At 42.2% G+C, this 51,919-nt stretch overlaps 5 protein-coding genes across 6 annotated transcripts; 2 read left to right on the plus strand and 3 right to left on the minus strand.

Annotated features, from left to right (window-relative positions):
* Positions 1-1,195: 1,195 nt before the first annotated feature.
* On the plus strand, positions 1,196-17,161 carry LOC110487628 (CUB domain-containing protein 1). The gene is made up of 11 exons (XM_036971738.2): positions 1,196-1,442; positions 9,331-9,564; positions 9,839-10,189; positions 10,313-10,522; positions 10,684-11,040; positions 11,192-11,554; positions 11,815-12,012; positions 12,414-12,776; positions 13,283-13,639; positions 15,903-15,987; positions 16,127-17,161. The coding sequence occupies exons 1-11, from the start codon at positions 1,376-1,378 to the stop codon at positions 16,644-16,646; spliced, it is 3,105 nt and encodes a 1,034-aa protein (XP_036827633.2). The 5' UTR covers positions 1,196-1,375; the 3' UTR covers positions 16,647-17,161.
* A 520-nt stretch (positions 17,162-17,681) lies between these two features.
* LOC110488396 (tetranectin) lies at positions 17,682-20,954 on the minus strand. Its single transcript, XM_036971739.2, has 3 exons — positions 19,075-20,954; positions 18,657-18,755; positions 17,682-18,538 (listed from the first exon to the last, which is right to left on the minus strand). The coding sequence occupies exons 1-3, from the start codon at positions 19,169-19,171 to the stop codon at positions 18,141-18,143; spliced, it is 594 nt and encodes a 197-aa protein (XP_036827634.1). The 5' UTR covers positions 19,172-20,954; the 3' UTR covers positions 17,682-18,140.
* On the minus strand, positions 19,787-25,306 carry LOC149970291 (exosome complex component RRP42-like). Its single transcript, XM_090228356.1, has 5 exons — positions 25,296-25,306; positions 24,907-25,072; positions 20,838-20,954; positions 20,173-20,244; positions 19,787-19,864 (listed from the first exon to the last, which is right to left on the minus strand). The coding sequence occupies exons 1-5, from the start codon at positions 25,304-25,306 to the stop codon at positions 19,787-19,789; spliced, it is 444 nt and encodes a 147-aa protein (XP_090084482.1).
* A 1,077-nt stretch (positions 25,307-26,383) lies between these two features.
* Positions 26,384-36,024, plus strand: LOC110488389 (palmitoyltransferase ZDHHC3). 2 transcript variants are annotated; one of them, XM_036971742.2, is made up of 7 exons: positions 26,384-26,936; positions 29,869-30,203; positions 30,602-30,726; positions 31,577-31,673; positions 32,031-32,112; positions 32,545-32,675; positions 32,996-36,024. In XM_036971742.2, exons 2-7 carry the CDS (start codon positions 29,898-29,900, stop codon positions 33,152-33,154), a joined length of 900 nt encoding a protein of 299 aa, XP_036827637.1. In that variant the 5' UTR covers positions 26,384-26,936; positions 29,869-29,897; the 3' UTR covers positions 33,155-36,024. The 2 variants fall into 2 exon arrangements, 1 of the variants encoding a protein (XP_036827637.1); XR_016493665.1 differs by having other exon boundaries at positions 26,390-26,936; positions 31,470-31,673.
* A 710-nt stretch (positions 36,025-36,734) lies between these two features.
* Positions 36,735-40,205, minus strand: LOC110517080 (transmembrane protein 42). Its single transcript, XM_036971744.2, has 3 exons — positions 39,851-40,205; positions 39,063-39,209; positions 36,735-38,865 (listed from the first exon to the last, which is right to left on the minus strand). The coding sequence occupies exons 1-3, from the start codon at positions 40,028-40,030 to the stop codon at positions 38,734-38,736; spliced, it is 459 nt and encodes a 152-aa protein (XP_036827639.1). The 5' UTR covers positions 40,031-40,205; the 3' UTR covers positions 36,735-38,733.
* Positions 40,206-51,919: the final 11,714 nt, after the last annotated feature.

Below are 51,919 nucleotides of genomic sequence, written 5' to 3' on the forward strand. Positions count from 1 at the left end.
TTGTTTTAATATGCTGGGATGGGTAATTATTTGTATATGTAACGAGGTTGCTCCAAGTACTATGCACTAGTATAAAACAATTGTATTACTAAATAATATACGGTGCACATCGCAAAATAAATGTAATAAACAAGTAGAAAAAATGCCTATCCAAATTTTTCTAGGCCTATCCCCCCAAAACATTCTGGCTACGCCCCTGCTGCGAAGCCACAGTTCGAATAGTGCTCTCGATTTTGGTGTCCAGGTTAAGTTAGAAAGTTGCAGGAGCCTCTCTCACACACAGCCGTTCACTCCAACATGCAAGCTCCGCCCCCACTTGATGGTTTTTGCAACTGCACTTGAAGAAACTTTAAAAGTTCTTGAAATGTTCTGGATTGACTGACCTTTATGTCTTAATGCAATAATGTACTGTCATTTCTCTTTGCTTATTTGTGCTGTTATTGCCATAATATGGACTTGGTATTTTACCAAATAGGGCTATCTTCTGCATACCACCCCTACCTTGTCACAACACAACTGATTGGCTTAGTCCACAAATTAACTTTTAACAAGGCACACCTGTTAAATGCATTCCAGGTGAATACCTCATGAAGCTGGTTTAGAGAATGCCAAGAGTGTGCAATGCTGTCATCAAGGCAAAGGGTGGCTACTTTGAAGAATCCCAAACACTTTTTTGATTATTACATAATTCCATATCTGTTATTTCATAGTTTTATTATTTTACAATGTAGAACATATTAAAATTAAGAAAAACCCTTGAATGAGTAGGTGTGTCCCAACTTTTGACTGGTACTGTAGCTTAAAATGATTAAGTAGATGCAGAGTTACTAATTAGCTAAAATGCTAAAGTTGTCCATGATGAGATTGGAACACGAATGGGGGTGGACCAGTATGAGAAAAAATTATGAAAATGTATGCACTCACTATTGTAAATCACTCTGGATGATATCATCTTCTAAATGACAAAAATTTAAAAAACAAAAACAATTGCTATATGTTCACGTTATGCACCAGATAAACCACCCTGCTTTTGTTTTTGTCTTAAGTAAATCTCTGTGTTATGTAACCACACCAATACTCAACATACTGTATCATACTAATTTGAGTGTCCTGGATTTTCATTTACTATGTTACGTCTCGTCTATGAGACCAGCCTGTCAACTACACTATTCGGTCAAGTTTCAACAGGTTACCCATTTATGGTAGGGTACACGCCCTCTGCGTGTAACAGGTAATGTACATCAGGAAGTTACTGCTCTGTCACCGCCATCGAAAATGTTTTAACCTGAGATTTTACAAAATGCAAATATAGTGGGTTTGATAACATTTATCCGGAATCATTTAGGCACATCTCTTTGTTGTTTTATCAGTGGACATGCGGCTCACAAAAAAATGCGCTCCAGCGCTCCTGGGAATTGTGACTTTGCTCCTCAACCTGTCAGGTGAGAGAACGTTCAAAACATTCTTTCAAACTTAGCAAGCAGGCGTTAACAATCAGTTGCTAATTATGTATTGAGTGTGGCCTCCCCATTCTCAATGTTGCAAAATATGTCGATAAACTGAAGAATTATATACTAAAGTGGTCACTAGTTTTTAATTTGATATAAACTACCGTTCAAACGTTTGGTCACTTGATAAAGATGGCCTTGTTTTTGAAATAAAAGCACTTTTTGTCCATTTTAAAATAACATTAGATCAGAAATATATTATAGATATTTAATGTTGCGGGTACATTAAACAGCACCCACAAAATACCAGTCTCAACGTCATCAGTAAAGAGGCGACTCCGGGATTCCGAGTTTCAAAGAAAAAGCCATATCTCAGACTGGCCAATAAAAAGAAAAGATTAAGATGGGCAAAATAACAAACACTGGACAGGACCCTGTCTTTCAAAGATAATTCGTAAAAATCCAAATAACTTCACAGACCTTCATCGTAAAGGGTTTAAACGCCTTTTCCCATGCTTGTTCAATGAACCATCAATTAATGAACATGCACCTGTGGAACAGTCGTTAAGACACTAACAGCTTACAGACGGTAGGCAATTAAGGTCACAGTTATGAAAACTAGGAGCTTTTCCACTGACTCTGAAAAACACCAAAAGAAAGATGTCCCTGCTCATCTGTGTGAACAAGCCTTAGGCATGCTGCAAGGAGGCATGAGGACTGCAGATGTGGCCAGGGCAATACATTGCAATGTCCAAACTGTGAGACGCCTAAAACCGCACTACAGGGAGACAGGACCGACAGCTGATCTTCCTCGCAGTGGCAGACCACGTGTAACAACACCTGCACAGGATCGGTACATCCGAACATCACACCTGCGGGACAGGTACAGGATGGCAACAACTGCCCGAGTTACACTAGGAACGCACAATCCCTCCATCAGTGCTCAGACTGTCTGCAATAGGCTGAGAGAGGCTGGACTGAGGGCTTGTAGGCCTGTTTTAAGGCAGGTCCTCACCAGACATCACCGGCAACAACTTCGCCTATGGGCACAAAACCACCGTCACTGTACCAGACAGGACTTGCAAAAAGTGCTCCTCACTGACGAGTCACGGTTTTGTCTCACCAGGGGTGACGGTCGGATTTGCGGGAACTTGCAGGTGCCTTGGTGGAAGAATAGGGTAACATCTCACAGAACTGGCAAATGTGGTGCAGTCCATGAGGAGGAGATGCACTGCAGTACTTAATGCAGCTGGTGGCCACACCAGACACTGACTTGATTTTACATTTAATACATTTTAAACTGTTTCACAATTCCTGACATTTTAATCCTAGTAACAATTCCCTGTATTGGGTCAGTTAGGATCACCACTTTATTTTAAGAATGTGAAATGTCAGAATAATTTATTTGAATTTTGTCCCATTCCTCCTGACAGAGCTGGTGTAACTGAGTCAGGTTTGTAGGCCTCCTTGCTTGCACCCGCTTTTTCAGTTCTGCCCACATATTTTCTATGGGACTGAGGTCAGGGCTTTGTGATGGCCACTCCAATACCTTGACTTTGTTGTCCTTAAGCCATTTTGCCACAACTTTGGAAGTATGCTTGGGGTCATTGTCCATTTGGAAGACCCATTTACGAACAAGCTTTAATATCTTGATGTTGTGTCAATACAGTGCCTTGCGAAAGTATTCGGCCCCCTTGAACTTTGCGACCTTTTGCCACATTTCAGGCTTCAAACATAAAGATATAAAACTGTATTTTTTTGTGAAGAATCAACAACAAGTGGGACACAATCATGAAGTGGAACGACATTTATTGGATATTTCAAACTTTTTTAACAAATCAAAAACTGAGAAATTGGGCGTGCAAAATTATTCAGCCCCTTCACTTTCAGTGCAGCAAACTCTCTCCAGAAGTTCAGTGAGGATCTCTGAATGATCCAATGTTGACCTAAATGACTAATGAGGATAAATACAATCCACCTGTGTGTAATCAAGTCTCCGTATAAATGCACCTGCACTGTGATAGTCTCAGAGGTCCGTTAAAAGCGCAGAGAGCATCATGAAGAACAAGGAACACACCAGGCAGGTCCGAGATACTGTTGTGAAGAAGTTTAAAGCCGGATTTGGATACAAAAAGATTTCCCAAGCTTTAAACATCCCAAGGAGCACTGTGCAAGCGATAATATTGAAATGGAAGGAGTATCAGACCACTGCAAATCTACCAAGACCTGGCCGTCCCTCTAAACTTTCAGCTCATACAAGGAGAAGACTGATCAGAGATGCAGCCAAGAGGCCCATGATCACTCTGGATGAACTGCAGAGATCTACAGCTGAGGTGGGAGACTCTGTCCATAGGACAACAATCAGTCGTATATTGCACAAATCTGGCCTTTATGGAAGAGTGGCAAGAAGAAAGCCATTTCTTAAAGATATCCATAAAAAGTGTTGTTTAAAGTTTGCCACAAGCCACCTGGGAGACACACCAAACATGTGGAAGAAGGTGCTCCTGGTCAGATGAAACCAAAATTGAACTTTTTGGCAACAATGCAAAACGTTATGTTTGGCGTAAAAGCAACACAGCTGAACACACCATCCCCACTGTCAAACATGGTGGTGGCAGCATCATGGTTTGGGCCTGCTTTTCTTCAGCAGGGACAGGGAAGATGGTTAAAATTGATGGGAAGATGGATGGAGCCAAATATAGGACCATTCTGGAAGAAAACCTGATGGAGTCTGCAAAAGACCTGAGACTGGGACGGAGATTTGTCTTCCAACAAGACAATGATCCAAAACATAAAGCAAAATCTACAATGGAATGGTTCAAAAATACATATCCAGGTGTTAGAATGGCCAAGTCAAAGTCCAGACCTGAATCCAATCGAGAATCTGTGGAAAGAACTGAAAACTGCTGTTCACAAATGCTCTCCATCCAACCTCACTGAGCTCGAGCTGTTTTGCAAGGAGGAATGGGAAAAAATGTCCCTCTCGATGTGCAAAACTGATAGACATACCCCAAGCGACTTACAGCTGTAATCACAGCAAAAGTTGGCGCTACAAAGTATTAACTTAAGGGGCTGAATAATTTTGCAAGCCCAATTTTTCAGTTTTTGATTTGTTAAAAAAGTTTGAAATATCCAATAAATGTCGTTCCACTTCATGATTGTGTCCCACTTGTTGTTGATTCTTCACAAAAAAATACAGTTTTATATCTTTATGTTTGAAGCCTGAAATGTGGCAAAAGGTCGCAAAGTTCAAGGGGGCCGAATACTTTCGCAAGGCACTGTATATCCACATAATGTTCCTCCCTCATGATGCCATCTATTTTGTGAAGTGTACCAGTCCCTCCTGCAGCAAAGCACCCCCACAAGATGATGCTGCCACCCCGCGCTTCACGGTTGGGATTGTGTTCTTCGGCTTGCAAGCCTCCCCCTTTTTCCTCCAAACATAACGATGGTCATTATGGCCAAACAGTTCTATTTTTGTTTCATCAGACCCGAGGACATTTCTCCAAAAAGTATGATCTTTGTCCCCATGTGCAGTTGCAAACCGTAGTCTGTTTTTTTATGGTGGTTTTGGAGCAGTGGCTTGTTCCTTGCTGAGCGGCCTTTCAGCTTATGTCGATATAGAACTCGTTTTACTGTGGATATAGATACTTTTATACATGTTTCCTCCAGCATCTTCACAAGGTCCTTTGTTGCTGTTCTCGGATTGATTTGCACTTTTCGCCCCAAAGTACGCTCATCTCTAGGAGACAGAACGCGTCTACTTCTTGAGCGGTATGGCGGCTACGTGGTCCCATGGTGTTTATACTTGCATACTATTATTGTTTGTACAGATGAACGTGGTACCTTCAGGCATTTGGAAATTGCTCCCAAGGATGAACCAGACTTGTGGAGGTCTCCAATCTTTTTTCTGAGGTTTTGGCTGATTTCTTTTGATTGTCCCATGATGTCAAGCAAAGAGGCACAGAGTTTGAAGATAGGCCTTAATACATCCACAGGTACACCTCCAATTGACTCAAATGATGTCAATTAGCCTATCAGAAACTTCTAAAGCCATGACATAATTTTCTGGAATTTTCCAAGCTGTTTAAAGGCACAGTCAACTTAGTGTATGTAAACTTCTGACCTACTGGAATTGTGATACAGTGAAATAATTTGTCTGTAAACAATTGTTGGAAAAATGACTTGTGTCATGCACAAATTAGATGTCCTAGCCGACTTGCCAAAACTATCGTTTGTTAAATTTCTTGTTATGGAGTCGTTGAAAAACGTTTTTTAATGACTCCAACCTAATTGTATGTTTACTTCAGACTTCAACTGTATTGTGTATGTGGGTTTTTGGTAACAGGATGACAAGACCCTAGGCAATATTTCTTAAATTTACAAGAGGAAAATCATTTCTGCAAAAGTTAATATAAATGTTGATTTTAGTTGGCAAGGGTCTTAACTTCAACAATATAGTGTTTTGATGTATTAAGACTTTTTCTGGTAGATGTTTCTAAAACCCTTTTCCATCTGCTTGATATACCTTACTTTCAAAAAAATTTTAGACTCTTGCATTTTGGTGCTCATGGGTCCTTTTACATAGCCAGTTGCTACAAAGCAAAATTATTAAGCTTTTCCGCTTTGCTCTGTAATATGATTAGTATTTTGATTGCAATAACAATTATCTTAATTAGTTAATATTGATAAATATAAACATGATAATATCTGATTACTTTTTCTATATATTGTGTAACATAATATACTCTACAGGTATATCAAAGTTTTAAAGTTGTTGTCCATTTTTTACAGAGAAATTGGTTAAATTGCCTACTATGTCAATCACAGCCCTCTGTTTACTTGTATCATTGCACATCCTGCTAATCACCCGCAGAGGGCGAACATTTTTTATCTATTTTCTCATTCACTCTGTTGGTAGCCTCGACTTCCAGTATCCAGTACGGAAAAACGTAGTGGAACATTAAATTAAATGGAAATGGTGCTGTACTGAAAGACCAGTTGAAAAACGGAGAGGGTTTGGGTTGTGGGCCGAAATGCACCGCTGCCTTTTAAATACGTCACTCATTGCTTCAAGGCACACCCACAGAACTGTGCAAACGTACCTTTGTCTGTTCAAGAGTGTACAAGAATGTTTTGGGGTAACTTGTTGTTCAGTACAAACCGTTCCGCAAACTGAATGCCCCCAAATTAGCAGACCAGAGCGGCCCCGCCCCTATTAGATAAAGGGAGCCGGATGTTTCGCTTCCGTCTCTAGATACTCTAACTTCTTTTAAAGATATAGATCACCCAAATTATAGAATGACATATTGATTTCCTCAGCCTTTTTGTCCATAGATTGATTACAGGGTAATATTTGTCCCATAACTTGAATTGGATTTGTGCCACAAATACTCAAACGTTAGCATGTGGAAACCGTGCCAAGGAATTTAAACCAAGGCATGGATTGCTTTCACACCTTGTCCATAGACTGCTTACAGAGTAAGGAAGCCAATGTGTAATTTGGGTGAACTATCCCTTTTTAAGCCTCTTTCGGACAAGAACTTCTACAGGCTTTCATATATAAGGTGAAAGCCTGGTAGAGGATACTCTGTTGGTAATGCTTACTTTTACAGTTATAATATAATTTGTATCAGATCCCCACTCTGGAACTTGGATATGCCAGTAGAGTATATTTCATTGTTTGGTTATGTTATTAATGTTGAATTGTTAATATGTCGATATGCTATTCAAAGACAAAAGAGATCCTACCATGGTAAGTTTGGGCATAGACCAGTCATCTGACACAGGACTTGATACAGCGTACTTCCTGTCAATTTGAACGTAACAGAAGGGCATTTCCATTAAAAATGACCCATGAGGGCCTCAAGTGGCGCACGAGTGACGCAGTGGTCTAAGGCACTGCATTGCAGTGCTAGCTGTGCCAATAGAGTTTCTGGGTTCAAGTCCAGGCTCTGTCGAGGCCGGCCGCGACCAGGAGACCCATGGGGTGGCGCACAATTGGCCCAGCATCGTCCGGGCTAGGGGAGGGTTTGGCCGGCAGGGATGTCCTTGTCCCATCGCGCACTAGCGACTCCTATGGAGGGCCGGGTGCACAGTGTTTCCTCCAACACATTGGTGCGGCTGGCTTCCGGGTTAAGTGGGCATTGTGTCAAGAAGCAGTGCAGCTTGGTTGCGTTTCGGAGGATGCACTGCTCTCGACCTTCGCCTCTCCCGAGTCTGTACGGGAGTTGGAGCGGTGAGACAAGACTTTAACTACCAAATAGATGCCACGAAATTGGGGAGGAAAAGGGGGTAAAACAAACAAACAGGACCCATGAGCACCAAAGTTGATTGGAACATGTCAAGTTAGGTGACATATGGAAGCTAATAGTCTATTTTTCGGGAATTAAGGCATTTTTCAATCATTTTACATCTTAAAAATGAAAGATTCCTGGATAAACAGATGGAAAAGGGGTCTTAAAAGGTATCAGAAAAACTTCAAAACACTAACGTTGATGTAAAGACCTCTGCCAACTAATATCAACACTTGTATTTTAGTTTTTACATTTTTTTTATATACTTTCTGTAAGTTTAAGAAATATTGCTTTGTGATTCTGTTACCAAAAACCCACACATCTAAGATATTTTCTAATTCCTCTCCTTCATGAAGAGGCAGGATAATGTAAGTTCACAGAAGTAACAAGTAATGCCAGACCTACTAATTAGTTAGTGATTTTACTCATATACATTTTGTTTATTAATTATTAAGTGATTAAAACTCGTAATTCCGTTACCAAACAAAAATAATTACTGCAACTGAATTGGCTAAAATGGGAAATCAAAATAGTCACAAACCACAGTTGGCATTTTCTGTTGTCTGGTGGTCAAACCACAAGAGTTTTTAAATTGTCAAGTCTGGACAACCCCTCCCTCTCTCTCCCTCTCTGCCTTTCTCACTCTCCAGTTAATGTCACTTCTCCCAGCTCTTACTGACACCTACCCATGAGCCCCTTCTCTTTCCATTTACTGTAACCAGCATCCTCAACCACTGAGCACCAAACGTCCATGGATGTTGAATAGTAGTTGCAATTTGGTCCCTTCCTGACCCCGATGTTAACATCTACAGACGGACCAGACTATCATAGGCGTGTTTCACAAGTTTGGATGGCGTACCGGTAGAGTACAGTAAAGAAGTAGAGTACAAACCAGGAACCCATTACCATAATTCCGTTACCAGGTGTAAATCCAATTGACTTGCTGTAGTTCAATAACCCAAATATATTTTTTTCAATCATAGTTTGACAACCCATTCTTTCTGAAGATATCTTTGAATCTTAATTCGGAGCAGATATTTAAGAGTTTTGGGAAAACGTGCTTACATAAAAATAGATTTGACCATATTTCCGTTACCAAAGTTGACATCTGCACAGTTCTTCCACTAAATTAGTTTTTGTAACATTTTCAGTGGAAATTGTTCAAAGTAGGCCTTGTGCATAGTTGTATGGTTTGTTAAACTTTGAAATCAATGGTTTTTGATTGGTTTACATTTTTTTAAAGTGAAAGCGTAATTCCGTTATCGTGGAATTGCCCAGAACCTCCATTCATATTTTCCTTTGAAGGAACTTGTAGTGTTCTGTACGGATGTGTATTTGTGAAATAACTGGTGCAGCCTTAAGTCCAGACATGACCATGGGTTCTAGCCTGCTCCCAATGTTCAGTGAAACTTAACTACTATGTCACTGTTTTCTAATCTTTTTTTCCATGTATTTCTGTTACCTTTAGTTCATTGACTACAACAACAGTTTTCCTACTCGACAATGACATAGTAGTGAACTAGCCTTTTCAGTTTGGACTTTGGAAAATATTCAAAATAACCTTTTTCTTTGTTCTGTTCACTCAGAATGTCTGCGCATGACCGTCCGCCCTGACAAAGATGCTACTGTGACTGTGTCGTCCTCACTGCTCCTTCCATTGGAACAGTGTTCCGTATGCAAGGTCAATGGCACTGAGAATGACACCCAGACGACCTGTCACTCATCGCTGGCCCTGGTCCCCGATGAGGATGTCACCTTGCTCTTCAACTGCACTGAACCACCACAAAGTGCTTTCGTCATCCAGATCCACAGGAAAATCGGTGAGTCTAGAGAAACTTTGTAGTATTGGATTTCATTTTAGACTGCCAGCTCAATTCGATCAAACCAGTATTGCTGTATTTACACAGTCAAAAATATGTACAACACAGGCAGATGCTTCAGAATTTGACATCCTGGGGTGGTAGTTGTCAGCGAAGATGCTGCATAAAAACAGCTAAGGCTACCTTTTAGATCTGACCCCAAGGGTGAACCGTTAAGCAGGTTTTGTTTAGGTTTTTTCTGGTCTTACCTGTTATGTGATTTTATTTTACCCAGAATGCACCAATGACACCTGCAGCCCTGCCACAGGTGTGGCTCAGCCTTCCCTCTTCTCAGAGTTCATTAGAACACTCGTCTGGGACCTAAGTGTGCCGGAGAAGACCGTTATGAATTTGGACTTCCCTGTTGACAGGCTGAAGGAGATGACTGAATCAGAGTTGTGTAAAGATGGCTACCAGTACACTGTAACCAGGACCAACACTGAACGAGAGGTCAAAACTCAGACATACTGCAAGAATGGCCTCGTGGCTCACCTTCATATACCGAGCCAATCCACGGTGTCTTTGCAAGTTCCAAAAGGCAGAGAGGTGGATTCCTCTATATTCACAGCCAAACCCATAAAGAAACGTAAGCTCTTTCAACTGTTCTGTTCATGTCTAACTCTAATGTGAGAAGTGTATGTACAGTGAATTATCTTTTGTTGAAATATCAGATCTATAAATTAGTGTTTACGTTTCAAATTTTCCTCAGAGAGCCGGATGATCTCCGTGACTCCAGAGCCAGACACTATTGTCACCATCAGCAGAAACACCAAAGCCAAAGAGTGCAGTGTGTGTGTTGGGGAGGGGCCTACCTGCAACCCCAAAGAACTCGTCCTGAGAGCTGCCCGCAACACCTCTGTGAAGTTCACCTGCCCACAGCCACAAGATGTCTTCAGTGTGGAGATCAACAGAGAGATTGGTAAGATGCCTCAGACCCATTTTCCTGGCCTCAGCAGGGCCCTGACTTCTAATAGCATTTGATTGAGCATGCCTAACACAATGGACCCAATGAAATAGTCTCGACAGTGCAAAAGCTGCTCATCTGTTAGCTTCACTAATACAATGTTTTTCCTCCTCCAGATTGCACAGAGATCACCTGCAGTGGGAACATCGTCCAGACGGAGTCCTCCCTCTTCCCAGACTTCAACAGAACCTTCACCTGGGACCTGAAAGTACCACCTGGCCTTTCCTTCCAGCTGGACTTCCCATCGCCGGGAATGAGACAGATTCCACCCTCTGAGACCTGTCCTGACGAGCATACCTACACCATCATCACGTACCAGCGCACCGGGCTCGCCACCATCGGCATTTTTTGCCTAGGCGGCAGCATCACTAGAATCCAGGTGTTGTACAAGGGCCGGGCGTCCCTGCAGGTCCCTAGGGATAGGAAGCTGGAGCCGCTGGATTTCAAGGTCACCGTCGGACCGGAAATTAAAAGTGAGTGTCTGGCAGCTGTTGGAGGAGCCATAAAAAATAAATGCCTGTTGAGGTCACTGAGTTCATCTCTATTAGCTTGTATGTATTCGGTAGACCTCCCTTTACAGAATTTGTCACGTCATTATACCTCATTTAACCCCTTTCCTTCCAGTGCTGGCTGTGGTAAAAGTCAACCTACCTCGAGGGGTGTCAGATACAGACTTCCTCTCAGCCAACTACCCTAGAGGTTTCCCTGATGACGACCTGATGAGGTGGGACTTCACGGTGCCCGGCATGCATAACTACACGGTTAACTTCCTGAATCACACAGAGTCTCTTTGCCAGAAGAAGGAAGTGATGGTGATGTACCACAAGGCGCGTGGGAAGGTGGGCATCCAGAAGACCCTGGCGGACCCCCAGCCAACACACAGGCAGGGCAGCTTCACCATGACCCTATTTAACTGTGAGACGGACAGGACCAAACCGGGCCTGTCCCTCAAATTTAGGGTCTCAGTGATGAGGAGCGGCCATCCAGGTAATAAATTGTTATGACATGATTTGTGTTGTAAGATACGAAAATGCTTCTTTATTCTATACTTGCAATCTGTTAAACCAACCCTAGACTTTTCCAAACCAATATAATACTAATATTTCCATTCTAAATGTTTAAAAAACATATTGTAGCCTGATCATTCATTCATTCAATCAATCAATCAATCAAATTAAATGAGTGGTGATCGGTGACCTATTTCTCAGAAGATGATTGTGCCTGTGTGTCTTTTATTCCCTGGTCAGTTCTCTGCACTGTAAATCTGTCTGAGGATGAAGGGCTAGTCCTCCACTTTGAGAAGAGGGGATCTGACCCCTACTGTGAGATGAGGAAGGACTCTGTGCTCCAGGAGAAGATCACAGTTCTCTCAGGGACCAAAGCCAGGCTTTCTTTCCTGGACTGTCCAAGTGAAGACCTACGTCTGACAGCCGTAAAAACCATAGGTACTGTAACAATACATACATTAGCGTTGCATGTATTGCTTCCAAAACATAGAAACCACTATGGACAGTATCTATGCCATTCTCACTTTTTTACCTTTTATTTAACTAGGCAAGTCAGTTAAGAACAAATTCTTATTTTCAATGACGGCCTAGGAACAGTGGGTTAACTGCCTGTTCAGGGGCAGAACGACAGATTTGTACCTTGTCCGGTTACTAGTCCAACACTCTAACCACTAGGCTACGCTGCCTAGTGGTTAGAGCTTCTTATTAGAGTATATTTGTGACAAAGCTAGAACAAATGGTCTTTGTGTTTTGTTTGTTATCTAAAGATGTGATGGACTAAGAATATGAATGTATGTAAACCCATTATAATATCTCAAGCCTCTGTGGATCTATTCCAGGATGCCGGAGTTTAGACTCGTGCTCCGTGACTGGGACTCTCCTTACGGTCCCTAAAATGCCGACGTGCCTCCCTACGCTACTCCAAAGCTTCACCTGGCATCTCATTATCCCAGTATATGGCACCGTGGATTTACTGTCCCCCACAGGAAACCTCAGGCAGTCCCTTCCAGGACAGGAGTGCAATGGCAGTGTCTCCCTTCACATAGCAGAGGGTGATGGGTCCTCCATTGGCTACTTCTGCTCCGAAGGCATCATTCACAAAATTCAAGTGCACTCCAACGTCTCTATTACTGCCACAGCGAAGGACCTTAGCCTGATTCAAGGGCCTTTCCTCAATGTGTCCTTCAGTAAAAAAATCTCAGGTATGCTAACTGGTTTTGCAGTTGTTTTTTCATTTTTTAAAAAATATTTTAAAGTAACTATCCAGTGAAAATCTCACTTAACAGTTCTGTTAACTCATACCCAAATAATGTGGTTGACTCATCCTGTACCTCTATTGGTGGTATAAGCCCACACCATTCTGTTGTTGGGGGTACACCACCACCATTCCAACACAGAAAAGCTGCTTTTTAACATAATCAATTAAACAAAATTGTACGGGAAACAATTTCACTCATTTTGTAGTTAATTGTAGGTCATATTTCATAGACGTCTGGAAACACTGGACAGTTACTTTAATACTCTCTTCACTTACCTTTTTATGGTTCCTTGTGTAACATCCACAAGAGGGCACAGACATACAGCAATGACGAGGGGATTTGTTTTAACAATGGTTTGAATGGGAAATGACATTCTCACTCTCTTCAACCACTGTGTTCAAACTGTATTGGAAATGTATTGTTCTTCGTCACTTCCTTTTGTCCCTCAGACAGCATCATATATACAGTCCAGCCCGGAATGGGTTCCCCTGCCCTCCTGGCCACCCCAAACTGGCCCAGCGGCATGAAGCCATACTCCACCGTGTCCTGGATCATCAATCTGCCGGGCCACCTCCAGGCCGACCTGCTGTTGACCAACATCAGCCAGCCCAAGTGTGGCAAGGGTCACACATTCATCAAGGTGCAGACCCTGGGCTCTCCAGAGGAGCTATTGAGTCGAAGGGAGGATAAGGAGGCAGAGGACAAGCTGATGGTCCCTGAGAGCTTCTACCTCAACATGTCCAACTGTATGCCGGAGAACGGACACTTCAGTGTGCTCAGCAAGGTTACCCTGCAGAAGACTAGCCGTAAGGGACCTATTTGTAATGTTACGATAGAGTTGTGACCTAATATGTTTGCTAAGATATCTGCATAATTCTAGCATTCGTCTCACAAGACCTTTTTGGTTATTTCAACAACTCTTAAGTGATCTAAAATTTGAGGGCAAAAAGAAAACAATAATAGTTGTTTTAATTGGATGTCTATATCGTAAATGACATCAATACACACGTATGGGAATTATTAGGGGTACTTGATGATCTCATAATCAACAACACAGTTGACTCAGCTTGACTCAACTCAGAATATATGTTCATCCCTCTAAGTGTGAAAAAAGCTCAGCGATATGTCAAGAGATGGAAGAGAAAATCACAACTTTCTAGGAAATAAATATTGCGCTCTCAATCAAAGCCTAATAACTCAACTTCTCTTTGTGTCAAAGCAGGTGTTGAGATATATCTCTACACACACACAGTGCCTTCGGAAAGTATTCAGACCCCTTGAATTTTTCCACATTTTGTTACATTACAGCCTTATTCTAAATAGTTTTTTTCCCTCAGCAATCTACACACAATACCCCATAATGAAAAAGCAAAAACAGATGTTGATACTTTTTGCACATTTGATAAAAAACAGAACTATCTTATTTAAAGTATTCACCCCCTTTGCTATGAGACTTGAAATTGAGCTCAGGTGCATCCTGTTTCCATTGATCATCCTTGAGATGTTTCTACAACTTGATTGGAGTCCACCTGAGGTCTATTCAAATGATTGGACGTGATTTGGAAAGGCACACACCTGACTATATAAAAGGTCCCACAGTTGACAGTGCATGTCAGAGCAAAAACAAAGCCATGAGGTTGAAGGAATTGTCCGTAGCGCGTCGAGACAGGATTGTGTCGATGCACAGATCTGGGGAATGGTACCAAAAACATTCTGCAGTATTGAAGGTCCCCAAGAACACAGGGGCCTCCATCATTCTTAAATGGCAGATGTTTGGAACCACCAGGACTCTTCCTAGAGTTGACCATTAGGCCAAACTGCATAATCGGGGGAGAAGGGTCTTGGTCAGGGAGGTAACCAAGAACCTGATGGTCACTCTGACAGAGCTCTATAGTTCCTCTGTGGAGATAAGAGAAACTTCCAAAAGGACAACCATCTCTGCAGCACTCCAGCAATCAGGCCTTTATGGTAGAGTGGCCAGATAGATGGCACTCCTCAGTAAAAGGCACATGACAACCCGCTTGGAGTTTGCCAAAAGGCACCTGAAGACTCTCAGACCATGAGAAACATTTATTTTGGTCTGATGAAACCAAGATTGAACTCTTTGGCCTGAATTCCAAGCGTCACATCTGGAAGAAACCTGGCACCATCCCTACGGTAAGGCATGGTGGCAGCAGCAGCATCATGTGGGGATGTTTTTCAGCTGCACGAACTGGGAGTCTAGTGATGATAACCTGCTCCAGAGCGCTCAGGACCTCGGACTGGGGGGTGAAGGTTCACCTTCCGGACAGGACAACGACCCTAAGCACATAGCTTAGACACATGCAGAAGTGGCATCGTGACAAGTCTCTAAATGTACTTGAGTGGCCCAGCCAGACCCCGGACTTGAGCATGATCTAACATCTGGAGAGACATGGAAATAGCTGTGCAACAATGGTCCCCATCCAACCTGACAGAGCTTGAGAGGCTCTGCATAGAAGAATGGGAGATACTCTCCAAATACAGGTGTACCAAGCTTGCAGCGTCATACCCAAGAAGACTCGAGGCTGTAATCGCTGCCAAAAGTGCTCCAACAAAGTACTGAGTAAAGAGTGTAAATACTTGTGATATTTCAGTTTTTTTATGTTGAATAAATTAGCAAACATTTCTAAAAATCTGTTTTGCTTTGTCATGGGGTACTGTGTGTAGATTGATGAGGGGGGGAAAACAATTTAATCAATTTTAGAGTGAGGTTATAACAAAATGTGTAAAAAGTCAAGAGGTCTGAATACTTTCTGAAGGTCCTGTGTATGTATAACAACATTTTAATGAAACTGCATGCAATTCATGTGTGAACCTTAACTCTCAGCATGTATTACTGTCTCTAGTACATTTGAGAAAAGCAACGCAATACATCAAAGATGAGTGTTTTGAATTGTTACAAGGAAGGGTTTATAATGCGTCTATGCAACTGTGTTCCAGCCTGCTCATACGCCAGCACCTCATTTCATTGCTACTTGCAGCTATATTTGTCTCATTCTTACCATATGTAATCACGATTCTCTCCTTCTTGTGTGTGTCTCTCTGTAGAGCTGCTCCTAAGCGGCATCCTGGGTGCTGTGGGAGCAGTGCTGCTCCTTATGCTTATAGTGCTGACAGTCTTCTTGGTGTTCAGGTGAGAACACCTGCCTCACCAAAACAATCCATATATAGCTTTGATGTTGAGGTCATTTTATGACTTGCCCCTCCCCCCTCCCCCATAGTGTGATGTGTTCTTGACTCAACCATTTGTATTCCTCTTTCGTGCTTTGCAGGAAGAAGAAAAGAGCGATGGTCAATGAGGCTTCCATCTGCATGGGGAAAGGGAATATCTTCATCCCAGGCGATCATGTGTTCCCCAAAACTCGGTCGGACAGCGAGTCTCACGTTTACGCCTCCATCGAAGACACCATGGTGTACAGCCACCTGTTGCGCGAGCCCAGCTACGTGGGCGCCATCCAGGACCACTTCCAAGGACAGCCGGTCGACACCTATCGGACGTTCATGGCGCTCCAGGATGGAGTGCCAGAGATCACAGAGACAGCTGCAGACCATGAGCCTGAGATGGACGAGTATAGACCTTTCCTGGACCCGTCGGAAACCTTCATCCCGTCGAGACCTCGCACGCCCATTGACCGCCAGGACAGCATGGGCTTCATGGACCGCAGGATGGTAGACAATGAGCTCTACACATTCAAGAGCACTGGGGACATTAATATGATTAGACTGTCGGGGGCAAACCAAATCCTAGATCCAGGGACCTTCATCGACTCGAAGGGGGAGGAATCCATTTAGCGTGAGGCGGTACTGTGAGATGGACTACTGTTACTCATTTCACATAGGTCAATGTGTTTCAGGTTCACTGCAGTGGAGAAATGGGGTGTAAATGTGCCTTTGCGTAACATTCAGGGAGTCTGTATTAGTGGTGTTGTGCCTACTGCACAAGACTATCAGACAAATTACTATTACTGCCTTTCATTGGAGCCTGAGTCTGTTTCCTCCAAGCTCCTAGAGAGTAATTTCTGAAACGGCACACGGTGCTGCTCTTCTGTGTTTACATTACTGGTCTACTTGGTTTTTGTGTGTATTTCTTGATAGTATTTTAATAGTTTGATATGCTAGTATATCTTGAATGTTGCCCTGGACACTGGTGTGTTATGGGTTTAAGAGCCGGGCTGCTTGTTTTGTTTGTTAGTTTTGTACCTAGCGTTGTTTATGCCTTGTGGCAAGGGTTTTTCTCTGTAAATATGTGTTTTTATAAATTTCTCTGCCAATTCTTTTTTTTTTTATAAATTCCTTAGACATTTTGAGTGGTCTGAGTACAGTGTGATATTGTGAATAATACTGTATCTAGGATAGATAAGGGAATCAATCCAAAACAATATTGCTTCAGAAGGTGTCTTATTGTGATGGGAAAAGTGACATTCTTTCATTCTTTGGCTAAAACCTGTGACCTTTAAAGTCCTGGCTTGTAGTTTGTTATAACCACAGGAACTTCAACCACGGAAGGCAGGATGATTGTATGGCAGGTTTTCATTGAAGTAGTTACCAAGAGGGACTTTTTAAGGGAAACAACCAAACCTTTAGCAAGACGCCAAGGGTCAACAGATTATGACAATCCTCTTGCGGTAATACACCTCTGTGTTTACAATTTTGTCTCATCTCTGTTCGAAGGTTTAAAAATATATATTTTTAAAAAATAAGTCACTTTTCCCGCTACAAGATTTGATACATGTTAAATGAATGTGTCTTCCTAAGACGTTTTCTTTGTTCAGTAATGTGTAATAGTTGGGTTTTCAATGTCTTTACATTTTCTTAGACAAGCCCCTATTATAATTTCTTAACTTTTATTGAGATTTTATGTGTTCAGGCTAGACATCTTGTGATGAAAACAAACAAGTATTCAAAGGGCTAGCACTCTGAAATAATTGTTGTCAATTAGATAGGAAAGCAATCTATATGGTAACGTAAGGATCTCATACTTGTGCAAATTCACATGAAAATGTGTCATTGTCATTGGGACAGTTTCGCCGGACACAGATTAATCCTAGTCCTGGATAATCCTTAATCTGTGTCCAAGAAACCACCATGTTTTACAAAGAATTCTCCAACATTTTTGATAACCTTATCAGCTCTAGAAAAGTGTCAGTATCTTGTTCCAAATGTTAAAAAATATACATTTTCAGGGGTTGAATTTAAAACCAAAGCGTACATTGTAGAAAAGAATATATGGTAGCGAACAAAAAATATAATTCAAGCATGGGAAATGCAACTAACAAATGGCGCGCCTTAGACTATGTTGAACTCGCAGACAGAGGCCTTCTCCTCACGACAGTTCTTGTCTAACCATTTCCCACCAGTGGCCTCCGAGAGGATGACACAGTTCTGGGAACGATCTGTCTTTGGGGATCTGGAATCAGAGTCCCAGTTCTTGTAGAGGATGCTGTTACCCGTCTGATCCATCCAGTTGCCCTCAGTCACCATGTCGCTGATGCCCAGCCAGATCTGCTCGCCTGGGCCGATGCTCTGGTGGACGTAGTCGCTGAGCTGGTCGTTCTGGTCCTTGGACAAGGGGGTACCGAGTACACCCCCCAGGTCAATGCAGTCGTCAAAGGCTGTGTGGTAGCTTTTCTTCAGCGGCTCAGCCAGGAAACACTTGCCATGAACCTTGACCCCTTTCAAACAAACTGAGGAGCCAAGTGAAAATTGTAGTGTCAGAGCGTCTTTAGAAGTGTTAAAACAGAAACCGATACTGTTATTTATGTCCAAAAGTTCCTGAACAATACCAGTGTGTGTGAATCTCACCTGACTGCAAAGCCTGTTGCTCCTTCATAATATTTAGATCCTGAACAATGTCATTGATCTGCTTCTGCAGCTCCTCTATGGCTGCGCCTTTGCCTTCATCTGGAGCATGACAGAACAGAAACGGGGGAGGGGAACAGGATGGACTCAAAGATGACGCAAAGTTTGAGCAATAGGCTACTGCTCCAGTGAGGTGGCAATGCCAGATGTGTTGCTTGAAATTATTGATGTGTATTGCAGGCAATGTTCTGGCAAGACTAATAAAATCCTATTTTACTCAAAATAGTTAATCTATGAGAGCTGTGTGTAACAAACATTTAATTTCTCTCAGATTCAAAATGATTGATTTAAATACAATTTCAACACCTGACATAAATATCATTCTGACCATTATATAGAGTGCGAGGCACCCACCACCTACCCTTTTTAACCATTTTCTTCGTAGGGAAAGCCTGCTGGAATGAGCAGTTCACCAAGAGGAGTATTCCAAAAACCAAACAGGTTCTTCTGAACTCCATGGTTAGGTCTGTTGTTGAATGACTGCTTCAATGTGGAGCCTAGCAATTTATGTCCCCAAGTCCTCCACAAAAGGAAAAAACAGTGTAATTGAAAACTGCTGCCTGGAGCTGGAGCTGTCCAACCTCAGAACCTGATACTCTCTCAGTCCCAGACATCACATGCACTGTGACATCCTTATCTGATTTCTGCATGTCCCAGTGGTCCCACCCTGTACTTTGAAAAAGAACAATAGGGTGTAGTGGTTCTAATTTGAGTCAAATGGCATCTCTTACCTCACATTATGGTCAACTAAAATCATTTGTCTTTGGTATTATTGCCATGCAACTTAATTTCTTTGCTTTTATTTTGTATTTTTACTCAGGATCTTGGTCAGGTTTTTAAATGGTGAAGTAGCAAACATTCGTGTTTCTTTGGACCGGTCTCCTCTCTGGCAAAGTAGATCATATGCTCCAGGCCATGGTTCTTAGGCAGTGGAAATGGTCCTGTCTCACATCTGCTCTTTTGGATGTGCACTTTATGCTCCTCTGATGAATCTGACACGTGTTAAAGGACAATAGGACACAGTGACTATCGCCGTCAAGAGTATCTACTCAATTACAGAAAAAGATATTCAGTTATAGAGGTATGCAGTATAAGTACTCTACGGTTTTAACTTCACTTAAATGCTGAACATTCGTGTAATCCTGACCAATCTGGAAGACAAAAGTAAGAGGCTTAGTTTTTATTGGAGCCATTTGAATGGCAAGAACACACTGCTCACGTTACACGTGTTGAATTTGGTCATTATTTGTAAACTCAGTAGTGGTAAAAAAACATGTTTGTCATCTGCCGCCTCAACCTTAGTTCAGCACTCAAGTAAACATCATTAACCTTTCATCAAAATACTCACAGGTAATTTCTATCGGTGATTCAAAATGTCCCTGCTTTGAAGTGTAAGGAAGACAGACACATTTAACACTGTTGCATAAACATAAAAGTTTTTTTTCAAATTAAAGCCTACTTTCTGTCTCTTCTTTCCCAGACTCTCCTTCTGGAGAAGCTCCATGAGGGCTTTCCCTACCCGTTTCCCTGTCTGTAGCGATATACAACAGAGCATAGAAATATGTGTGTGTGAGTGTAACTATACTTGTGGGGACCAGAATAGTAGACGAACAAAAATTGTCCCCACAAGGTTGAATACTATTTCTAGGGGGTTAAGGTTAGAATTAGGTATAGGGTTAGGAGCTAGGCTTAGTTTTAGGGTGAGGGTTAGCAGCTAGGGTTTGGTTTAGGGTTAAGGTTACGTTTTCAGGTTAAGGTTAGGGTACGGGTTAGGTTTAGGGGTTACGGAAAAAAATGATTTTGGATGGGACTGAATTGTGTGCCCCCACTAGGTTAGTTGTACAAGACTGTGTGTGGGTGTGTGCGTGTAGCGTTCTCTGGTATACAGCACCTGTATACATATACATTGCATTGCATTCACATAAACCAAATAAACTGTACATTCACACACACTTCATGAATTTCCTCTGCACAAAATTCCCCCAAAGGGTGTAATTGTGTAAACAACTTTGTGATGTGCTGATAAGGTTAAACCGTGATACAGCTGAACATTCAATGCTAATACGTTTGTTGGGGTGAGAGAGGACAGATGATATGAAGAGGAGCGCAGGCGTCCTTTCTCACCTCTGTCATCTCAAAGATGCTCTCTGGGTCCAGGCTGCCTCCCACCTTCCTGACGCAGTTGACCGTCCCCTTGTGTGTGACAGAGATGATCAGGCTGGCCACTGAACACACCTTCTCCTACAGTGTGGCGTACACCACAAATAAAAGACAATGACTAAATTGACAAAACTCATCAAAGGAATGAAATTAACGAAAACGTGTTTCTTATACGGTTAGCATAGGTTGTGTACTCTGCAAACAATGTGTCCACTCCGACAATGAGAACCGGAAGACTGGAATAATAATACTGAATGCCTTCAAATAAATGACTTTATCCAAAGTAACAAACATTGTAGATTAGACATTCTAGGAATTAACGGTAAATGTACTACTGGTGATATGTAATTGGGAATTGAAATACACTAACAATCAAACGCAAACAATTCACTCAATGAAGTTATGAAACAATTAATGAGCGCAAATTGGCAGGAGAGAGCGCACTGGAGACGTGCAGCTGGGCGCATTGTCAATCCAACGTCTGCATTGGCCATGCAGCATTTATGATGATGTGGCCTTCGCAGAAGTCAGAGCATTCATATTTCTTGCGCTTCACAGAGCTGTTGTAATTAAAGTGAGTTTGTGTCCATACAGGATGGCCTCTGAATGCATCTGGAGGCTCAGCAATTGCGTCAAACCCTCCACATGGAGCCTCCCTCCTACCACATTGTTGGATCAAGAATACATTGGTTTAAGCATAAATAGGCTTTTAGTCTAGGCCTGCGCAATTGATTAGTTTCCTGAGATGGGCGCAAAGCTCGACTAAAACAATCTCGGTTGACTAATTGGGGTCAGCCCTAACTGAATCATAATAATAAAGATAAAACGAATTATAATAAATACGAAAATACATACTTTAAAGTTTGAAAATTGCATCAATGCTGAATAGCGAGATGCAAACAGTAAATTTGGCCGTGACAACGTTCTTCTCATCTTTGTCCACTACAATATTAAAACTTGTCCCCACGGATGACATTCCCCTTTGTCTGCTTCTTTTCACTATACTCGTTCACCTGTAACTTTCGTTTTACTTAAATGAAAAAGGCCTATATATTCGCAATCAACAGCAGCCTAGGTAGGCCAAGGTTCATTTCACTCGCTCTCTCCTCAGCAGCAGGCGTACGTGAGGTGAGCAGCCGAAACCAGTTTCAGCTATACGTTTTATTTAGTTGGAATTGGCTGACATAGATAACGAGCTCGCGCAGTTCTCATCACCTTACACATTAAATCAACAGAGGATGGGTCCAGTCCGTAAATCAATTTTAATTGCACATGCCCGAGGCCTGTGGCAATTATATTGAACAAAAAATATAAATGCAACATGGAACAATTTCAAAGATTTTACTGAGTTAGAGTTCATATAAGGAAATCAGTTAATATAAATAAACAAATTAGGCCCTAATCTATTGATTTCACATGACTGGGAATACAGATATGCATCTGTTGGCCACAGATACCTTAAATTAAAAGGCAAGGGCATGGATCAGAAAACCAGCAGTATCTGGTGTGACCAATGTTTTCCTCCTGCAGCAAGACACATCTCCTTCCCATAGAGTTGATCAGGCTGTTGATTGTGGCCTGGGGAGTGTTGTCCCGCTCCTCTTCAATGGCTGTGCGAAGTTTCTGGATATTGGCTGGAACTGGAACGTGCTGTCGTAAACGTTGATCCAGAGCATCCCAAAAATGCTCAATGGGTGACATATCTGGTGAGTATGCAGGCCATGGAAGAACTGGGAACAGTTTTAGCTTCCAGGAATTGGGGTTGCGATGTGGGGTTGTGAATTATCATGCTGAAACATGAGGTGATGGTGGCGGATGAATGGCACGACAATTGGCCTCAAGATCTCATCACGGTATCTCTGTGCATTCAAATTGCCATTGATAAAATGCAACTGTGTTAATTATCCATAGTTTATGCCTGCCCATACCATAACCCCACCGCCACCATAGGGCACTCTGTTTACAACGTTGACATCAGCAGACCCCTCTGCAGTTGTGAAGCTGGTTGGACATACTGCCATCTTCTCTAAAACAACGGAGGTGGCTTAGGGTAGATTAATGAACATTGAATTATCTGGCAAAAACTTCGGTAAACATTCTAGCAGTCCAGCTAGAATGTGCAATGGCATATTGCACGTTCCCTCAAAACTTGAGACATCTGTGGCATTGTGTTGTGTGACAAAAGAGCACATTTTAGAGTGGCCTTTTATTGTCCCCAGCACAAAGTGCACCTGTGTAATGATAATGCTGTTTAATCAGCTTCTTGATATGCCACACATGTCAGGTGGATGGATCATCTTAGCAAAGGAGAAATGCTCACTAACAAGATGTAAACAACTTTCTGCACAACATTTTAGAGAAATAAGCTTTTTGGGTATATGGAACATTTTGGGGATCTTTTATTTCAGCTCGAAACATGGGACCAACAATTTACATATCAAGTTTATATTTTTGTTCTGTGTATATCAGACCCGGCCAAGACCTGAGACAAACGTTTGTATTTAGGAAGGATCCTGCGATCTTGGAATTTCAGGTCTGTTGGACCGTGAAGACCTATACCTGGAAAAGAGTGACCTATGCCTAGCCAATCGGAATGTCAAACCCGAGCAGATACTGTGGCAGCATACAGAAAGATAGAAGATTGTAACAGTCTAATCTAATGACAGTGTGGCAAACCAGGCAACATTGATCATTATGAAGTGTCCTGGATGTTGAAATAGGAGTGCGTTAGTGTAAGCATTTGACATTTTAGTAATATAGCAGACGCACTTATCCAGAGTGACTTACAAATAGTGCATTCATCTTAAGATAGCTAGGCGAGAAAGCAACATATCACAATCGTAGCAAGCACATTTTGTCTCAACAAAGTATTTATGTGTGGCTGAAATAGCTGAATCCACTCATTTGAAGGGGTGTCCACATACTTTTGTATATATAGTGTAATATAATTACCGGCAGGCGTACTATGGGGCTACTTGCATTCAAACCATGAAAAGGTCAAACCAGAGGGCAAGACGCAAAACGTAATTTAATGCTGCAATATAATAACCTGTTTGTATTTCACCCATAAACATTGAGCAATGACTTGACTTACTTTTGATATTACCCTAATAAAGTAAATAAACTTTTATGAAGGTTTGGTGTGGTATGGCTATTATTAGGCTTAGCTACTGCAGGCCTATGAAGGCAGAGAGCACCGGAGCACCAACTGACTCAGGTTGAGCCTTGAGGTGAGGAAGGATGTTTTAGGCCTACCAGAGTTGCTCCTTTAATCTAACAATACAATGCTTATCTTTATAAAACAAAATCAACGAATTTGCTTCCTTCTGTACGCCTACATCTGTATAGCAGTAGTTGCCTATCTGACAAGGATAAAGAATGCATGCCGGGAACATAGCGCCGGCATATCTCTACCTTTCCATCCACCTCTCTAGGGCTAGGCCTAAACTTCTCTTCCTTTATATTCCTTTTTAAAATATCAATATCATGCAGTAGACGTCTAGGCCTATAGGCCTATGTGCATGCGATGCCCTAATGCATTTAACGCTCAAATCTCTAACATCTGAGGTGGACAATTACTGTTTAAGGAAAGTAAAAAAACAATAAAACAATTTACTATAAAGTTTTTAATATGCTACACATCGAAACACAACAAAGTTTTTTTGTTCTAGGCAGTTTAAAGGTCATGTAACTGTGGATTATTTTGCCAATATCGCTCGTTTATTGATGGCGCTGGCAGCAACCCGTCTGAGATTTCTTACTCTCTCTCTTTCTACTCTCAGGTCTAAACGGGTCTCTCGGATCTGAACTGACACGGGTCTGTTTGGGTTTACTTTCCCACGGGTCTTACTGTTCTCGGGTCCATTTGGAACTTTACCACAAAAAAATAAAATATATATATATATATATATATATATATTTTTTTTTTTGTCGGTCAGGTGGAAAAGCCACGGATCCATTTCTGAATGGGTCCAACTTTTTGGACCTGTGAAGACCTCTACTTTGAGGTCCCGTTGCGGTGTCAGTCACTCACCAGCACGACCACATAGAGCACCCAGCAGTGTTCCCCAGGGAAAATGCAAAGGCATTTCAGGTCCACACTGTGTCTGTTGTTGAACAATGTGTACAGGGTGTTGCTAGACTCCATGCCCAGCTCATCACCACCCAGACCCCCAAACTCTGTTGTGGCATTGGCAGAGCTAGGATGGGGACAGGAAGAGGGCGATTAATCATAGATGACTCGATACAACACTACCTCCAGAGTCCCGCATATTAGAATTATATTGTACTCCACCAGAAGCAACAATGCACTCACCAATCAACAAAAAAAACTCCAGGTAGCCCTCATCTGGGACAATTATTTCACGCAAAAAAATTAACTAAACATGAGCATTAAGCAATATCTTTCAGAATGAAACCTACCGATAAACCATGCATTATATTCACCTTTTCGGCAAAAAGGCATTGATAAAAAATATATATATTCTTCTTATTATACCTCAGTGCCTGAACCTATTTAGATTGTTCCTGGATCAGTGTACAAATCAACACAGTTCTACCATTCGATTCTACTGCACAAATTTTAGTATGTTTTTTTGGACCGTTTGAATTGGTACTTTGTAGAGTTTCAGACATGTAAATGATTTAGCTTCTTACGCATTCAAACTCAGATTTTGGGGGGGCAGATTTTTCTTCGACTACTGCTATGTTTAATTTGGACATATTTCTATGAACAAAATAGTAATAGCTATTTCTCAAAGGCGAGGAAAATAGATTTACTAGGACTACTTTATCGTGCAGTGGGAATTTAAATTGACTTAGCTACAGAGCCCAAAGACCGGCAGATGGCGATATTGAGTAGTTTCATCTTACCGTCCAAATGGAATACATGCAGCCAGCTATACACTCCTATCCCCCATGGACTGGTTCATACATAAAACATTTATTCCTCAACTTGATTTAATGGCGAGAAAGCGGTGGAAATATGCGTACTTTCTTTGTAAAACACCACTTTCCACAACTGTGCTAGAGTGCCTAATGCCTAGGAATGCTAGTCCTGGTGTGTAATCATTAAGCTGATTCTGTTGCAAAAGGTTTACTCCAAATGGAAAACGCAAACGAGAGTTTCTATTGGACAAATTCAGGTAGGTCCCTCCCCGTTTCGTCTGCTTCCGTTTGGCTCTTAAACAGTAAACGTTTCTATAATGAATACACCCCTAGATGTTGTGTATTGCATTCAGCCAATCAGGTTGCAGTAGTCTGTTGTTTACCCCTGGCTGAATACAGGGCAGATCATCAGGAAGTAGCATTAGCCACTAGCATGGTGGTGAAAAAGTATTTCATAAAGAAAGTATGTATAATTAAATCGAGTTAAGGAGGAAATCAATGCATTTGCATCCGGATTGGAGAATGTTTGATGTACGAACTGCTCCACTGGGGGATATGTATACACTATATAGACAGCTGCATGCGTTTGCTTTGGACGGTAAGATGAAACGACTCATATCGCCACCTGTCGGCCTTTAAACTATTAGTTACACTGATATCCTAGGTCGGTTGTTAGTAGATTGGTAGAGATATATGTTCCTAGCAGAGGCAACAAAGATATTGTTAACTAAGGGGCAACCTCAGGTGTTTGGAACGCTAGAGAACCTTTGGAGCTAATATAAATCTTGTGCACGGAAGGCAGGGCACTTCCTGTTTTTTCCTCCGTTTGTTCCTTGCTTGCCAAAGATCTTTCTAGATTAAGTAATGAGGGAAACGGGTACCCACCCAACCAGGAGGTCTGCACGTATGGGAATTTCCATATGAATACCCGGAACATCGAAACCAAATGGGTTTGTAGTTTAACGATGGACTCGACACGTTAAGTGTGAATCGTGAGACATATCAAGGGGGTGTACTGCCAACCAACCCCACGCTAGCAAGGATAACTAGTTAGCTAACTATCTACAATCAACTACGACTTGCTGTTGTGAATGGTGTACCCTAGCTAACGTTAGCGTGCCAGACAATCAAAAAGAGGACTGTTCTCTGACAATTCTTTCCTCGACCACGAAAGGGGTGAGTTGAAATTATCATGGTTGTTTCTAAACGTTACCTCGCTAGCTAACTAAATTAGCAAGCTTATTACTAGCTAAATCAAGCCACCAAATATGTGAAACAACGCTAATCCTTGGACCTACCTACCTAACTACACACAAATGCACTAGACTACACAGTCCCCCCCCCCCCCCCCCCCCAATCCCCTGGTGTCTCCCACATAAACTACAGTAAAGTAGCCTAGTGTCTGCCTACTACCTAGCTAGCTAGCATTAGATTCTGAATCTGACAGAATCGAGATGATTTTCATGAGTATAGCTAGCTAATGAATCCCTGTTACTTTGCAATTCTAGCTCAATAACGGTGATTGTGACTTGACGGGTTAATTTACAATTTTTATTCCATTTTGGTCATTTTACTATTACTGTCAGTGGATTTTTTTTGTAAGAAAAATCTCAAAATGAATAGATATGGTTGCAACACCGTCAATACCAGATCAATATCGCCATCTGCCGGCCTTTTGTTTAGGATTGCATCTCTTCAGCTGCAGAAATCTTTCGGATTTCTAGTGCGCCAGAGTAACGGTACTTATCTGCTTTGGGAATTCCATACTGAAAACTTTATACAAGGTTCTTGATACAACCGTTTGCTGTTTATTGTTCATCGAAATACAACATTTTAACAATTTAAACTAAGGACACGACTGATCATTGTGATCGACATGGCAAAGGCTTACTACGTTAAATCTAGACTATTAGATAAGACCCTAGACATGCTTATGTAAGTCAAGGGGCTGCCAGCAGCGCTTATTAACGTAAATCACACCAGCCTGTTAATTAACTGCTATTTCATCCTATTGAGCCACATCCCTCCTCAACTCCCAGCTTTCACTCCCATTCTCCTGTGCTCTCTTCCTCTGTGTCTGCCATCACTCCTCAGTTGTATTAATTACTGTTGGAGGCATCCAAGCAGCAGGGCGTCCTGCAGTCCCATAAATCATTTATTAAACATTCAGCTGTATAGCGCTCATACAGTATAGTGCTCACAATCCAATCTTCCATAATGGTTAATTGGTCCATTGAGGTTGTTTAGTGTCATATCTGCTAGACATTATGTTTATTGATACTGGAGACTCGGTTGAATTCAGAGACTTGGGCTAAATGGGTGACTGTTGTCAATTACTGCTGTCTTGAACGGCAAAATAGAATGGCAGTTTTTTTGTGAAAGGAGTTTCTGCTGTAAGACAAAGACGATACTATAGTCGATCAGTTTCTTCAGGATAACAGCAGCATGTCGTTCAGTGGTGGAGTTTATACACTCCCACTTCTAGTCAACCACAAAAGAGCTTTGATTTAGCAGATAATAGCTAATCGATGCTTGCCTCAGTGTTTTTCTTGAAAGTGCTTTTGCTTGTGTACAAATCCCGAAGCAGCTATAAGTGAATTCATTATGTAGCATCGTCCTTGGTAACAGATTGTCCCTGGATTTATGCAGCGGCCAGAGATGTTTATAGTACAACTTTTCTGTGAGGTTCCTGACTTATTGGGTTTCAATGAACAGTTTGTTCACTTTATGGGAGTGACACCCTCCGTCATCTCTCAACATTGATTCACCTACGGGTTGTTCTGATACAATATGTCCGATCAGGTGTGGTTTATGGCCACTATACCACGGCTAAGGGCTGTTCTTAGGCACGACACAACACAGTATATACCACAAACCCTGAGGTACCTCATTGCTAATAATTAGAGCTGTAAAAAATCAACGTTTTGTCATACACGTGGTATACGGTCTGATATAACACGGCCGTCAGCCAATCGACATTCAGGGCTCGAACCACCCAGTTTATAAATCGTATGTCAACAACGTTTGGACATCGCCCAACACAAATGTCATTGGTACCTCATTGTTTTTAAAAATGTTGATTTAACTGACAAGCCTAGTTAAATAAAGGTTAACAAATTGTTATTTTACAATGACGGCCTACCCCGGATAAACGCTCCCCTAACGCAGACGACGCTGTTAGGGATGCCCGAATACGGTTTTGGCAGGAATATGTCAGTTGCATCAGGGTTCCCCGTAAGCCGATTTGGCTAAAACTCAATTAAGCTAGTATGGCTAATCATAAAAGTGAGATTACACAGAAAATACCAGTGAATTGGCCATGTGGATGGATGGAAGCCACTGTGCTTCTACATCTGCATTGCTTGCACTTTGGGGTTTTATGCTGGTATCTGTATGAGCACTTTGACAAATGCTGATGTAAAAAAGAGCTTTATAAAACACATTTGATTTTTTAATACATTTGAAAGGCAGTGGTGTTTATTTTAGGAATACTCAGCTGTTTTTAACTTGTAAGGCTGTTTCTTAATATGTTTGGACATATAGGCCATTTGTATTACCCTGACTTCCTGTTTCTAGTGAATGTGGGCCAAAACTGACCACAGGGACATTCTGACCAGGGTAATTGAATTAAAGACTTTAGAATATTTAAACAGACTTCATAAACTCTCCCCCGCCGTCTCTTCCCTCACTCCCTTTGTCCGTTATCGTCTGTTTGCACAGACGATTGATTTGCATGTCAAAGCTGATACGTCGCCACGGTTCAGATAAGTTTAGATTAAAAGACGGCACAATATCTAGGTGTCCGGCCTTTTCATTCAAAACATTTTTTTTACAGTCCACAACACCACGTTCAAACATAACAGAAAATAGACCACATTCCAACAATACTGTCTGCACAGACAATGAAACATTGACGCCTCACTTCCTTCTCTCTTCCGTATACACCTGTAGTTTCTCACTTCCCCCTCTATATATTTACACTACAACGACAGCTCATACCAACGACACAGGAAATGCGATGCAACATTGGCACGTCAGACATCACTTCATTGACACACCTGTATCTGTAGCCTATCCCTAACCGTCCCAAACCCTTCTCTCCCCGCAGCATGCGGCGAGAGCTGCGGCCGCTCTAGAATGAGGAAGAGCCCGGCAAACCGTTGCAGGGACATCGAGAGGCAAGCCGGCTACCTGCAGCCCGAGCACTGCGCCCCTCCCCCAACCCTCCCCCACTCCGACACCATGTGGTTCATCCGCGACTGCTGCGGCATCGTATGCGGCGTCATCACCTGGTGCCTAGTGTTCTATGCCGAGTTCGTGGTGCTCTTCGTCGTGCTGCTGCCTGCCAAGAACCTGCTCTATAGTCTATTCAATGGTGCACTGTTCAGTGTCCTCGCCTTCCTCGCCCTGGCCTCACACGCCCGGGCCATGTGCACAGACCCGGTTAGTCTGGCTGTCTCTGTCTGTCAGTGATTCTGTAGCTTTGTTCCAATTGTCTCTCCTTCCCCCAAAAGTGTGCACTTGTTCACGTCCCTTCACTGATTTAAAAGGAAATTACTGTAATTAAAAACATATGGTGGACATTCCCACTTGCCCATGCCTCCACCAATCCAATGCTTTTAGATTTGTGGGCAGTAGTGAACGAGTGCACACTTCAGGAGAAAGGAGATGTTGTTGAGACTCACCCAAGTTAGTGGGGACTCAGGCGAAAACTGTCAAATGTTTCAATCTTGAAATAAGTTGTCTTCCAAAGAGAACCTGCTTGTAGAGAACTTTGAAACTGTGTATTGGTTTTCACATATGATTGAATGCCCCTGTCCTAACCCGTGCCTCTCTCCCAGGGTGCGGTGCCTAAAGGGAACGCGACCAAGGAGTTTATCGAGAGCCTGCAGCTCAAGCCCGGTCAGGTGGTCTACAAATGTCCCAAGTGTTGCAGTATCAAGCCCGACAGAGCTCACCACTGCAGGTTCTGTACAGGACTGGTCTAGAGAGCCCTGTCCTAATTCCACTTGTTTTTTTTCCAAATGTTCTTTCCCACCAATGGTGTTCAGCCTGCATTACCTATACCCACTGGTACTTACTAGATGGCTAAGAAGGAGTTCCCCGGACTTTGAAGTGCTTTGAACCTAGTTTCAAGGGACGGAACTGGCTAAAAACAAAGTTGAATTAGGAAAAAGGAGCAACACTTGGTATTTATATTTGATCAAAATAATGTCAATTGATGTGACGTACAGGATGGTATCATGATATTTATACTATACACTTGTTCCACCTTCAGAGAATGCCATGGTATCAGAGCACCTCTATTTAAGCATATTGCAGCCTTTGCAGCTCCATAGGGCAGATTATTGATCGATTGATGATGTCTCGGGGCCTAGTTGAGATGTCAGTCTGCTACCCTCAGATAATATACGTCCTCTGACTCCCTTGTGTGATGGAGAGTACAGTCCAGCTTAGAGGTTATTCCCGTCTCTCACCTCCAATGTATACATGGTGTTTGTCCCAAATGGAACCCTATTCCCTATATAGGGCTCTGGTCAACAGTAGAGCACTATATAGGGAATAGAGTGCCATTTGGGATGCAGGCAGTGTGTACCGTGCAACTAGGGGTGGTGTGGGTCTCTCCCCTCTCTCTCTCTGCTGCGTTGGTGTGTGTTTTGAGTTGACTGATAATTAACTATGCATTCTGGCTGGTCTTCATGCACCCAGAAGGAGCAGCGTGTGTAGGTCACGGCTTGGACCATATTTCCAGGCCTCTTCTGTATGTGGCTATACCCTGCTTTCATGTCATCTCCTCGTGTGCGTGCTCCTCGCAGTGTGTGTAAACGCTGTATCAAGAAGATGGACCACCATTGCCCATGGGTAAACAACTGCGTAGGAGAGAAGAACCAGAAATTCTTTGTGCTTTTCACAGTGAGTGTGTAGCCTCGAGCGACTCCGACATGCTGCTATTACTCAAAACATACATTCACTCCACGCCGTTGTTCACTCACTCACATGAGATGTAGCCTCGAGCGACCCTGACTTACATTCACTCACTACACGCCGTTATTCACTCACTCACTCACTCACATGAGATGTTGCTGGTGTCCAAGCATTCAAACCTTTTAGTTAACGCTGACTAATTCAACTATCCATCTCCTCATACAAAACCTGTAAACTTTCCCTCTCATTCACCAATACATCACATTATTCAAAATCTTGACAAAATAAGAGTACTGCACGGTTAAATAATGTAATGCTACTACGATATTCTTTGTCTCCCTTCAGATGTACATTGCACTGATATCCCTCCATGCCCTGGTCATGGTTGCCTTTCATTTTATCTTCTGCTTTGAGTCGGACTGGACGAGTGAGTACCATGCTGTTTTCCGCTATGTATTAGCATGCTATGCCTAATCCACCATACTGTTTTTAACTTTGTGTGGCAAGTCTGCAACAGAGAAACACATTTAATGGATTTGGTGTTGTGGTTTCCATTTGTAACTATTTATTTCCATTTCTTCAAGTGTCATGTTGTCTTCCTCTCCAGTACCCAGATTGTTCTCCTTTCACATCCTTTGATTGGCTCACTTTGTTAGAGCATGACTTAATTGGTCAATTTACCTGATGCATACAAGATTTCACCTTTTGGCTCACCTTTCCTGCCCCCCCGAGTCCTAAGATAATACTTACCCGATGAGAGGGAATCCAGCCCACCTGTCCTCAGCTTCCAGACCATCAGTGCCCTCCAGTTTAAACCTTTCTCTCCCTTCTCCTCCCTCCCTCCCTCGGCCCTCCCAAGAGTGCAGTACATTCTCTCCTCCAGCGACCGTCATCCTCCTCATCCTCCTCTGCTTTGAGGGACTCCTCTTCCTCATTTTTACCTCCGTGATGTTTGGGACCCAGGTCCATTCCATCTGTGCCGATGAGACGGTAAGTGAACTGAACACCACCACCAGCCATCCCTTTGCTCCCATTCACTCCCTCACTCAGCGCTCCTCTCTACTTTCTTAACTGTCGCTGTTTAGCAGGGTTGGGGGTCAATTTCAATTCAGGAAGTAAACTGTAATTAGAATTTCAGTTGACTTCCTGAGTTTAAATGGAATTGACCCCAACCCTGCTGCTTAGTGCTTAGATTCATATTGCCTGTAGCTTTATTTGAGGGTCTTAAGAGAACTGTCCCGAAGAAGTATATGTTAAATAGCCAGGATTATGTTGCTGACGTTTTGCATGTTTTTGGATCTTATCTACAGGGCATAGAGCAGTTGAAAAAGGAGGAGAGGAGATGGGCTAAAAGGACAAAGTGGATGAACATGAGGGTGGTATTTGGCCATCCGTTCTCTATAGCCTGGCTAAGTCCCTTTGCAACACCTGACCACGGGAAGGCAGACTATTACCAGTACGTTGTCTGAGACGGGAAGCCATGCTCCAGCACCCGTGCTACCAGCTTGTCTTTCAGGGTGCGGACTGATGACGCGTACGGGGCGATAGTCTTCCCACCGCCTGGCTTCACTGAGCATGAACTCTTATGACCCTTTCTCTTCTTTTCTGTTTTTGGTCATTTTTCTTCTTTGTGAAAAAAATATTTTTCTGCTTGTTTTGAATACCTGCCACACATTAGGATATCTGTATGAAGTAATATCTATTTCCCTTCTGTTTACGATCACTGCCAAGCCCTACAAAACCATGAACTGTAAAATGCCCCTCTGCTTTTCTCACGTTTTACCATTGAAGAAAGCACTTACTGATGTAACCTGGCCAGAGCCTGTATCTGAGCTGGCTAAAAACTGGGCTTTGCCTTTGGGATAGAAACGGAAATGGAAATACTCTTAAACCCAAGTATTTCCTGTATTTTGTCATTTCCTGTTTAAGGACTAGGCCTAAACAAAGCAAACGCGTGAGCTGAATTCATATTGTTTTCGTCCGCTGAAAAGCCAATCAGTTCCGAAAGGCAGATTTTGTCTTCCAATGTAGCAGTACCTCTGCCTTTCCATAATGTAGCCTAAATGGTGTAAGCTATAGCTTTGGTGCCAGCGCCACACTGTTGGAGTACTAACGGCCCACAAGGCATTACGTTTGCGGTTTAGAACAGCCAAATCTTTTCCTGCAAGCTGCAGATTCTTTGCCTTATAAGACTATTAAAATTGGGTAAAGAGATTTTTGTAATCTCAAGTTTAAGTTGAATAGGGTATTTGCTTCCTGTCACTGGCTATCAGTCATGTCTATGTGCAGGACGGGTCCCCTCCAAAAGGACAGGCTGAAGATGAGATTGGGAACAATGTATTGAAAGTCCAACTGTGGAACCGGCTGGTGGCCGTGGATGGTTCTGTTGTTTCACTGTTTGGCATGATGTCTTACTGGTTGGTGTATGTGACAACCGTTTCTATAGAAAAATGATCACGGTGCCCTCTGAGATTTTTAAATTGGTCACCCAATAACTAAACTGGTCAATGAAATGTACATTTTATTTTCAACTTTTTTTTTTTTTACAGAAGCATGCACCTAAGTGTAATTCCCTGTGTTCACTTAATGGAATTTGTAAATGTCATGTCAAAAAAACAAGTTATCGGCTTGACATTCTGTTTATGAATCTGGCACAGTTAAGCTTTGTGGAGCAAACATTGGTGACGCAATTTAGGCCAGTGGAACATGTGCATTGAAGACTGAAAGACCATACTGCCTGGAGACTTTTAAAGTCACCATTTTGTACAATGCTAGCTAATTCAAACTAGACACAGACCGGTCTCCTAGGTACATAGCAGTCGAAGTAGATTGCCTCGGGGCAATTAGGCATCGATTGCAAACAATCAAGAGAGAGAATTATAACACAATCAATTGTGTTCACGAGCCTTACTGTAGAAATAGAACGGCTATGGCTTGTGTCCCAAATGGCACTCTGTTCCCTATATAGTGCACTACTTTTGACCAGGCCCACAGGGCTGTAGTCAAAAGTAATGTACTGTGTAGGGAATAGAGTGCCATTTGAGACACAGCTTAATTTATGTGGAATATATTTGCTGACATGTTCTCTGGTTTTACGACCCACACTGTATGAACACAAAGGTTATGTATTCATCAAACTAAATTGTTTGCTAATTAAATTTAGAATACAGAGTGCATTGGCAAGGCATGGATGCCATTTGAAGTGTGTATGGACCACGTTTGTAGATTTGTGCTATATATATTATAAAGAATCAATTAAGATTGAATGTAATGCTACTTTTAGTGACTTGTATTGTGAAAGTCACCTTTTCTAAGTAGTTTCTTTTTTTACCAAATGGGTGACTTTTTAAAGTTTAAGATGCTTCAATCAAATCTACTACTGTCTCTTTCTGATTTGATGCCCATTTTTTTCTTTTAAAGTGGTACACTCTAAACTACCTACATCTCAATACTGCCATCTCCTGCTTGAACTGATGAACCCTTATTATCTCTATGTAGTGACTATCACATATCTCATCAAATACTGTGATTTTTAAAAGTTGACTATCTTATCAGAATGAATGCTTCTCCAACCAGACTGATTTATTTTATATTTAAAATGTGCTTTTGCAGCTCATTCCAGTTTGCCTTTCCAACTAATTATCAGCTGATCATGTACATTATCAGTATGCCATACAGGCATGTATTAATAATTTGTAGATCTGTGTACTGGAGTGGGAAGTTCTTGAATCTGATTCATGTCCGTCTGTGCCAGAGTCTCTTTGAGGAGAGACGGGTGTAATAAGGGTATATGAGGTTCCTTAGGAAGAGGCTGGCTTAAAGCTCATGTTACCCTAGCCCCTTTCATTACATTAAAGGTGGACTCCGCCATATGACACAGATGCACAAAGTAAACCGCATAGTGGGTCAATTTCTGCAACAACTAAGCTCGTTGGAAGAGCGAGGCTAAACTCCATTACTGCTGCGAACCCATGCACAGGTACTGTGTGAGAGTGAAGTTTTGCATCTCACTCATCGCAATATCTGTGGTGCTGCTTGTGGCAATGTCAATTTGCTCAGTCTACCTTTTTTAATTACTATCAATCAGATCAGAAGCGCTAAGACCGCGTCCTACTCATTAACACAGGATATGCTGGGAAGTTGTCAAATCTATTCTGTTCTGACAAAGGGACTGGTATTCTCTCGTGTCTCTATTTATACACTTTTTAAACACACACACACACGTGCTGTAAATAGATGATTCCCAATGTGCATCTCTTTGAAATGTTTATCTGAATGCAAAAGTTAAGTTACTTTCATATGGAAATTATTTACAATAAATGTATTGTTTTTTCAAAAATGGTCGTCCGTCTGTCAACATTAATTTGTCTTATTAAAGGGATTGTTCACTCAATGTTTTTTAGAAAGATAAAGTGAGAGTTTGAGTGAACAATCCCCTTTAAGACTGTATCCAGGTAGACACTATACTGTATCTGTGGAATCGGGAGTGTAGTGTTGCATTCTGAATGACCTTTTATGTTTTCATAGGTCTATTTTCTCTGTACAGTTTCAATTTATTGTATGCTTTACTTGGTATGCTAATAGCACACTGGCCTTTGTCAGAGTCTATTTATTAGCTAATCTGAGAAGTTTACTGGACTGTAATCTTAAAAATTCTGCCTGGATGTAGATCTCTTTCCATTGATGGTCGTTTAATTTTAGATCAACATAAGTTCACTTTCCTAGATGAGGTTTATTCAACATTGTGCACCATCAAATTGAAAATATTGGCACTTACAAATGTTAGTTTAAAATAGGTTGTTAGACAAGATATGGTTTATAAAAAAAGAGATTTAGGTCTGCCCAAACACCTGTTTCTCTCTGCATATGTTGTCCAAGAAATGATGACAGTTTGTCACACACAGACACAGCAGCAGTATGTGCAATCTAATTCTATTGGCTAACAGCCATTTTCTGAGACTTCCTCACTTTTCATACACAATTTCCTAAGAGCCAAGCAACATATTCAAAGGATGGGGAGGTAGCTTGTCCAAGTAACCATTTCAAGGATTCTTAATAATACATTTTTATTTATACTACATTCCCTTTATTATTCCTCCTGTAGGGCCCCCGTGCTGCACTAATCAGGAACACAGAGTTTATCAGGTCAGTCATATGCACCTCCCAAACTAATCTCTACAGTTTATAATATCCATATCTACAGTATACTCGTTCAAACAAATGTGACCCATTCAGGGGCTGGCGAACAAAATAAGTTTCATGTAACCACTATTCTAATGCATTTGATTCCTCTTGCCCTCGGTGACGGTGGCGTCACAGGTAAATGTTGATCTGACTTGAGAACACAGGAGAAATGTTCGGCACCAATTTCTCCCGTTCTGATTCAATAGCATAGATAGTCACATTGCCAGGGAAGTAGATTACATTACACACACAACCTGCAGTCTGTAATGTACTGCAACTGGATGGAGAACCGATTTCATAGTGTGCGTTGTGCATTTATACAGAGACATCATCATCGTCTAATAGATACAGTCAGAATACAGGTAGCTACTATTAGTTGTTGCATGCATTTGATATGTATAAAAAAAAAAACAGCAACGTTTGATCGTATAGTAAAGTTGTAAAGTCAAACTCCTGTCTACAGTAACGTTTGTTGTCGGTATTACGCACAAAGCCCATTTCCACAATAGCACATCACAGTGTTAAGGAATGTCAGGGAAGTACACTGTTGGAGTACAAACATGCTAGTTATAGAACACCACTTTCTGTAGTTTGGTTCGAAAACCCCACAGCAACGTTTGACCTTTTGGAAGTCTTGGAAGATGCAGAGGGAGGGACTGTGCTACGGGATGGTTCCCTTACCCCGAGGATAACCTCAAACTGGGTTTAATTGCAATGGAAAACTAGGATGGACATTATACAGGTCTACAGCTGAAACACAAAAGCTGGTGGCACTCAATTAAAAGGCCAGACATTGGAGTAATTGTTGTTTGGACACCCTATTAAGTCAGAATTAAGTCAAATTAATTCCCTTCTGCCAAAGGGAATAAGCGATAGTTCACTCCAACATTTAAGTTGAGGTCAGACGTGGGCTAATGTCAAGAAGTCCAGGCCGTCTACTGTGTAGATCCAGCTCTGTACCTCAACTCCAAATGAATTGGAAATGAATTGGAAAGACAGGCACCCTCTAAAAATTATTAAGTTAGACGGTGCCTATCCTTTCCATTCATTGGAGTTGGTCTCATCTCGACATTAGACCACTTTTGAGGTTTGAAAATGTCTTACATATTTTGATTTTGGAGTGAACTAAACCGTATCACTTTACAGGCAGCTGAGAAGGTCACTAGGATTTTTTCGGGCCACTTTAGCAGTTTGACTTCACATTGCATTGACAGAGCCTTGCTGTGGTTACAGTGGATACCAGGCAGGATCAACATATTTGTGTACTTTGGTTTGACTTACTTGGGTTTAGACCTTGTTAGGAACTTTCTTTTAGACATTTGCTATAAAAAGGCAGGCAAGGCCAAATCTCCTCAGAATCCACAAAACATGTGTGAGGGTCAGTAACTCAATATATTTGGCTATAAACATGACACAACAGAAGTTCAAGGCCATGAAGTGTATTCTCTGAGCCACGTCATGTGTGATGCTGTAGTAAGCGATGAGAAAATCTATGTGTTTGCAGTATTTGCGCATGTCTAGCAGTAGCAGCATTTGTGAGACTTATCACTTCGGGTTCACGCATCACCTTGAGCATGCGATGACGCAATGTTGGTGTGGAAGTCTAGGATAGGTGAGCAAAATGTACGCTTTTGTGATCTGAAGCGGAGAATGCAAGCATGTTGCTGAGGATGTCGAAGTGTTTCAAACGATAAATCACTCTATGTTCCTTACATGGTATGTTTTGACAGTGCTTTCCCTTCCAAAGTTGCCCTGGCTGCCATTCACCCGAGAAATGCCATTGTTTGTCACAGATAGTAGGCTACAGGTTGCATTACTAGTTTCTTTCTAGATCACTTAATGAGTTGTGCCTTCCGACAGGTTGTCATTCGTCCTTCCTGGCTCGGTCGTTGGGGGCCGCCCTCTGAAGCACCACGAGGCCAGAGAACGTGAGGGAGATTCCCACCCACCACAACGCAATCTGGGTCTCCCCAAAGATAAGCTGCCCCAAAAAGGCCTGTGGCACAATACAGGCATTTCAATTTAGTGCACCATATATTACACTTCTCATACATTACACTTCTCTGACAACACTTAAAAAGGAAAATCTGTGTTACGCTTATTAATTCAAACCATACACTTGTAGGCTATTAGGCCTATACATTATTTACAAGTAATTGTAAGTGTCTTTTCCACAGGGAAACATGTACTTACGGAAGATACGAAGTTGGAAGCGGTAGTGGTCACAGTGGTTCGGGTGGAGGAGGAAGAGTACCTGAGCGCCTTAGCGAGGAACGTCCACATCACAGCATTACAGGTGAAGAGCAGCCCCCCACAAAGCAGCCTCAGTGGGATGTGTAGCTGAAGCAAACACACACAAACAACATGAATGAAAACAACGTTGTTTTGGACTAGAGTCACATCAAATAGTTGAGCTGCATTCCATGGATTTGGGGCCTATTTTAGTTATTCGTCTTGATATATATATATATATATTTTTCACATGCATTTACCTAACGGCTATACAAATAAATAATATAGCTAATAAATCAACCTTAAAACATGTCACCACGTACCCAACGTCATGAAGGTCATTTCAAGCAGCCCAATTAACAATACGATATTGACATTGAATGGAAAATTGCCCATATGTTATACCAGACTCGCATTTGGCCGCAATAAATACAATGATAGACTACACATATGAAAATATCTTCCTTTAACACAAACATATATGACGTAATACTGCACTAGGTATGTCGTTCAATCACGCGTGTACGACACGAGCTTGACACACAGCACGCGCCTGTCCAGCAGAGAGAGATGCTGATGCTGAGCGCAAGAGCTGGAATCTGGACCCCTAAACTCATCACTGGAAAACCCAAACTTCCCTACTCGCGGACGAATTGCTTTGCTAACAAATTGACATCTACATTATTCAGAAGCCACCCAAATCCCATCACGTTAATAATTCAGGCACTTAAACGGCGGCGATTCCTCACCCAGTCACAAGCGGTAGTTTCGCCAGGTTGTCTAAATTTCCGCTGCTCTCCCCATGTTCGTAGCCCCGTTTCACATACACCTTTTAGGTAATCGGCTCCAAGTGACAGCTTTGCAGATGAAGATGCGACAGCCCCGAGAAACCCCGCCAGAAGCGCATAGAAAACGCCGGGGAACAACATATTGACAACCGTGGCACATATTTCTCTAATCCATCACATTTCTACAGCGGTATTGAGCTGAGTGAGAGTGCGGGCAGAATCTGTAGGCTACTTCCTACCAACAACTGTCCCGAGGCAGCCACACCAATCAAAATACTTTGTCAGCGGGTAGGTGCACGACGTGGTTGGACAAAATAACTCCACAGCTGTGTAGCATTGTGGGATGAGTAGTTTATTCAGCGGCATCACGTGTTTGGGAATTCTGTTGATATTGGATAAGAATGTATTTCTTTTAGGACTCTTTAGGTCTGTGAGTGAGGTCTCATCCATCAAATGCCCCCCAATTAATCCTAATATAAATCAAATCAAATTGTATTAGTCACATGCACCTTACAGTGAAATGCTTACTTACGAGCCCATAACCAATAATGCAGTTTTAAAAAATATGGATAAGAATAAGAAATAAAAGGGTGGCTGGAGTCTTTGACCATTTTTAGGATGGTATAGAGGTCCTGGATGGCTGGAAGCTTGGCCCCAGTGATGTACTGGGCCGTTCGCACTACCCTCTGTAATGCCTTGTGGTCGGAGGCCGAGCAGTTGCCATACCAGGCAGTGATGCAACCAGTCAGGATGCTCTCGGTGGTGCAGCTGTAGAACATTTTGAGGATCTGAGGACCCATGCCAAATCTTTTCAGTCTCTTGAGGGGGAAGAGGTTTTGTCGTGCCCTCTTCACAACTGTCTTGGTGTGCTTGGACCATGTTCGTTTGTTGGTGATGTGGACACCAAGGAACTTGAAGCTCTCAACCTGCTCCACTAGAGCCCCGTCCATGAGAATGGGGGTGTGCTCGGTCCTCTTTTTCCACAATCATCTCCTTTGTCTTGATCACGTTGAGGGGGAGGTTGTTGTCCTGGCACCACACGGCCAGGTCTCTGACCTCCTCCCTATAGACTGTTTTGTCGTTGTCGGTGATCAGGCCTACCACTGTTGTGTCATCGGCAAACTTAATGATGGTGTTTGAGTTGTCCCTGGCCGTGCAGTCATGAGTGAACAGGGAGTACAGGAGGGGACTGAGCACGCACCCATGAAGGGCCCCTGTGTTGAGGATCAGCGTTGCGGATGTGTTGTCACCTACCCTTACCACCTGGGGGCGGCCCGTCAGAAAGTCCAGGATCCAGTTGCAGAGGGAGGTGTTTAGTCCCTAGCTTATTGATGAGCTTTGAAGGCACTATGTTGTTGAACGCTGAGGCGTTTAATATACCTTTAATTAGTGTGATTAATATTCAGAATATTAAATCAAATTAAAAGGCAGACATTCTATTTTAATCACAAAAATAATCATACATTAGGCCAGGAGTGGGCAACTCCAGTCCTCCAGAGCCTGATTGGTGTCACACTTTTTCTCCATCCCTAGCAAACACAGCTGATTAATCAAATTGCATTCTAAACTGAAGATCATGATTAGTTGATTATAGGAGTCAGGTGTGTTAGCTGGGGCAAAACTGTGACACCACACTGGCCGTCGAGCAGTGGCGGATTTAGGCATAGGTGACATGGGCAGCCGCCCAGGGCGGCACGGGGCACCCACACAAAAAAAATCAGAATGGTGACATTTGCGCGATTGGTTTTCTATCGCTCATTTGCACGTCACGTCAATGATATCATGTCACCGTGTGGGACTGTGGGTCAATTAACCTTGTCGGAGTGGGCGCCCTGATTCTAGTTTGTGAGCTGGGCAGGTCACTGCCTGGGAAGGTCTCCCACTCAGAAGTACGAGTTGGGGAGGGGAGCGGGGGTAGGTTGATCTCAGGTCTCCCCACTGGAAGCCCGAGGTTGTTGGAGCAGGGGAATCTATCAAATAGTTCACCTGTAACTTTGTACAATATTAATGCAATTAGTAAAGTCAGTCACACTATAAAATGCTACTGAATATACAATTCATTCATAATACTGTGAATATATAGTTTCACAGACATATTGCTGAATTTTTTTCTGGTTTGTGCGAAATCGTTAAGAATAATATAAAACCACTCTGTACACCACCGAGGTGAATTGGTTTAGTCTTGACTCTTGGTTGACAGTGTTGGGGGATGGGTAATGTATTGATGCTCGAGTGACAAAACAACCCAAATTTGTTTCTATTTGTCTTTGTTACTTCTTTTTGATATTTATGAGTCTTATTTTTGTATATATTTGTATATTTATATCGTTTTAAATGTTATGATTATTTATTTGTGTGGTTCCAAATGTCTGAATAAAAATGACAGTTAGTGCAGAATGATGGGGGGGGGGGGGGGGGGGGGCGCTGAAGGTGGGGTTCGCCCAGGGAGCCCTACAAGCTAGAACCTCCACTGCCCTCGAGGACTGGAATTGCCCACCCCTGCATTAGGCAATAGGCAGGTTAGCCTTACAGCCTACTACTTTCTTAATCTACTCGATTTTAATGTTGGGTGGAGTGGAGGATCAATGCTAATGTAATGTCTTTGAGTGGGGCAAGGCAGGGCTACTCTCAGTAAATCAGCCCAGTAGCCTATATTGCATGCACGCACACACTCACTCACTCACTCACTCACTCACTCACTCACTCACTCACTCACTCACTCAGCCCAATCCTGATCCAGACAGTGGGGCCCTCAGAATAAATGTCCCCTTCAGCATACTGATGACATGGATCATAGAGGTTCATTACCTAAAAACTCCACCTGATTCCGTCCCAAATGGCACCCTATTCCTAATATAGTGCACTTCTTTTTACCAGATCCTTATAGGCTCTGGTCAAAATAAGTGTACCCCATAGGAATAGGGTGCCGTTTAGGACTCAACAAGTGGAGGGGAGAGTGACGCCACTTAGTTCAGCCACATCGCTGCCCTTCAGATTGATGGAGCTGGGACAAGACATGAAATCCTCATTATGTGCAGACAGAAAGGGAATAAAGTGACCGCTCTTCCCATTTCTTATCTATTATCAAAGAAGAATCTTATCTGTATTACAGACTTGAGACTGTATGAGATCGATCTAAGATACCCCATCTGAAACATTGATTTATTTAATTTTTTATTTAACTAGACAAGTCAGATAAGAACAAATTCTTATTTACAATGACGACCTACCCCGGCCAAACCCGGACAACGCTGGGCCAATTTTGTGCCACCCTATGGGACTCCCAATCACGGCCGGATGTGATACAGCCTGGAATCGAACCAGGGTGTCTGTGGTGACGCCTCAAGCACTGAAATGCAGTGCCTTTGACCTCTGCGCCACTTGGGAGCCCAAACATGAACCTAACAATACTATAAATGTGTTCCAAGTACCATCAGAATAACACTGGGCCACTGTTTTTCTCAGCTGTGTCAAGTAGTTTACTTTTGTGTGGATTTTTGCACAGTGCCTATTTAATTAATAATTCTAAGGTCACAAATTGTTAAAGACTCAAGCTGAAACAAACCTTATCCATCCATTCCCATTATTCAACTGATCCTACCTCTGGCCAGTAGATGTCTCTAATGTTCTTCAAGCAACAGCATGTCTACAGAAATCAAGCAGTTAATGAGTTTTGAATGCAGACATCTTCCTCGAATGTATGCAAGTAAGCATGTAAACCCAGAATATGTGATGCACTTCAGAAGTGACTGCTTGGATAAACTGAAAAACACACAGAAAATATTTCTGGAACCATTATAAAATGGACTGTTGTTATTATCAGTCATGTATCATTAAAAATATGACCTCAAATAAATGCGATTATAAACTACTGGTGGTTTGATTACTTCAGGTATTTTACCTCAAATATTTCTCTATTTTACCTGTAATGTCTATTATCTCACCATTATGTTATTCGTAGCTAGTCACGTCAAAGCTCTCCTCTCATTAGGCCATTTGTCTACCGTTCATTCTCCATCATCATGTCTCACTGGGGCCTCTTGACAGAGACAAGTCTCACCAGCCAGTCATTAGCAGGTCATCATCGCCACCCTCAGAAAATAATACATTTTAAATCAAGGGGCCAATTAAATGTCATCTTCACATTTGAAGGTGCATGCTTGTGGAGAGTGTACGGCTGTGTACCAAATGGCACCTTATATATGGACCCTGTTCAAATGTAGTGGACTATACACTGAGTGTACAAAACATTAGGAACACCTGCTCTTTCCATGGCCAGTGGAATCCAGGTGAAAAGTATGATCCCTTGTTGATCTCACCTGCTAAATCCACTTCAATCAGTGTAGATAAAGGTGGAGGAGATAGGTTAAAGAAGGATTTTTAAGCCTCGAGACAATTGAGACATGGATTGTGTGCCATTCAGAGGGTGAATGGGCAAGACAAAATATTGAAGTGCCTTTGAACAGGGTATGGTAGTAGGTGCCAGGTGCACCGGTTTGAGCATGTCAAGAACTGCAACAGTTTTCCGTGTGTCTCAAGAATGGTCCACCACCCAAAGGACATCCAGACATCTTGACACAACTGTGGAAAGCATTGGAGTCAACATGGGCCAGCATCCCTGTGGAACGCTTTCGACAACTTGTAGAGTCCATGTTCTGAAGGCAAAAGGGAGTTTAATTCAATATTAGGAACGTGTTCCTAATGTTTTGTACACTCAGTGTATAGGTTATAGGGTGCCATTTTGGACACAGATTATGACTCACTGAGGTGTCGAGAGGAAGCTCTAATTGGGAACCTGTTCTTGTTCATTGGGAGATAAGAGTCCACAGAGAACAAACTAACACTCACAACTGAGGACCTGTCATGGAGCTTCCTATCGATATCCATTAGCTGAAAAGGCATCCATGTTTTCCATTTACAATCCTAACTTTACAGGACATGCTAACTAGACTGACTTCAAGGTGAAGGGACCAAGATCATTCGTAAGCTACAACTTTGACCTTAACCTTTGCCTCAGTATAGGGGGCCAATTTAAATTACATAATACATGAGGCAATCTTTTATTTTCTTATTTTTTTGGGGGGGGGGGGGGGTAGATCAGCTTTAATATTACCGATAGATTGTAGCTTCCTTCAAATCAAATTTTATTTGTCACATACACGGTTGGTTAGCAGATGTTTATGTGAGTGTAGCGAAATGCTTGTGCTTCTAGTTCCGACAGTGCAGTAATATCTAACAAGTAATCTAACAATTCCACAACAACTACTTAATACACACAAATATAAAGGGATGGAATAATAAGGGATGGAATGCAACTTTTCAGGGAAGTCAGGAACCAATACACACAGTCAGTTAGGAAAGCAAAGGCTAGCTTTTTCAAACAAAAATTTGCATCCTTGCAGCACTAATTCCAAAATGTTTTGGGACACTGTAAAGTCCATGGATAATAAGAGTGCCCCCTCCCAGCTGCCCACTGTTCTGAGAATAGGAAACACTGTCACCACTGATAAATCCATGATAATAGAGAATTTCAATAAGCATTTCTCTATGGCTGGCCATGCTTTCAACCTAACCAGACCAGGTTCATCCTGCCCTGCCTTTCTAAAGTCTTCGAAAGCAAAGTAAACAAACAGATCACTAACCATTTCGAATCCAACCGTACCTTCTTCGCAATGCAATCTGGTTTCCGAGCTGGTCATGGGTGCACCTCAGCCACGCTCAAGGTCCTAAACGATATCATAACTACCATTGATAAAAGACAGTACTGTGCAGCCGTCGTCATTGACCTGGCCAAGGCTTTCGACTCTGTCAATCATTGTATTCTTATCGGCAGACTCAACAGCCTTGGTTTCTCTAATGACTGCCTCGCCTGGTTCATTAACTACTCAGATAGAGTTCAGTGTGTCAAATCGGAGGGCCTGTTGTCCGGACCTCTGGCAGTCTCTATGGGGGTTTCACAGGGTTCAATTCTCAGGCCGACTCTTTTCTCTGTATACATCAATGATGTCGCTCTTGCTGCGGGTGATTCTTTGATCCACCTCTACGCAGACGACACCATTCTGTATACATCTGGCCCTTCTTTGGACACTGTGTTAACAAACCTCCAAACGAGCTTCAACGCCATACAACACTCCTTCCATGGCCTCCAACTGCTCTTAAATGCAAGTAAAATTAAATGCATGCTCTTCAACCACCCGCCAGCCTGCACCCGCCAGCCCGACTAGCATCACTACTCTGGACGGTTCTGACTTAGAATATGTGGACAACTATAAATACTTCGATGTCTGGCTAGACTGTAAACACTCCTTCTAGACTCACATTGGAGCATCTCCAATCCAAATTTAAATCTAGAATCGGCTTCCTATTTCACCACAAAGCATCCTTCACTCATGCTGCCAAACATACCATCGTAAAACTGACTATCCTACGATCCTTGACTTCGGTGATGTCATTTACAAAATAACCTCCAACACTCTACTCAGCAAATTGGATGCAGTCTTTTCTAGGTAAAGCTCCGTCTTATCTCAGCTCACTGGTCACCATAGCAACACCCACCTGTAGCACGCGCTCCAGCAGGTATATTTCACTGGTCATCCCCAAAGCCAATACCTCCTTTGGCTGCCTTTCCTTCCAGTTCTCTGCTGCCAATGACTGGAATGAAGTTGGAGACTTACATGTCCCTCACTAACTTTAAGCGTTAGCTGTCAGAGCAGCTTACCGATCACTACAACGGTACACAGCCCATCTGTAAATAGCCCATCCAACCAACTACCTACCTCATCCCCATATTTGTTTTTGTTTTTCTGCTCTTTTGTACACCAGTATTTCTACTTGCACATCTGCATCTGCACATCCATCACTCCAGTGTAAATTGCTCAATTGTAATTACTTCGCCACTATTGGCCTATGTCGTGGAAATTTCCTCTATTTACCAAATCATGGGAGCAAACCACACACACAAGTCAGAGTTAGTTATCAAAGTCCATCTTTAATTATATGAGCTCTATCACAACCCTGTGACTCTCAGATCGATTCAGTGTCTAACCATGAATTCTCTGAGAGGCCCCTTACAATACAACCGAGTTCCTTTAATAGCAAAGACACACATAGTCAGACAGCATAGACATAACTCATCGTTCAGCTTTGTCTCCTTTCCCAAACCCGTGAAACCATAAACCAAATCCTCCATATCAACAGGCATATATCAAATTGTCATTTATATACAACCCACTCTAAATACAAACTCCTGGACAAACTCACGGAGAGGAGGGTGAGGCTATAGTTTAAGATAGAAACAACAATGCAACCCTTCTTTCCCCACTAGAAAAGGTAGGGAGTAAAAGATATGTTTACACATGATGACACTTTGACCTCTCCCCTCTCAGCGGCCCAGGCAACTTAGTTTTGACATAGAACAGATAACTGCAACCTCACCACAGAATTACACAAAAATACCATTCTGATGAGAATTAACTTACACCCATTTGATAAATATAAAACATCTAACATATGTTACCAACAAATTCTGAATCTTCCCTAACACCTATTTATTGCCTTACCTCCTTACTTCATTTGCACACACTGTATACAGATTTTTCTATTGTGTTATTGACTGTACGTTTGTTTATCCCATGTGTAACTCTGTGTTTTTATTTTTGTCGCACTGATTTGCTTTATCTTGGCCAGGTCGCAGTTGTAAATGAGAACTTGTTCTCAACTGGCCTACCTGGTTAAATAAAGGTGAACAAAATAAAAATGTATGTAAAATATGTACATATAAATATATGGATGAGTGATGACCGGGCGGCATAGGCAAGATACAATAGATGGTATAAGATACAGTATACACATATGAAATGAGTAATGTAAGATATGTAAACATTATTAAAGAGGCATTGTTTAAAGTGACTAGTCAATGTAATTGTCGGTCTAATTTCCAATCTAAATGGGGTGATCTTAAAAGATGAGATAATTTGATAAGGTGAAAAAGAGGCAGACTTAAGATGAGTAGAGATTCAGTTGAAAATGCCCTCTACATTTTTTTTTTAACATGTATTCTAATTTTCTCCAGATGTGAGTTATCTCTGCCAAAGAGACCATACAAAGACAGAGCGGGTCTCCCGAGTGGCGCAGCGGTCTAAGGCACTGCATCGCAGTGCTAGAGGCGTTACTACCCGGGTTCGATTCCAGGCTGTCGCAGCCGACCGCGACCGGTAGACTGACTTTGGGACTGACTTTGGGAAACCGTGATCTAGAGTACCATGTGACAATAGAGTACATCCCAATACTGCCCATTCTGTCTTGATATACCCCAAAATGCTGACATGTATAACCTTTGACCTCCCAGCATGGGCCCTTGAAGATAGCATTACCATTCCTATCGTTTCATACCTTCATTTGTTTATACCTTATTAAATGTCCTTCGTTTTCAAAGATTGTCCCCTGGTAATAAAATGTCATACCCTCATTCCTGTTGGCCCAACTAACCACATATTGGTCATAACATTAATGCCAGGGATAACCACATTTAGCCAGCTACCTCCGATAAGTGGTTATCGTACCAAAATATAACCCACAGACATGGACCTTCATGAAAATCTTAATAGACTTTGCCACCCCAAAGTGGAAAAATATGGGATATTTGGCCCTCTACCCATGGACTATATGGGCCATTCTAGAGTAGCATCTACTGTCTGAATGTTCCATTTCAGGGACTGCCAGTTCTCAAAGTTTGTTGGCAAGGTCTGTGCTTGTAAAGGAGTTATATGGTGCCTGACACGGGCAGCAACTGAGACAACCTCAAGGTCTCTGTTGGTTTGCAAACCTGCAGTGATAACCGAAGTGCCGTGTAAGTACTCTTCATTGTACAGTCATTTCTTACAAGCATCAATGTATGTTCTGTACACAACAGCCAAATAGAAAAGGAACAAGGATAAGATGTATATAAGGCTCAGTAAGAGTTACGTACATATCCAGGAAGGTGGCTGAAATTGAACAGAATCCCAGTCAATGTGATCCCATTTCAGACACCTTGTCTGATGCTATCCCTGTCCTTGTCTGGCGACTTGAGGAATCTCTCTCTCTCTCTATTCAATTCATTGGCATGGGAAACATGTGTTTACATTGCCAAAGCAAGTGAAATAGATAATAAACCAAAGTGAAATTAACAATAAAAATGAACTGTAAACATTACACTCAAAAGTTCCAATGGAATAGAGTCATTCCAAATGTCATATTATGTGTATATATAGTGTTGTAACGATGTGCAAATAGTTAAAGTACAAAAGGGAAAATAAATGAACATAAATATGGGTTGTATTTACAATGGTGCTTGTTCTTCATTGGGTGCCCTTTTCTTGTGGCAACAGGTCACAGATCTTGCTGCTGACTGCACACTGTGCTATTTCACAAATAGATAGGTGTGTTCATCAAATATTGGATTTGTTTTCAAGTTCTTTGTGGGTCTGTGTATTCTGAGGGAAGTATTTATCTCTAATATGGTCATACATTTGGCAGGAATTTAGGAAGTGCAGCTCAGTTTCCACCTCATTTTGTGGGCAGTGTGCACATAGCCTGTCTTCTCTTGAGAGCCAGGTCTGCCTACGGTGGCTTTTTCAATAGCAATGCTATGCTCACTGAGTCTGTACATAGTCAAAGCTTTCCTTAAGTTTGGGTCAGTCACAGTGGTCAGGTATTCTGCCACTGTGTACTCTCTGTTTAGGGCCAAATAGCATTCTAGTTTGCTCTGAGTTCTTTTGTTAATTCTTTCCAATGTGTCAAGGAATTATCTTTTTGTTTTCTCATGATTTGGTTGGGTCTTATTGTGTTGCTGTCCAGAGGCTCTGTGGGGTCTGTTTGTGTCTGTGAACAGAGCCTCAGGATCAGCTTGCTTAGGGGACTCTTCTCCAGGTTCATCTCTCTCTCTTTTACGTCTACTCCCGCTATCCAGCTCCGACGTGCGACGTCACCGGTCTACTAACCACCGGTCCTGGCAACCCAGCTTTACTCACACCTGGCAACCATCATTACGCACACCTGCGCCCTATCATCAGTCACACCAGGACTTCCTTACTACCTTCATTACTTACCATTTATCTAGCACTCTGTTTTGTCAGTCATCAGGTAATATTGTTTGTGTTTCCATGTCAGACGCTTCTCTTGTTTTGTATCGTTCCATATTCGTTATCATTAAACTTACTAACTGCACCTGCTTCCTGACTCCCTGCGTCTACGTTACACTCTCTCTCTCTCTCTCTCTCTCTCTCTCTCTCTCTCATATCTTTGGGGGAGTAGAACATGAAATCCAGACAACAGTTAGCGTAATATTGGGATTTAATCTTTACGTAGTCATAATCACTTTCATTTTAATGTAGCAAATGGATGGTAAGTGTCAATTTGTTATTCTCTGGGTTATGCAGCCCCCTGAAAGACATGACATCTGGTCATGTGAGGCCTGCCGAAGATTGTGGATGTTTGCTCTACACATGCATTATTCACAAAGCCCACCACAGTCCACAGTAAGTACTCTATGGACTAGAAGGGGCTACTGACCCTGCATACTGACAAGGTGTGTGTGCATTTGTGTATGCATGCCTACACGGGTGAAGGGTGAAACCATGAATATACATTACGACTGCTAGCAGAGGAATGAAGGGTTTTATGAATGCAGGGGATGAACAGAAAGACTGAGTAATTAATGTACCCAGTCCTCTTGTGTCAAGAACCCATGGTAAATCAAAGGTATGAAGGCCAGCATGCCACTGCATCTTCCACAGGGAGACTGGAACTACGTTCCAAATGGAATCCTATTCCCTATATAGTGCACTACTTTTGACCAGGGCCATGGGGCTCTGGTCAAAAGTAGTGCACGATATAGTGAATCAGATACCATTTGGGACACAGATGTATGTTTATGCTCTGTAAATCAACAATAGGCCTAAACCAATTACTGAATATCTATGAGATCATACCCCCCCCCCCCCCCCCCCCCACACACACACACACACCATGGGGTGTGTTCATGCCTAAATCTTCCAACATCAAGATGACAGGACTTGTTTGATTATATGGAGTCTGTGGGCTGGTTGAAGGCCAGAATCCCGGAGTCGCTTCTTCACTGTTGATGTTGAGACTGGTGTTTTGCGGTACTATTTAATGAAGCTGCCAGTTGAGGACTTGTGAGGCATCTGTTTCTCAAACTAGACACTCTAATGTACTTGTCCTCTTGCTCAGTTGTGCAACGGGGCCTCCCACTCCTCTTTCTATTCTGGTTAGAGACAGTTTGCGCTGTTCTGTGAAGGGAGTAGTACACAGCGCTGTATGAGATCTTCAGTTTCTTGGCAATTTCTCTCATGAAATAGCCTTAATTTCTCAGAACAAGAATAGACCGACGAGTTTCAGAAGAAAGTTATTTGTTTCTGGCCATTTTGAGCCTGTAATCGAACCCACAAATGCTGATACTCCAGATACTCAACTAGTCTAAAGAAGGCCAGTTGTATTGCTTCTTTAAATCAGCACAACAGTTTTCACATAATTGCAAAAGGGTTTTCTAATGATTAATTAGCCTTTTAAAATGATCAACTTGGATTAGCTAACACAACGTGCCATTGGAACACAGGAGTGATGGTTGCTGATAATGGGCCTCTGTACGCCTATGTAGATATTCCATAAAAAATCAGCCGTTTCTAGCTGCAATAGTCATTTACAACATTAACAATGTCTACACTTTATTTCTGATCAATTTTATGTTATTTTAATGGACAAAAAAATGTGCATTTCTTTCAAAGACAAGGACATTTCTAAGTGACCCCAAACTATTGAACCATAGTGTATATTTGACCAATAGTTCTCATCAATTTATTCCTTGAGATCTGTTTACCATTTTTTCCTTATAGGTTCTGAGCTATCAGGTAGAGATTAAATCAACCCTTGACATACCTTTGCAATCAACTTCTTTGGCATTGCATCTTCATTCAGTGCTTTTTAAAAGCTTTAGGTTCATCCAGATTCTGTTGAAGCGATTGAACAAGA

This window comes from Oncorhynchus mykiss, chromosome 30 (genome assembly GCF_057628025.1).
Source record: "Oncorhynchus mykiss isolate SJ-2025 chromosome 30, ASM5762802v1, whole genome shotgun sequence".
Taxonomy (NCBI): Eukaryota; Metazoa; Chordata; class Actinopteri; order Salmoniformes; family Salmonidae; genus Oncorhynchus; species Oncorhynchus mykiss.

Excerpts from the sequence above, each read along its gene's own strand:
- LOC149970291 (XM_090228356.1), bottom strand. Across the intron at positions 20,955-24,906 it reads TGCTCTATGTGGTCGTGCTG|GAGAAGGTGTGTTCAGTGGC; the intron begins GTGAGTGACTGA and ends GCCACACTGTAG. Across the intron at positions 20,245-20,837 it reads GCATCTTTGAGATGACAGAG|ACAGGGAAACGGGTAGGGAA; the intron begins GTGAGAAAGGAC and ends ATATCGCTACAG.
- LOC110517080 (XM_036971744.2), bottom strand. The coding sequence starts at position 40,030 with ATGTTGTTCCCCGGCGTTTTCTATGCGCTTCTGGCGGGGTTTCTCGGG. Across the intron at positions 39,210-39,850 it reads AAACTACCGCTTGTGACTGG|CTACACATCCCACTGAGGCT; the intron begins GTGAGGAATCGC and ends TGTTTGCTTCAG. Across the intron at positions 38,866-39,062 it reads CTTCCAACTTCGTATCTTCC|GCCTTTTTGGGGCAGCTTAT; the intron begins GTAAGTACATGT and ends ATTGTGCCACAG.
- LOC110488389 (XM_036971742.2), top strand. The coding sequence starts at position 29,898 with ATGAGGAAGAGCCCGGCAAACCGTTGCAGGGACATCGAGAGGCAAGCC. Across the intron at positions 31,674-32,030 it reads AATTCTTTGTGCTTTTCACA|ATGTACATTGCACTGATATC; the intron begins GTGAGTGTGTAG and ends GTCTCCCTTCAG. Across the intron at positions 32,113-32,544 it reads CTTTGAGTCGGACTGGACGA|AGTGCAGTACATTCTCTCCT; the intron begins GTGAGTACCATG and ends GGCCCTCCCAAG.
- LOC110487628 (XM_036971738.2), top strand. The coding sequence starts at position 1,376 with ATGCGGCTCACAAAAAAATGCGCTCCAGCGCTCCTGGGAATTGTGACT. Across the intron at positions 9,565-9,838 it reads CCAGATCCACAGGAAAATCG|AATGCACCAATGACACCTGC; the intron begins GTGAGTCTAGAG and ends TATTTTACCCAG. Across the intron at positions 11,555-11,814 it reads GATGAGGAGCGGCCATCCAG|TTCTCTGCACTGTAAATCTG; the intron begins GTAATAAATTGT and ends TTCCCTGGTCAG.
- LOC110488396 (XM_036971739.2), bottom strand. The coding sequence starts at position 19,171 with ATGGAGTTCAGAAGAACCTGTTTGGTTTTTGGAATACTCCTCTTGGTG. Across the intron at positions 18,756-19,074 it reads GAAGAAAATGGTTAAAAAGG|ATGAAGGCAAAGGCGCAGCC; the intron begins GTAGGTGGTGGG and ends GTCATGCTCCAG. Across the intron at positions 18,539-18,656 it reads GCAACAGGCTTTGCAGTCAG|TTTGTTTGAAAGGGGTCAAG; the intron begins GTGAGATTCACA and ends TTGGCTCCTCAG.